Genomic DNA, 72,089 nt, shown 5'->3' on the forward strand with positions numbered 1-72,089 from the left:
ATCGCCTGGCGCAGAGAGCTGGAGGCGGTGGGGTAAAGCGAATGTGAGCTAGTTTGGTCCGACCAAACGAGACTAGAATTGCTTCACCAGTTAGGCATCCACCTTCGCCGATAAGATATCCATCTCCTCCTCATCCTGCTCGAGATATTCCTGCATACGGGAACAGCAGGAGGAATCCTCCTCCCGCTGTTCTTTCTCATCACCAATGGGTGCACATAAATTTCCCAGATCCTCTCCCTCGACAGCAGGCTCTGAGCTTTTCCAATGGAAGCTATTAGATTGAAAGCCACCAAAGTGGCAGATCTGGTGGAGACCTACGAAATCATCTGAGTTCGGCACAAAGCCCTCGGGTCACCTCGTGGACTGACCTTCGAGATCGCCTCAACTCGTAGAGGGGAGAGCCAGCCAGAAACGAAAGTCGTGCTCATCGAGAGGATGGTCCTTCCGAAATACGTGACAATAGGAATGTCCCACCAAACCAAGCTCAAGCTTGGAGGGACAATAACCCGCCTAACACGTACAATGGGATGGGGGCTGTTGAACAGCCCCAGAACAACCCAGGGATCAAAGACCAAACCCTCGAAAGGTTAGCTCAGATGGAGGAGCTAATGAAGAGGCTCCTGTCAGAGAAGGGAAAAGATGAATACGACTTGGGGGACGAGCTCGAGCTTTTTTCCCCCAACATCGCGGCAACGTCATACCCGCTGAGTTTCAGGATGCCCCATATATCCAAATTTGATAGGGATGGAGATCCGTCGAATCATTTGGGGATGTTCAATACCCTGATGATGGCCCATAATATCGGCCCCGAGCTGAGATGTCTGATATTCCCTTCGACTTTGATCAGGCCAGCTAGGCAGTGGTTCAAGCAGTGTAAGAAACAATCGATCAGCTCATGGAAGAATTTCTCTGCCGATTTCAAGAGGGCATTCCGAGCCTCTCAAGCGGTTCGCGTCAAAGCGTATACCTGGCGAACGTGAAGCAACAACCCTGGGAACCCTTAAAAGCTTATCTGAGCAAGTTTGCAAACGTTGCGGCCCGAGCTAGGGACGCGAACGTGGACGAAAGGTCCAGACTCATGGCTATGAGAACTGGAATCCTTGTTGGGGGTGAGCTGTGGAAAGAAATCCAGAGGAAGGGTGTCAGCACTGTGGATGAATTCTTGAACAAGGCACAGGAATGAATAAACTTGGAAGAAGCGCAAGAATCGGTTGCTGGAACTAGCGAAATCCCTGACCAGCCCGTTGGAGCGGAAACAGACATCGTGAATACAACTTAGACCGTTGCCTAGAATAACCAAGGGGGTGGAAGCAAGAGAAAGGGAAACGGAAAGGACGGCCAGCACGGTCCGAAGAAGAACATGCCCATGGAAAAGTTCAAACCGGTCTACGCGGTTTATACTGACCTCACAAACACTAGGGAGCACATTTTCCTAGCAAATTCTGCCCACCTTCCCTGGAAAAAGCTAGAGTCCTTGAAAAATCAGAAGGCTAAGAGAGACCCTTCCAAATTCTATGATTCCACAACGACATCGGTCACAACACTGATGATTGCAGGCATCTGAAGGATGAGATCGAGACACTCATCTGGGCGGGACCCTTGGCTCATTATGCTCGAAATCGGGTCACTCCTAATCAGCCCGCCAGGCAAAACGTTCAATCAGCTCCGGAAGTCCTGGCAAATCCGACCGAAGCCCAGGCGGGACAGGACCTCCTTCCTCCAATAATAGGAGGAGAGATAACCACCATTTCTGGAGGCCCCCATCTGGTAGGCTCGAGCAGAGGTGCTCAAAAAAGATACATTAACGAATTGAAGTCTCATAACGGAATCGAATTTGTCCCAAAACAGCCCATACCCAAACAACAACGATTGGAGAGACAGCCAATCAGTTTTACCGAAGAAGATGTTAGTCATGTCTAGTTCCCACATAACGATCCTCTAGTTATAACCACCCAGCTCACCAATCGTAGAGTCTGGATGATACTAGTTGATAATGGGAGTTCGATGAATTTGTTGTTTCGGTCCATGCTAGAAAAAATGGGGTTGTCGGTGACCAAGCTGAAGGCCACCTCCATCATGCTGTATGGTTTCTCTAGTGAAGGGTCGGCAGCGATAGGTACGATTGAGTTAGTAATAATCTTGGGAGAGGGACCTCGAACTATCTCCAAGCTCCTCAAATTTGTGGTCATCAACTGTCCCACTGCATACAACGCGATTTTGGGTCGACCTACGTTGATGGCATTTGAAGCCTTAACTTCTATCCGCCACCTCGCGGTCAAATTCCCCTCCACTATGGGGATATGTACGGTCCGAGGTGATCAGCTTGCTTCCAGGGAATACTATAGCATTTCCATGAAGGGAAAAATCACAACTCGGGCAGCAGATGATGGCCATTCAGAGCGGAAGCGAGGAACCCCAGGAAGTGAGAGCTAGCCCTGGGATAAAGAAATCTCGGCCAGCCGAAGGTGTAGGTACCACCCTGAGTGACGATATCGACCCTAGATTTGGCGAAGATAGGTTTGAGCTCCAGGCTATCGAAGAGCTCGAAGAGATAAATATCGATCCTAAAGACCCTTCGTGGGTGGTTAGGCTCGGGAAAAACCTTGGTGATGAGAGAAAGGCAGAGCTGATGAAATTCCTGCAAGGATATCTAGAAATTTTCGCCTGGTCTCATGAAGACATGGTGGGAATCAGCCCAAGCATCATCATGCATACCCTCAACTTGGACAAGAGCATGCCTGCAAAGTCGCAGAAATAGAGGCATCTGAGCACGACTCGAGCTGCAGCCCTGGAAGAGGAAGTGGCTCGACTTTTAAAATGTAGTTTTATTCGTGAGGCAAAATACCCGATCTGGGTCGCCAATCCTGTTCTGGTCCCAAAACCTAACAGAAAATGGCAGACCTGTATCAACTTTTCTGACCTGAAGAAAGCATGTCCCAAGGATTGCTTCCCCTTACCAAGGATTGACCTGTTGGTGGATGCCACAGCAGGACACGAGCTCATGTCCTTCATGGATGGATACTCTGGTTACAACCAGATCGCTATGAATCCCGCGGACTAGGAGCATACCAGCTTCAAGACCCCAACCAATGTTTATTGTTACAAAGTCATTCCATTCGGGCTGAAGAATGCCGGAGCTACATATTAGAGATTGGTCAATAGAATGTTCATTAATCATATCAGGAAAAACATGGAAGTGTATGTTGATGACATGTTGGTCAAGTCAAAAACTACCGATGACCATGTTCCCGATCTGAAGGAATGTTTTGATAACCTAAGGAAGTATGGTATGAGGTTGAATCCTAAAAAATGTACCTTCAGGGTGGCATCAGGAAAATTTCTGGGTTTTATAGTCAACACTAGAGGAATAGAGGCGAACCTAGACAAAATCAGATCGCTACTCGAAATGTCATCGCCCTGGTCACGAAAAGACGTCCAGAGTCTGACCAGAAGGGTGGAAGCCCTTAATCGGTTCATTTCCAAATCTACCGACAAGTGTTTGCCATTCTATAACTTGCTCCGGGGGAATAAAAAGTTTGAGTGGACCGAAGAGTGTGAGCGGGCCTCCCTCGACCTAAAAGAAAATCTAGCCGAGTCGCCCGTGTTGTCCAAGCCAAAGGCAGGAGAGCCTCTTTTTCTTTACTTAGCTGTACAGAAGATGCGGCTAGCGCCATGCTGGTCTGGGAAGAGGACCGGGCTCAAAAGCCAATCTATTACATTAGCAAAAGGCTCCTCGGAGCTGAATCTCGATATCCGTTTATGGAAAATTGGCTTTTTTCCTTATCACGGCCTCCAGAAAGCTTAGGCCGTATTTCCAGTCCCATTCAATCCACATCATAATCGATCAACCTTTTAGGCAGGTACTACAGAAACCTGAGGTGTCGGGATGTCTTTTGAAATGGGCCATCGAGCTCAACCAATTCTAAATTCTGTACATACCACGAACTGCAATCAAAATCCAAGCCCTGGTTGATTTCATGGCCGAATGCTTTGGATTCCAAGAGGAACTGGGGGAAGAGCCGGTGCAGGCATTGTGGAGAATCTTTGTGGATGGTTTGTCTAACGAAAACAGGTCCAGAGTTGGAATCATTTTGATATCCCCGGAGGGACATCGTTTCCACTCTGCGTTATGATTCGGATTCGAGGAGTCCAAAAACGAGGCCGAGTACGAAGCTCTATTGGCTGGGCTTAGGGTGGCCAAGGATGTGAAGGCCAGGGCCATCCAATGCTACAACGATTCCCAGATCGTGGTAAACTAATTATTAGGGGAATACCAAGCGTGGGGAACCAAGATGGCGGCCTACCTGGCCAAGGTAAAGAAGGAGCTGTCTGAATTTGAGTACAGCCAAATCGGGCAGATCCCACGTGAGCAGAACGCCAATGCTGACGCTCTGGCAAAACTCGCCACCTCTAGGGAAGCCGAGACCTTAAGCCTGATACCGGTGGAATTCTTGGAAAGACCAAGCATGATAGAGGATGCAAGGGAGATCGAGATGATCAATTCCAGGCCAACCTAGATGACGCCCATAGTCGAGTTCCTTACAACAGGGAAGTTACCCGACGAGCAAAATAACACAAGGAAGATACTCTATCAAGCTCTGAGGTATACAATCATAGACGGAACGTTGTACTGGCGTGGCCTGTCTCTGCCTCTTCTGCGATGTATTTTGCTGGAGGAGGCTAAAACTATTTTGCAAGAGGTGCATGAAGGATTTTGTGGAGATCACGCTGGGGGGCAAAACCTGGCCTTAAAGATATTAAGGCAAGGATATTATTGGACCACCCTATCAAAAGACTCAATTTCTTACGTCCGAAAGTGTGACAAGTGCCAACGGTTTTCCACGATCGCCGGAGCTCCACCAGTCGAGCTTAAGATGATCTCGTCCACGTGGGCGTTTGCGGTCTGGGGGATTGACTTAGTTGGAGCCCTACCCACGGGAAAAGGAGGAGTTCTCTATGCAGTAGTGGCCATTGACTACTTCACGAAGTGGCCAGAAGCAGAACCCCTGGCAACGATAACGTCAAAGAGAGTCCTCGATTTTGTGCTTAAGAATATTGTCTGCCGATTCGGGCTGCCAAGGAAGAACGTGACAGACAATGGAACCCATTTCGATAGCGACCTCTTCACTGAATTTTGCGAAAGACACGACATAATTAAGAGTTTATCCTCAGTGGCCTACCCCCAGGCTAATGGGCAAGACAAGGCTATGAACAGGCAGGTCGAGGCTGTGAACAAGATGCTCAAGGCAAGCCTTAAAAAGAGGCTGGACGAGGCCAAGGGAGTTTGGCCCGAGCAGCTCCCGCAGGTGCTGTGGGCGTACCGAACCTCGCACCGAACTTCGACGGGGCACACCCCTTTTTCCTTGACTTTCGAGAGTGAGGTCGTCCTTCCTGTCGAAACAAAGATAGCCTCGCACAGGGTCCAGGCCTTCAGCCAGGAGCAGAATGACAAACTGCTCAGCGCATCCCTCGACCTGATCGATGAAAAGTGAAAAGATTCACAACTACGACTCGCGCATTACCAGCAAAAGATCACTCGGTATTTTAATTCAAAGGTTAAGTGGCGTGCCTTTGGATTAGGAGACCTGGTACTCCGAAGGGTGTTTCTAGTGGGCAAGGACCCCAAAGATGGTGCCTTAGGCATGAGTTGGGAAGGGCCCTATCAAATCATCGAAATCGTACAGGAGGGTACTTTCAAATTGGCCCGACTTAATGCAGAAATGGTACCACGGACCTAGAATGCTGTTCATTCGAGAAAGTATTATCAGTGATCAAATCACTCCTGTATGTAAGGCTTGCATATAAAAGCCAACTTAATATATATAAAAAAAAACGGTGTATGGTGTTATTTATGTCTACATACGATTTTGTTTGTATGAGTATTTCAAGTAACCAAGCAAGTCCACTTCCTGGTTACTTTGTGGGCACATCACCCGACTATGTTCCAAAACTTAGAAGTTGGTTAAATTGATTAACCAGTGTTTTTTCTAAAAAAACACGAGGTGTCGATAAAACTAACACGAACTAAGTTTTTTAAAATTAAGTATCCTGGACACGACCAGGTTCCAAAACTTAGAAGTTGGTTAAATTGATTAACCATTGTTTTTTCTAAAAAACACGAGGTGTCGATAAAACTAACACGAACTAAGTTTTTAAAATTAGGTATCCTAGACACGACCAGGTTCCAAAACTTAGAAGTGGGTAAAATTGATTAACCAGTGTTTTTTTCTAAAAAAAAACACGAGGTATCGATAAAACTAACGCGAACTAAGTTTCTACCGAACACATCATAAAATATGAGAAAAAGATTGAAGAACAAGTAAAACTTGAAATAACTAAAATTAATATAGATAAATTGTCTCGAGGAGAATAACCTCATGCTCAGTATTTACAAACAAAAGTAGATAAAAGTAAAAATACAAAAAAAATCCTAGGCTCCCCCAGGCCATTCTGAGGACGTCACCTCCTCTGTCTCCTGCTCGCCCACAGCAGAAGTCTCCCTAGTATCAGTCGGCGCCTGCAGCTCCTGTTGCAGCTGAACTTTGAACCTCTCGAGGTAGTGCCCCCATGTGTCGGAGGCCATGAAGGAGAAGTTTTCATCCTGGTTGAAGGCCCAGCAATGGTACAACATACTCTCCATGGAGGACGTGATGCCTTCTTCTCCTCCAGGATGGCTACCTCGACCTCCAGCAGTTTTTCCTTGGCCCCCTCGAGCTCGGCCTGAAGGGCTGCCGAGGCCACCTTCACCGCCTACTTTCCTTCTCAAGCAATGGTTAAAGCAGCCTTCGTCGCCTGTTCACTCGCATGGGCCGCCGCCAAAGCAGCCTTGGCACTCTGTTCACTCTGTTGAGAGGCGGCGAGAGCAGCTTGGGCCATAGTCAGCTCGGCCTTGAGTTCTTCATTCCTGGCCCTGGCCTGAGATATGCTGCAGTGTTGAGCCAAGACCGCCTACAAAAAGAAAATAAATAGTTAGGCACATACCAGAAAAATAAAAAACATATAATACAAGTAAGGTTTGGGAAAATGCTTACTATGAGGTTCATCTCCAAGGCAGACTCCATGACATTCTCTGGGCTCCTCTCCTCGATCGCCCTCAGGTCGTTGGGCTTGGCCTTGTAAAAATGCTCCACCGAGTAGTTCGCAGTCTCATAGACGGTCCCCCGAAAAAGTGTCTGGGATCAGCTCCAGAGCCTAGGGGTTGACGGGGATGTGAATAGTGGCGACAGGGACCACTGGAGCTTAGGGATCAACCGGGGCTACCGGTTCCTGAGCAGGAGGTGGAGGAAGGCGAGGAAGAGGGGCAGTCGGACCTTTCTTCCCGGGAGCTACGACGGGCGGAGCTCCTGAGCCTGAGCCTTTCCCCTTAGTCAGGGATTGGGAGGCAGTCGCAACTGGGGGAAACTTTTTCTTTGAAGTAGGTCAAAGCCTCTTGACAAGGGGACCCTCGCTGGATCTCCCTTCTTGGAACATCAAGCGGGTGTCAGGTTTCCCTCTCTGTGTCATCTCCTCGCCTGAAGAAAGAATGGGAAATGCGTTAAGAATGCATATACGTTCTTCAAAAAAATATATATTATCATTATTATTAATAAATACATACGAAGTAGCAAAAATCCTACCCTCCGAGCTAGAGGAAGAGTCTATTTCCATGACCTCCGGCCTCAGAGCTGGTATAGGGGAATGAGAGTCTAAATCAACCACTTCTTCGATTAGGGGAGGTTTCGGGTCAGGCTCTACCTCGAGACTGGATTCCTCCACGTATTGCTTAAGTCCGGGAGCGACTATACCCTCGAGAAGGGAGGGCCACGACCTAAGGTTGGTCCCATACTCCTAAAAAACGACCGACCTAAAAGACAAAGTGTTGTCCACTACTATAGTACCCCTAGGACGACCCATGTCATGACGCAGCACTAATTGATTTATGCATTGGAGCAAGGTTATGTCTCGGTCTAGGTCGTTTTGGTGGCGATGCACGAGCTGGTTTGGGTCTGCAACTGCCCTATCTAGGTCTCAAAAGGGGTATGGGTTACCTTGGCCAGAGGGGCCGGCTACTGCCCCTGACTGAGCTCGATCCAAATCGGGTCCTAAGCAGTCTCTGGAGTTTATCTCTTCCGCACGAGCGGCACCTCGGCCTCCTCTTCCTGCTCGTCGCCACCGTCATCCGCGGCATCGCCCTCGGGAATAGGCGCCAACATGCAGGCTGCCGAATTATTTGCCCGGGTCCTCCTCAGGGCCAGAGTTTGCCCTGTAGAGATTAACTTACACACCAACATCGTGTCATCAGACACAAGCTGGCGGTAGTCTTTTTCACTGGGCGGGAGCCCCGCCAGGGTATCATATTGACCCCCAAGGGTCACGGATCTGGTCGTCCTTGCGAAAATGGTTGCATGATGATGCTCTAGTCAATATACACGCGAAAATATAGAAAGAAAAAGGTAATAAAAATTATGCGAGCTGAAGATAGAAAGAAATCTTACGAGGACGGTTGAAGTAATGGTACAGTTACGAAACCCATTCAACATAAAGGATTGATCTTTGAAGTCGTTGGGATGGCTGGGAAGTTCGATTACCGCGGATGAGTTCGGGAAGTGGGACAGGTAGTAGAACCCATCGCCTCATCCCCTTTGATCCGGGTTGACCTTGAGGTAGAAAAAGTTGAGGATGTTTGCCAGTGTAGGGACCTCCCACTCGTGCTTCAGAAAAAGATACCTCAGCCCTGCCAACAGATGATAGGAATTCAGAGGAAGTTGAAATCGTGCCAAGTTCATGTAATTGAGAAAGTCTGCAAAGTACTGATCTAGGGGGAGGAAGGCCCCGGCCATGAGATTCTCATCGCTCTAGGCCGCGAAGTCTTCATCGAGGGGTGCGCAGCTCCTCTCACCCTCCAAGGGAGGCCTAGCAATAAGGACGACAGTCCCAACCTCGATGTTATGGGACAGCATTATCTTATCGACCCTCCCTTGGGTCGTGATCTTCGAGGCTATCCTCTCCTCCTCAAAGAAAGCATCAAGTCCCACTTCGATCTCCTTCTCCATCGTGGGACCAAACTGGGGGATGGGAGACTCTGCCATGACCTCCTTCCCTCTGCTAGAGTGCTGGGACGATGAGCGGACCGCGCTTTTCTTAGACACATTCCTTTTGGGCCCCATCTGATCGCCTAGCAAACAAGAACGATGAAAAACTTAGTAGGCGACCTAAAAGCTATGAAAGGACAAACAGCGCGAGAAGAACAAGGGTTTTTCATACACGAGCTGAGGTAATCTCAGCCCGCGGTGTGAGGCCACGCGCCTAAGTTTCCAACGAATCCCTGATATTCAGGGATCCTTGAGTCAGGATGGTCAGATTATTACTTGCCTTGGGGGAGAGGTTTTGAGAGAAAAACGACCTAGGAAGCGTGACCCCTAAGCTACCCAGTTTTACACCCTAAAACCTCTCATCTTCCATATCCCGAATGGGTATTTCATAAAATTACCCATAAATACTACCCAGAAATTTACCCAGAAATTACCTAGTTGTGAACATCACAATCCTGGACATGTTTTGGGTCTACTCAATATGCCTAGAATAGGAACTTATACTCCAAAAGACAGTCAGAAACATCCTATTGTTTACGAATATGAGATGTAGGTTTGCATAACAAAGAAGGGAAATGAAAACATACAACGAGTAGGAAACTTACAATGTATTTTCCAAACGAAGGTTGCTGACGGCGTAGAAGTAGGAGTCCTGGAAGATTCCTTAAGGCTGGACTTCTGAAAGGTTCTTGTGGCAAGAATATGGGGATTTCTGGGATTATAAGTAGAAGAAGAAGAAGAAGAAGAGCTTTTTAAATTTTGAAAGAGAGAAAATAAAGGAAAATTTTGAATGAAGGGTGATAAGTACTGAAAACTGCCAACCTTATTTATACGTAAGAGGCATGAGGAAACGAGAACTGTCCGATTAAATTAATGCGAGATACAAGGGTCATAACTTGAAAGACGAAACGGCGGCAAAAAGGTGGCCAGGCCATTTAATACGATCCTCAAAACCCGAACAGACGCTAATCACGGCGTTCCATGTGTCCGATACTCAAGTAACACACAGGGTCTGGATAATCAAAAAGGAAGTTTAAAAGCTCCCATCGTGAAAGACAAAAGTGACGTCATAGATCATGGGCAGGGGCTTGGGGGCAAATGCACGCCCTAAGTATCAGCACGTACCTTGTTGAGGTAGCTCGGGAGAAGCGAACTAATAAAGAGCCATAATCGAGGTGCCATGTGTTCACCGTTCATCCGGAGAAATTTGGTACGAATAGCTCGAGCTGGCGGATTGTTTGGCTGGTTATCAACTGGAACCATTGTCAACATGGCATCAAAAAGGCACGAGCTAGCACTACATTAAGCTCGTGGTACATCAGAGGCCTGACATATCCCAAAACCTTTATAAAGTCAACCACGCAATATAAACGTGCGTATACCAGACATCACGTGTCTGTTTTATTCCCGAATACGTAGTATAAACGTGCATGATCAGACATCCCACACCTGATTTAGGCCACGCCGCCCATTATCCATTTTTACCTACTGATTAGACCACACTTCAGTGTAAGGTTTAGATATTAATCATCAGTGTCACAGAGATGATGTGAAGGATAAAGAGATCACGGGATGACCCCAATGCCTACTCAGAGATCATTCTCCTACAAATATCAAGGCCCTGGGTAGTGCAAAATGTTGGATTCTTCTTGTAAGGAAAATACTCTGTAAAAATAGCAAGAAGAGAGAAACAATAATAATATTGACTCGTGGACTAGGGGGATTTTAACCTCCGAACCACGTAAAAAGGAGTGATCACTTTTCTTTTCTTGATAATTCATTGCCAGCATCCTTGAGTATTATCACTTTCTTATTACGGTTTACCATTAAGCACTAATCCATCCTAGTTATTCATCTAATTCACTGTTGGCGAAAAACCACGTCAACAGTATGTATGTTTGAAGAGCAGGGATTAGGAGTGATGTATGAATGCCATAAGCATGTTTTTAGCACTGTAGTGGTTTGTGATGTAGTGTGGTAAGATTTTTTCCGTGGGAAAAACTCTTGATATGCTCATCATATTTAATGGGTCAAGTTATTGACTGCAGATTCAATCAGCATGTATGTATCCAAGGTAGATAATAAAGCCTGGTGGTGGTTATACCGGGGCTAGGAGTTACAACCAGGGTTTGAGTTCTTCACATGCCCCTCAGAATTTCCAGCAAGTGTTAACATATATGCAATTAAGATTACAAAGGCAAGAGGAAAAGATCAGGTGTTTGAAGCAACAGCTGAACCTGTCGGGGAACACCTCTTCATCTGTTATGCCAGGAGTGGCACCAGTTTTGGCTCAGCCTAGGGTTGAGAACAGTTGGGAATTTCTTTGTGGAATATTCCAGGAGTATTACCCTCCAGTCTTTGAGGGAGGCCTAGATCCATTCAAAATTAAGCAATGGATGGGCATGATTAGTTCCATTATTGACAGTATGGGGCTGGTAGGTCACGATAGGGTGACCTGTGCTACATATGTATTGCAGGATGATGTCGGAGATGGTGGAAATTAGTATCCCAGACCCGAGACACAAGTGTGATGGACTGGAAATAATTTAGGCAGTTGTTTAATGAAAAATATTACTGTGATGCAGCCCAGACTGCTAAGATGAATGAGTTTCTGAATTGAGTTTAGGGAAATGCAACAGTAACCGAGTATGTTAACAGATTCGATGGGTTGGCCAAGTTTGCTTTTGATATGGTACCCACAAATGTAGCTCGAAAGGAAAGGTTTATCCAGGGATTGAATCCCAGTGTTGCTTAGGGCATTAGAGTAGCCCCAATGCATGAAATATCTACCTACACTCAGGTGGTAGGGAAGGCTCTTTTTGTTGAGAGCACGGGAAATGAGATTATAAAGGAGAGTGTCGGAGAGCATGGAGCTCAGATAGTGACACCTCCATTTATTGGAGCGAGCAAGAACAAGGATTGGAAACCCTGCCCAGAATGCACTCGGTGTAAGAGGTGTCGTCTGGGAGAATGTCGAGCAAAGGAATGTTTCTTATGTGAAATGGTTGGGAATTTCAAGAAGGATTGCCCAAGGCGAAGGAAGGATAAGAAAAAGGGGGTGGACAACTCGACTCCAATTCGAGTGTTCATTCCGATGCAATCAAAGTTAGAGACTGAGAATGAGGTTGGTTCCTCAGGGGTGGTAGGTCAGCTTTCTAGTTTTGATTCTTGTATTATGTCGACTGGTTTTGGTACCATGCTATTTCTTTGCTTATTGCATATAGAGAGGCATACATTTGTTATGCAAATTACATGGTTATGTTGTGATGAGTTAGGTTATGGTGGAAAGGACTCACCAGTTGTTTTGATAAAGTTGGTTATAACTAACTTCAATATGATCTTGGATATGGATTGGTTAACCAAGTGTGGGGCAATGATAGATTGCAAGGAAAGGATAGCAACTCTTGGGTTGAGAGTGGGAGACCCTTGTGGTAGCTGGCACTGTGCATGGATTTTGTATGCTTATGATATCTGTATTTAGAGCTAGAGATCTATTGCATGAGAATGCATAGAACTCCTAGCTAGTGTGGTGGATACTACTTAGGTTGTGCCAGTGGGATCAGGACAGATTGGATTACTCTGTGAAGTTCTGGATGTATCTCCAGGTGATTTGCCAGGGTTACCTTTACAAAAAAAAAAACGATAAATGGTGATTGGATTGGTGCCAGGGATTGAATCAGGTCTAGGGCACTGTATTGAACGGCTTCAGCAAAGTTGTACGACATAAAGGCTCAGTTATTGAGTAAGATGGTATTCTCCAAAGTGGACCTTTGGTCTGGTTATTACTAGCTAGAGACCAGGGAGAAGGATATGCAAAGGACTGCTTTTATATTAGATAAGGGCACTAAGAGTGCTGAGTTGTTTTGATGGATTAGATGAACAGAGTATTCAAGGATTATCTGAATTGGATTTGTGATCGTCTTGATCGACGATGTTGTGGTGTATTCTCAGAGGAGATTTTCCAAGGTCAAGGAACGCCATAGGGGCAGTAGTTTCCTTAGACGGGCAGGATATTACATGTGCTTTAGGAAAGGGTTCTGAGTCTTCTTACAGATCAGAACCAGTTAGTAGGTTGTTATGACACCTCAGTGATAGGGAAAAGTGATTGCCTATGCATCACGTTATTTGAAGGAAGATGATCAGAACTAGAGTAGAGTGACTAATGGGCTAGGTGGCCCATATTACACTTGAGGTTACTATTCCAGAGATGATCAAAGGAAAAATAGTTAAGTGAACCCATAGATGGAAAGAATTGAGGGCAATGTCCTAGCTGGATTAGCTAAGGACTATGCAGTGTCAGGTATGAGTTTATTGTGGTATAGGGATCGGATTTGGAATTAAATGAACACTGAGATTAAATCAGATATTCTGCATGAATCTTCTACTACTCTCTTATTCTCTTCATCCATGCATCATGAAAGATGTACCAGAATATGAAAGCATTATAGTGGTGGCCTAGGATAGGGAGGGACATAATGGAATACATGACAAAATTCTTAACTTGATAGCAGGTCAAGATATAGTATCAGAAACCAGTAAGGCTATTGTAGCCTATTAGTATTGTAACAACTCAAATTTACTAATGAGGCTTAAGGGCCTTGATTAGTGTGTCGGGAGGGCATAATTGGAATATATGTGATTTAATGATTTAAAGCATGTTATATGACTATTTGAATATTTGAGATGCATGACTATGTGTATTAGTATGCATGTAGGCCCTGAATAGGTTAGATGGGCATAATCGTAATTTTGGCCCGTTGCGGACATAACTGTATATATATGTGATAATTGTTGAGACCACATTATTATGTGGATATATCTGTGATCTGTGACTCGAGATGATCCTAGTGGGCGGTTTAGCAAAAAAGTCACGGCGGGGATTTATACCCGGCTCGGGGCGAGCCTGGGGGTATAAATGGGAATATAGAGAATATACTGGGGTTAATTTTGATGATGAGGAATATAATTGGTGATTAATTAGGTGTCGGGAAGTAAGCAAGAAATATTAGAGTCACTCGAGGAAATTAGCGGGAATTGGGTAAAATGGCTAAAATGCCCCTAAGTGGATTAAATGATTTAGGATTAAAAGGGAGGGCATTAAGGTCATTTGTCTTGCAAGAGATAAGTATGTTGAGGCTTTATACTTAGTGGAAATGGTAGAATAATATAGAAGTCTGAGGAAAGAAAGAAAAGAAGGAAAAGAAAGAAAAAGAAAATGAAGGAAAACAGAGTAGTTTTCTTAGGGTCGGTTGGTGATTTTCTCACCCTTTCTCTTCAATTTTCTTGGAGCAAAACTCAGAAGGGAGCTAGGCTAGGCTGAGCAACAAGGGTATTGAGCTAAACTTGAAAGGTTGGCAAGGGATTAGCAGGAACACACTAATACCTAAGGTAAGACTTTTGAGTTTTTAGTTTCTGGTTTGGCTTGTTTATGCTATGGGGTCTAAGCTGAGCTGATGGGAACTTTAGGGGAATTCAAGCCAAGGAATTGGGGAAGAACAAGTTAAGGAGGTCAAGAAGTTAACTTGAAATCGAATTTCCATCAAAGGTATAAATTATGAACTTTAGACTTTGAAGTTTTGACTGTGTTTTGCTGAATTCTGAAGTCTAGGAGTGACTATGGTGAATTTTGGGATTAGAGGTGCATGTGGTTATGATGCTTGGGATGAGTTATACATGTTAGTGAGCTTGATTTTGAGTTTGGTGAAGGTTTGGAGAAGTTTTGGTTAAGTTTGGCTCAGGGAAATCGCAGGAAGGGAAAATATGGTATTGGCAATCTGTGACTAGCGCTACAGCGCTAGCCTTTGGGCGATGTAGCGCTAGGGCAAGCATGCTGAGGGCATTTTGGTTTTGTTTGTAGCGCTGTAGCGCCCTCCAATGAGCCTTGTAGCGCTACCCTGTGCTCAGAAAGGGATTTTAGGGTTATTTTCAAGGGTTTTTGACCAAGGGTTCGGTGTTCGATTCCACCACCTTGTTTGGTGGAACTAGGACTTCCCGAGGGCTCGGGAAGGGTTCCGAGGCTAGGTTATGGACTTGATGGTTGGTTATGACTTTGGTCTATGATTTTGGCTAGGTTCCCGCTAGGGCTCGGGAAGGATCGTGCTTGAGGATCACAGTGAACAAAGTTAGCAAATCCAAAGGTAAGAAAACTGCACCCGATTATATGTTTGTGATGGGACTAAGATCTCCCGATATCTGTATAATTTCAATGATGGTATTATGCCATGGGACATGTGATAGCGGCCTAAGGGTGTCGTACACAATATTTGCGCACAGGGCACAGCTTGACCATTAGTAGCCGAGGACAGTTTAATATTCACTGAGCTCGGTTTAAGCGGGCCGGAGTCAGTGGGATAATGGAGGGTGCGGCCTGAGGGCGCTAACCCTAGATATCATTTGTAAATTGATATATGATATGAGTTGATATGTTTAGTATGCTGAATACTTGGTTATTCTGAATGTTTATGTGATTGAGAACATGTTTATGCAATATGAGATATTGAATTGTCTGTTGATTGCTTATGCTCTGTTGTTGTGCTTTCTTGTTGGGCCTTGGCTCATGGGTGATACGTGGTGCAGGTAAAGGCAAGGGCAAGTTGGACCAATCCTGAGATGGAGAGCTGCGGGGTTGAATGTACATAGTCAGTTGTCCAGTCACCATGGCCGAGGAGTGGATCCGGACAGAGATTGCCTAACTGTCTGTTTTGCCTTAATATGGTTAATGTTGTATTTAATTCTTGAATCTTTTGTAAATGGTTTTAATCTTAATATTTTTGGGATCCCGTGTAAACAAAAAATGTTTCTTTATAAGAAATGGGAATTTTAAGACCAAAACATTTTAACTCTAGTTCCATTATAGTCTCAGTAACACGTTCTTAATTAAATGACTTGATTAGCAAGTCTAGCACTTTTATAAACACACAGTGTAACGGTCTTGGCTATCCAGGGCGTTACAAGTATTCCATAGTGGAAATAAGGAGACAACGCGATAGGTTTCGCGGTGAGGATGCTCAGGATAATGGGTCAGCATGAGTTAGTTTGGGTCATTATGGACCAATATTTAAAGTGAGTTCACTTCTATCCGTAAGGACAAGTAACATAGCTGATCAGTATTCAGATCTTTGCGTGATAGAGGTAGTACGCCTTCATAGAATTCGAGGTCCATCTTATTAGATGAAGACTCTACTATTACTTCCAAGTTTTGGGGAAGGTTGCAGAAGGCAATGAATATACAGTTGGAATTTAATATAGTTTACTACTCTCATACTGATGGTAAATCAGAGAGAGAGTTATCCAATAATTGGAAGGGAATCTTATGACATGGGTGAGATGTTATATTTGAGATCCTGAGATAGCTGAGGGGATCATCGAGGTTTTTGAAAAGGTTAGAGCTTGGATGCTCACTTCTCAGAGTAAATGGAAAAATTATGATGATTTGACAAGCAGGAACATGGAGTTCCAAGTAGAAGATTGTATTTTTCTTAAAGTATCACCATGGAAAGGGGTGAGGAGTTAAGGATAAGTTGAGCCCTAAATTAATATGACCGTTAAGGTCAGGTTGCCTTTGGATTGGTCTTATCTTTGGCATTGTCAGCAGCATACAATGTATTTTGTATTTCCATGTTAAGGACATAGGTTAGAAGAGGCTCATGTGTTGAGTTATGAGAATTTGGAGATTGATTCTAAGTTATCCTTTGAAGGGTAGCCAGTTTAGATTTTAACAGAAAGAATAAGGTGTTACGAGTATGTCCTAAAAGCATGTAAAAGACATTTATTATTTCAATGAATAAATAAATTCAATGGTCTATTATTGTTATATTTAGACTATTTAAATTATTGTTTGAATAATTTCTTTGTAAATATCAGAAAAATTCCATATTCATTATTGAGAATGTGATATTGTATTAGTACGAAAGAATTAAGATCACATGAATGAATAAAAATAGTCAACAACAAATTGAAGTTATGGAATTCTTTAATTAGGGTTGTAAGCACGATTTACTGAGTATCATGTGGATACAAATAATCTAGATTCGAATTATTGATGTGGTAAGACATCTCGGTAAAGGTGCTTTATATAATATGATTATATATGACAAGGACCAATATGAATAAAAGTCTTTATCCAAAAACCATTTAACAATAAAGATTTGTAATTCATATCATAACTGATGATCATTTATAGATCAACCTAAATCCTGAGTGTTCATGAACTCCTGTTTATGTTTATTAAATCTTTTGATTCATTCGTTAAGGTCTCTTCATAGATTGAGGCTAATGACTTTTGCTTTAGAGATTTAATATCATGGATGGTTGGGAACATGTCTCAACAATACGAAATCTAATATTTCCTAACGGATCGTATATTGGTTCCCTTAAGGGTTAATTCTATAACTGGATGATTTTGAGCTCAAATCTATAATTAGATTATAGATTAATTATTCACTAGTGAATTAATGATACTTAAGGAATAAGAAGTAAATTAGAAAGGTAAAATGGTAATTCTTCCATTCTAATTTATGAACTAATTAATTAGAAGGTTGAACTATTGTAAGATGGTTATATCAATGGACAACTTAAAATAAGATTTCTGTAAAAGTATATCTATAACATAAAGAATTCAATTCTGAATTTATAGTGGAGAAATATCATAAATAATAAATTAACTATTATGATTAAAGAATTTAATTATTTAGTTTTAATTTATTGAAACTTAATGTTATAGGTTCATGGTCTCCGAAATGGCTCAAACAAACACTGACAAAGATAAATACAAAAATGGGCAAAATGACTTATTTGATAAGTAAAATATTTTTCTATGCACTAAACATAATTATTGTATAATTACGTGTAATTAATTAATTGAGAATTAATTAATTATTTGATCTAAAAAAATATAATTAATTTTGAATTAATTTATTTTTGGGAATTCTGGTATTTAAATAGTGATGAAAAAATTGGGAAAATCACATGCTCTCCTTGGCATGGGTTGGGCGTGTAGTACAGTGCACAGACATTGTGCTACACGCACAAGAAGATTCCAGAAGAATCTTGGTTCAACAATTTTAGTTATTTAAATATTAAATAAATAATGAGATATTTTAATATTATTATTTAAACAAAAATCTGATAACTGATTAGTTGTTTTAAATTGTTTAAAATAACTAATATTATTTATTTTAATATATATTGGATATATCAAATAAAAGAGATCAGTTTTTTCAGAACGATACTTTTCAGAGATAGAAAATATATCGTGAAATCTCCCTGAGAGAAATAGAACAGTGCTACAAGCATAGGTCACTGTTCTTCACAAATTTAGGTCCAAACTTTATCAAATCTCATGTGTTGAGAACATTAGATAAATAGATTTTGCATATTGTTTTGTATATGAGTCCACACTCGTTCTTTATGTGTTAAGAACATTTTGGAAGATCTTGGTGTGAGATCTCAGGGATTTGTCGTACAAAAAGATAGCAGCAAGGAAGGACTTGAGGTAATTTTTCTATCCATATCTTTGATTCAATATATATATGTATGTGAAGAAGTAGATCTAGAAATCTTGTGGGGTTAAATTAACAATTTTGATTGTTGTTCCGCTACGTATAATCTCTGATTTGATCTATAAAAACCGACATAAGGTTCTGAGAAGCAAAGCTATACCTTTAGTTAAGATATGATACAGAAACATTGAGGTTAAGGGAACGACCTGGGAACTAGAATCAATTGTGTGAAATGTATATTCCGGGCGGTTCAGATAAATTTTGAGGACGAAATTTCTATAAGGGGGATAGTTGTAATGACCCAAATTTCCTAATAAGGTTTAGTACTTTGATTAGGAGGCCGGGGGGGCCATAATTGAGTTATTATGCCATTATATGATTATATGCATGATTAAGTGAATTATATTATTATATGATGATAAATGCATGCATATGGGTCGACTTTTCATTATAAGGGCACTTTGGTAATTTGGCACGTTGAGGGCATATTTGTATATTTTCATGCATGTTGATGAAATATGAATAAGACCACATTATAATGTGGATTTGTTCGAGCCATTCGGAATGAGACGATCTTTGAATGCAAGTTAGCGGTTCGGTCATAACGGGGTTAATTTCGGGGCTCGGGATTAGTCTCGGGGTAATTTGAGGATTAGTACATTACTAGGAATTAAAGGGCAATGGGATATGATGTATTAGCATTTGAGAATATTGGGAGTAATGGGAATCAGAGAACGTTAAGTATGATTAGCGGGATAAGTGGGAAATGACATTTTTGCCCTTACGGGCTGTTAATAAAAGAAGATAGGCTTGGGGGCATTTAGGTCATTTGACCTTAGGATATGTTTAAAATTAGTAAGCTGAAGAAGAAAGAGACCAAAACAGAGTTTCTTTCCCTCCCCCCCACGATCATCTTCTTCTCTCCTTCTTCCTTTGAAATTTTGAAGCTTCTTTTGAGGATTCAAGATTGAAGGTTTAGCTTTGTGTTCAACCATTGAAGAGGGTCTAATCTTGAGTTTGAGGTAAGGTTTTAGCCATAAAATCTCTAGTTTCTTGCTCTGTTTTCAGTTGGTTTTCAGCTGGGATTTTGGGATGAATATTTAAGAATTGATTGAAGTTTTTGGCAAAGTTTGGTTGGGTTTTGATGCCTAGGACTTGTAGAATGAGTTTTTGGGTTCATTTGTAAGTTTGGTTGAGGTTTGGAATCAGGTTTTGAAGTTTCACTACTACAAAAGCGGGCTTTCCTAACAGTTTTTAACTGTTGCTATTGAGCAATGACGACAGTTGACTAACTGTCGTATTTGCCTATGCCGGCGTAGGGGTAGCTATGCCGACAGTTAAATACTGTCGTCGTTGCTGGCAACGCCGACAATTAATAGGTGTCGCCGTTGCTGGCAACACCGACAGTTAATAGGTGTCGACGTTGCTGGCTACGCCGACAATTAATAGGTGTCGTCGTTGCTGGCAACGCCGACAGTTAATAGGTGTCACCGTTGCTAGCAACACCGCCAGTTATTAGATATCGTCGTTGCTAAAAACACCGACAATTATTAAGTGTCACAGTAACATTAAATTTATATATATAAATAGTAATTTTTTGATGTATGTTTTTTAAAACTTTTAATTATATTTTTAACAATTGAAATTTGATATAAATTTAAATAAAAAATTACTCACATAATTAATTATTATTACCATAACTTGTAAAAAAATTATATTTATCATAATAAAAATTCATATACATATAATATTTATTTATACAATTGAAATGTAAATAATACATTCCCCATGAGACTAAATAATTCTCAATAAAAAATCATATTATAAATCCATAAACTTCAAAATATATATTACAACAAATTTCAACAAGACAACATAATTCTCTTCTTCAAATCACTGCAAACTCAATCATGTTTATTTTGCCAATATTTTTCCTAATAAATCTAGGCATCCACCTTAAAAGTCAGTCCTATGATATTCCTTGCACTAATGAATGAAAGACTTCAAATTATAATTAAATAGTATGTCTTACCGTAATATATTAACAAATGAATGAGAAAACCAACAACATAAATATGTAAAATTAGTTGACTAATCCCTCTTAGAGATTATTAGACAAAAACTGACCTTGTAAGAATGCCGACAAGGTTTGAGACGGTTGGGAGACCAATGATGTTGTGAATTACAATATAACAAAATTCCCAATATAATAATAGAATATCCTCAATTTAATCATCATAAGAATTTCAGAAAGAAATAAGGATGACTTATTATGGGCATTTATGATACTTTATATGCCTTTAAAAATATAAGAGCACAATAAATCTTATAATCACCAACATAATAAGCATACTCATTATTTTAACATCATTGGAAGAAAAAAAATGAATACATAAACGTGATCACAATAACCAAAAGTGATGCTCAATGTTATAAATCACCTCACCAAAGACATTAGACAAGGGACAAGAAGAAAACTAACATATATAAAACAAGAAGTACAGAAGGTTATGCTATATGTGTATGCCAACACGCAATAAGTACATTTATACAAGTATATGTTATAATCAAACCAATCAAACAAACACATTTCAATTATAGGATGATCATAAACAAGTCTACATAAAATCGAACAACATTTTCCCCATACTAGCAACCAACCATCTGCCAATATCAATTCAAACAACACACAAGTTTTCTTTCTTATCTCCGCAGCACACAAATTTCTCAAATCCTACTTTACTAAGATACACAAGTTCTCAACCTTCCGTTATCACCACAACACATAGTAACAATCCCAGAACATACTTCACTATTGATAAATATTTAAGATATTCAAACTCCTCTAACATTTGCATAGTATTAAAATAAAAGTTAGAGGCATACCTCTTGCAAACTGTTGCAAAAAAAGTTTCTTTGAAGTCTGTCTCAGCACATACACACATTTACAATGTTATAATATATAATGAAAGTGAGTTAAATCTAAATTAAATAATAATGCAAAGAGGAGAAAAATAAATATAACTAAGGTACGAACGGTAATATTAAAAGTGTATATACATTTTGTATACCAGTACTAAAATATTAAAAATTATGAGAAAAAATGCTAGGTAAATGGATACATGTTATATACATTGAAATGAATATTAAATCAAATGAGAGAGGAAGAAAGTTCCAAATTTGACTGGTAAGAGAAGCTTGAGATCAAGTGTTTTGCACCTCAAATCAAGCAAGCGACACTATGCTTTTAAAGAGATATGGTTAACAAAAGACCTGAGCGAATTGAACGGTTAGTGCTCACCAAACCATCAAACCTCATTTCCATTTCATCTGAATGCTAAATTAATGCTAAGAAATCTAACTTTCAAAACTAAATCAAACAACTTATTGCAAATAAATCATCACATACAAATAAATAAGAAACCTAAATAAAAAAGAAAGATATCAAAACTTTTGGTCAAACAAAATTTAGAAAAAGCTAGGAAAACTAGGGCTGTGCAAAAAATTTTAAAACCCACCCAACCCGAATAAACCGCCCAAACCAACCCGAAAAAACCGCCAAAAAACACAACCTGAATAAACCGACCAAAATTTAAACCGCCCAATTGTTACATTGGGCGGGTTGAAAATAATTATCAACCCGCCCAATATAACCCAACCCGCCCAATTAAGAATTTATTATTTTTAATATATTCAAATAAATATATAAATTAATTAAGTTTTGTTTTAATTTTTTTACTATAAATTTAAAATATTGTTTTAAGCTTAAAAATATAAACTTCACACTATTAGTACTGGTATTTAAAAGAAAAAAATTACAAAAATGTTAAAAAAAAATACCACATTTGTTTGGGCGGGTTAACGCGACCAACTCGCCCAAATTATTGGACGGGTTAAAAAAAAAATTTGTCTTAATTGGGCAAGTTACGGGTCACTTTTTCTAACCCGATTATGACATTGGACGGGTAAAAATGTCTTGTAACCCGACCAACCCGCCCAATGCTCAGCCCTAAGGAAAACAACAAGAAGAAAACCCTATCCTTACACCAAAGAGATAAATAATGATCTCGGTAGTGAAAAATAGAGACAAACCAAAACAATCTTTTCCTACAATCTCTCACTCCCAAACAACCATAAGCCACTCAAAAAAAAACTTCCTTACTAGCAAGACCAAACACTATGGATTAAAAAAATAATAAGTTTTTCCCAACCCAAACTCAGATTAAAAAATAAAAGAAGTTACCATATGAAACATCAAAATCAATCACTAAAAGCAACAAGTAAGAGATACACAGAAACATCAACAACACCACTTAATTACCTTGGATTCATAAACCCACTATAAGAAACCTCTTATAAAAACTGAATATTGAAAGAGACAATTTATCAAACACTTAGCAAGCAATATTCAAACAAGAAACTGAAATATAATTGGAGATTCGAAGTACTATTTTTTATGATTTAAACAGCATTATAAACCAATTATACTGTGTAAACTACCCATATATATAAACAGTATATTCAACACCGAAAAAAAAACATATTGCTAGAACATTAAGGATCAAATAATCAATTGGAGTCTGATTTATTGGTTTATTGATTTAGATTTTGGTACGCACATGAATTGTGTATTGGTTTGATCTGTGGTCTGGCATGCCAAAGCCACACTTATGTTGATAACATTACACAAATGGCACAAATTGCAGCTCTCTATTGATCCAATTAACTTTGGTTTCAATGAATTGTCAAATTAAACATGATGAGATATCAATATGGCGACCATATTGTGCCAAAGAGGCTATGATAGATTTTGTGGGTAATAAACTTGATAATCACAGTGTAGAGGATCTAAAATTCGAGGGTTGTCTTATTTATGTTAATAAAATAGACTTACAAATCTCTACATACAAGTATTGTTAGAGCATCTAACTTACAAAACTACAAATTCAGAGAACAAAGATACATGGCTAAATGAGAGGATACTAATCAATGAAAATATATTAAAGCAAAGACAATGTCATAAATAAACTCACCTCCCGGAAAACTTTCTACGCTTGGGGCTGGGATTGTATTTGTCTCTGTCCCTATCTCTATCTCTGTCACTGAATTTCAAAAAGAAAAAAAACAGAGAGATTAAAGCTTCACAATAAGTTACAAGTACCCAATGAAATTCTGATAACCAAAGATGTCATAACCAAAGATGTCATAAACTTACCCGGTTGAAGAGAAGTTTCTGTGCCTAGGATTAACACAGAACAGCAAAACATGAATATTACAAGAAATTTCAAAAGGAATAAAATGGTAACCAAAAATGAAATTTTCACCATGCAACTCGCTTAAAAGTGAGGCTTGTATATTCTTACACATAGTTATTACAACTTGGCTGTCTTTTTCCTATAGCTTTAAGTTGTGCACAGCATGTATAATACTGAATATCCATTATAGGAGGTGGGGGTGACAGTGAGGGATTAAACCCACAAGACCTCTAAGACTTCCTCTATAAGAGGAGAGGTTTGGTACCATATAAGCTATAAGACCTAAGACCACCTGAACATCCATTATAAACACTATAGTCTATGTAAATAATCATGTATAATAATTAATATATTGCATCGGTAGTTCAATCGTCAGCACAAATCATCTTATCACGTCTAAATAGTCTATTTATTATCAACTCATTTAAAGTTTCGATATATACAAAGTCTTGAAAAAAATAAAACAAATAATAATAACTGCTGAATCTGATCTCACCCATTACAGTCCCTATGGGACGCATATCAGAGATGTTTTCCTCAATTATAGCAATAAATCAAAAAATAATTTGTGAAGAAGCCTGACCTGTAACAGCATAGAGGCTTTAGCACATAAAACTGCATTGCTGACAGCTGGAAATTCATTTGCGAAAGAATGATTTAAGCCCGTTAGTTTGTCAGGAGAAGAATTTACAAGGATAGTAACATCATCCATGCCATCGTTTCCCATCATTGACCACCCCTCATCAGTAAAGCCATTAAGTGCCTCATTAAAACCCCTGCCAAGTAAGATCCATTAGATTTTAATGGAAGAGAACAATAACTATATGGTGTGACAAACAACTCAAAAAGGAATAAGCTAAACCTGCTTAGCCTTTGGCTCAGTACTCTTAGAGCAGCAGGACGTCTACCCCAGCCAGTGACAATAGACTGAGAAACCTCATGGGCTATCTGCCTTAATGCCTGAAAAAAGAATACAGTAACATAACAGAATCAGAAATCATACCTCGTACTTAGACATATCTTAAACAGAGTAATAACAATCATTAAGAATCCAGAGAGATTCTCACCGCCATTGTTGTCCTTTGAGCAAGAACAGTAGATGACTCGTATAGTGGACGCAATACTTCTGGCACATTCCAAGGCTAATTATGATTAAGAAAAAACAATATTTAGTTATCGGTATTCCCAATCCCACATTTGCGTCAGACAAAAATTACATTAAAGAAAATTGTTTATCCTCCGCAGTCACAACCTTAGGCTCCTCTTTCTTTATCATCTTCCTCAACTTCTTATTAACCCATCAATTTCAAGCTCAGAGATGAGACATCTGGGCTCGGCGTTGGGTTTAGGTTCAGAGAAGAGGCGAGCTCAGCGTTAGGGATAGAAGAGGCGGGTTCGACTTCACTTCGGCGGGTTCGACGTTAGCGAGAGAAGAGGTTTGGGTTTAGAGAAGAGGCGGGCTCGGTGTTAGGGAGAGAAGAGGCGTTGGGTTCGCGTGGGCTCGGCGGATTGCAGAGAGCAAACAGTGGGTTTGTGCGATGTAGAGAGAAAATTGAGACTATGAGACATATATGTTGATTTTTTTTAATGGGGGCAATGCCGACAGCTTATAGCTGTCGCTACGCGCCGTTAAAAATATTCAGACTAATCTATAATTTCCCATAAAAAAATTATAATTAATAAATTTCTATATTAAAAATTTTTATAATATTTTTTCAATTAATAAAACAATTTTTTTTAACTAATAACAATTTTATAAATATGTTAAAGAATAATATAGTTAATTTTAAAAATATGTTATTGAATAATAAATTTAAATTTTGATATAAAAATTATTATAAATACAAAAGTTAATAATATAAAAAATTTAGAAAAAAAAATCTAGTTTTAAAAGTTTTTAATAAATACATAATTTGTATAAATATATATTTACATAATTTAGTTTATTTTTAAAATTATACTTTTCATTAATTTTTGTACAATATTTTTCCAATTAATAAAACAACTTTTTTTTTAACTAATACAAATTTTATAAATATGTTAAAGAATAATATAGTTAATTTTATAAATATGTTAAAGAATATTAAATTTAAATTTTGATATAAAAATTATTATAAATACAAAAGTTAATAATATGAAAAATTTAGAAAAAAAAAATTAGTTTTAAAAGGTTTTAATAAATACATAATTTTTATAAATATATATTTACATAATTTAGTTTATTTTTAAAATTATACTATTTATTAATTATAATTTTAGATTTTTTATTTGAATTTTGGCGACATTTTGTGATTGTCGACATTGGACTTTTATTATTTGTCGGCGTTGGGGTCAATAGCGACAATGTTTAACTGTCGGCATTGGTCTTGAATTAACTGTCGGCATTGGGGTCAATAATGACACATTTTAACTATCGGCATTGCTCTTGAATTAACTGTCAGCGTTGGGGTCAATAGCGACACATTTTAACAGTCGGCATTGGTCTCAAATTAACTGTCGGTGTTGGGGTCAATAGCGACAGTCAAAAGCAACGGTGACAGTTATTAGCTGTCGGCGTTGGTCTCTCTGCCTACAGTTTTCAACTGTCGGCGTAGAGTCCCGCTAAGCAATTACGACAATCAACAGAGTTGACTGTCATGGTTGGGTGTCGGGAAAGCCCAGTTTTGTAATAGTGTTTAGAAAGTGGAGAAGTCGAAGGAGAAAAACCAGGGCTGAATAACCCTGACTCTAGTGCTACAGCGCCCAAGGGAGGGCGCTACAACGCTGTCTAGGGCAAGTCAGCCCTGCTTGTAGCGCCTAGGCGCCAGGGGGCAGCGCTGTAGCGCTACCCTATTTTTCCAGAGTCTTATTTTGGGCACTTTTGAGGGTTTTTGGCTCGAGGTTTCGATTCCTAAGGCTTGGGATCGTTTGAGTATGATTCGAGGTCCCGGGAGAGAGATTTAGGTCAAGAACCTTTTATTGTTGATTTCATTAATTGGATTCCATATATGGTTATGACTAGGTAATCGCTATGGGATCAAAGAATAGATCGTTCTCAAGGGCCGTTCATTTGTTATTTCTCGCTCGAACCGGAGGTAAGAAAACTACACCCAGTATGTGACATGCATGGTTTTTGATATAGCATGTTGAGTGCTCTATTTGTATATCTGGAATGCATATCAAGTGATTGGCAATTTGCTTATCTGTTAATGGTACTGACTTATTAGTCAGAATCGGCAATGGTGTCAGTATTAATTGTGAAGTTGTGACTTATTAGTCAAGTTCGGTAGTAGTACTGAGCACTGGTCATATGGTATTGGCTTATGAGTCAAGAATTGTATTAGAGTGTTTAACGCAAGCCGAAAAAATTAGATCTGATCGAAATAAGCATTATCATCATAAACATGAAATGCTTGATCGACCTTAAGTTTGATGAAATCAAAAGCACTTGTCTAGTCTAATGGCTAGTTACTTAGAGCCAGGGTCAAAAATGCCCAGGTGACTGCATCGTCACATGGCTAAGGGTGCGGAGCCCAAGTTCATGACTCACTCATTAGTCACTTATCTGATTCAAGTTTGTGACTCCGTAGTTACTCATCTGATTAGTGTGTAAATTCCAAGTTTGTGACTCCATATTCATTCATCTGATTAGGGTGCAAAGCCCAAATTTGTGACTCCATAGTCACTCATCTGATTAGGGTGTGGAGCTCAAAGTGTGAATCACTCATCTGAATTGGGCTATAAGCCCTAGTATGATTACCAACATCATGAAGTGATATCACTCATATGATTAGGGTACGGACCCCAGTGCGTGTCTTAATTGTCACTTATTTGAGTCACTTATTTTAGATGGACACATTGGCCATCTACTTTCATTATGACTAGATAGTCATCAATAAAAAGGGCAGGGCCCATGAATTATCTGTACAAAGGGCAGGGCCCATAAGTCATTTATACAAAGGATAGGGCCCAAAACCATTATTTTGACTTAATTGCATGCATGAATAGGGCTATCGTTGCTAGGCATGCATATTATGACTTAGTAACATGTTATTACTGTTCATGAGCATATTGAGTTTTCTTGCTGAGCTTCAACTCACGGGATCTATATGGTGTAGGTAAAGGCAAAAGAAAGCTGGACCATCCTTGAGTTGGAGATCTTAGGTGAAGATGTGTACATATGCAGCTGCTCGACCACCACGGCCTAGGGTTTGAAGAGGAACTAGGGTTAAACCCTGTTTTGCCGCTTAGGTCGGCTGGTTGTAAATCTTTTGTTGTAATTAACCTTTAAATTATATTTTTGGGATCCCATTGTACATGGTAAACGTTTCAGTGAAACGTTGTATCTTAACCAAAAATTTTAATCCTAAACCATTAATCATACTTAGCTACACGATTATGGCCAAATGTTAGTGAGTTTAGCACTGTTTAAAATACACACCGCAACAGTCCCTAGGTAGTAGGGTGTTACAGTTTAATACATAGAAATTTAGAACACAGGAGTACCTATATACATAGATTAACTTTGAAATCTGAATTACTTTTGTAGATTTGATCATAAATGTTACCTTTCGATAAATGTTTAAAAATTTTATACTGTTGTTTTTCTGTTTCTGCTGCTATTTTTCTATTTTTGTTGCTGTTTTTTTTTTTATCAAAATAGGCCAGGGAAATTGGCATAAACATTTGCAATTTTTCTGGTTAATATTTTATGTGACAGTTCCCAACTGACACAAAAAATACTCGTTTTTAACATTTGGGGCAGTGCCCCACTGGTGCAAAGCAGGCAAGCATTTGCGTCAATGGGGCACTGTCACAAATTGGCGTTAGTGGAAGTGCCCAACTAACGCAAATGTCAGGCGTTTGCGTCAGTGGGGCGTTGTCACAAATGCCAGATTTTTGGTAGTTACCCACTGACGTAATCCGTGTCACATATAAATCTGTTGCAAAAACTCAATTGTGGCAGTTAGAAACTGACGCAAATGACCTTTTTTGTTGTAGTGAAAAAAGTTTGGGTAGTTTTGCCATAATGAAAAAAAAAGATTAAATAGTTTTGCCACAAATTTCCCTTCTTCATAGTTAACGGTGTTAAGTGAATAGCTACGGAATGTTTTTCTTTATAACTTGGATAATTTTTCCGCTAAAAAAATAAATTAGGCAATTAAGTGTAAAAAACCAAAAAGCATAAGGTAGTTTCGAAAATAATGAGCTAAAGTCACTATCATCCTTACTATATATATATATATATGAATTTTCTTAGGTAGGGGCGTCACTTTTTCTCTTACCGTAGGGGCGTTTTAATTTCCGGTACTTGGAGAAATTATAACCCAACTTTTTTTGTATGATGATGTGCATTATAGCTATAATAGGCATCCTGTCAATTTTTAGAAAATTGCGAATAATTTACGGTGCCGAAATCAGAGTTCAAACAGTAAATTGCACACGTGCCTGATTTTTTTATATGCGTGGAAAACCTACTATTTGAACTCTGATTTTGGCGCTATAAATTATTCAAAATTTCCTAAAAATTGGTGGGATGCCTACTATAACTATCAAAAACTCTATCATACAAAAAAAATTGAGTTATAATTTCTAAGTACCGAAAATAAAAAAAAATGCACATTCGGTAAAGGCAAAAATAATACCCTTGCATAAGAAGCATCCTCACTTTCTCTCTCCCTCTCTCTCTCTCTATATATATATAAATATATATATATATAATAGATTTATTTATATTTACAAAGACACAACTAAGAAGACCAAAACCAATGGAACTTGATATACATGTTCATCTTTAAAAAAACATATATACAACTTATGTTTGTTCTATGACATATCAACAAAAGTTCATATTGCATATATAATAGGCTTTCTCTATCCTTTTTTTGAACCTTAAAGAAAAAATATTTAAAAAATGTTTGAATGAGTCTAAAATATCACATTTAATACCTGTGCCGTATTTTATTGCGATTTAAAAAAATGCGGTGTAAAGTTTGAAACTTGGGGGAGGCGTGGACTTTTATCCACAATTCATTAGCAAGAACCGCAGATAAAAGTTTACCACTTTTCTCCACGGTTAAATAGCAAAAACTGCGGAGAAAAACCCTCCTCCTCTACAAAACAACCCGAGACCCTAACTTCTCCTCACTTCACACATTCAACGCATGAGAACACGAGAAAGGAGCAACTCCACCTTGCATATTAATGCTTTAAATCATGTAAATATACCTAATATTGAATTACTTTGAAGTTTTAGGGCAAAAATGAAGAAATATTGAGTGAGTTTAATTGAGTTTCAATGTATGTGTTATAAGGTTGTTTTCAAGCTTTTTTCTAACGTATTTGAAAGTTTATATAGGATTTGAAGACATTTTTATTATTCAAAACATGTATTGATCACTAAAACTTGATTTTTTTAATATATATTTTGATTTTTGGGTATTTTTTTTATATAATTCACCTAATTTATTGATTTTTTTAATGAAGTTAATATTAAGTACATCAAATCCTTAGAATGTATTGTATTTTACATAATGTTTTATATTATAATGTTGTATTTACATAATTTTTTATATTATAATATTACTTCTTACATAATTTTTTATATTATTTACATAATGAATTTCTTTTAAAGTTTGTTTTTGTTAATTATATTATTTTAGAATCAAATCAATTACCATATATTTACTAACCAATGTTTAAACTTTTATTATAGGAAATATCTGTTTGAATTTGAGATGTGTTGAAATTGTTGAAGATTAATTTTGAAGGTGAATTATTAATTAATTTTTTATTTTTATTTTTTATATTTACAAATTATTGTTAGTTGAGTTTGAATATATTAGATATTCATCTGTATTGAAGTAGGTTCTGAGATAAAATTGTGTTTTGCGGAGATAATAGAAGGTTGAGAATATGTGTGTCTTAGTGAAGTAGGTTTTGTGAATTCCATGTGTACTAGGTAGCTTATGGTTGAGAACATGCATGTTGTTTGTTGTATGTTTTGTTTTATTTGAATTTATAGGTAGTAATAACTTGGGATATGCTATAAACAAAAAAGAAACTCTACCCAATTTTTTTAAGATTAATATATTAATTGAACATGTTTTATAGTTTAATATATGTAATAATTATATTTGTTTATGTTGAAATTGTAAATACATATGAATTTTGGATATGTTATAGAAAGATAGGAGAATCTGCCCATTTCATTTTAGAATTTATTAATTGAACATATTTTTGTTCAATTACAACATTAATTTTCTTTTCATTATTGACTTTGGAATTAGGTAGATATCATTATGGACAAATCATGGATTCTTGAGAATAGAGAAACACAACGATTTCAAGACGAATTAAACCAATTTTTGGAATTTTGGCAAACAAATTGTAGTGATTCGTTTGTCCATGAATAGATTGTGGTAATGGATAAAAAGAAAATATTTCAATGATAAAGAATCATGTATTTTGTTGGAGATTTGATACAAGTTATCGTACATGGTATTGGCATGGGGAATCATTGAAAAATAATAATTCATATCCATTCGAGAGGCGAGGGGTTGATGATTTTGGTTATAGTGATTTTGATGATCATCCTATGGAATTGCTCGATGAAGCACAAGAAGATTTTGTTGATGACCCTTCAAAATTTGATAAATTGGTTAGAGATTATGATAAACCATTATTCAATGGTTTTCTAAAACAATGATTACCAACGATGGTAAAATTTTACAATATAAAAGCAGAAAATGGAGTTAGCGATAAATGTTTTAGTCAATTTTTAGCTGCTTCTAAGGAGATTTTTCCATCAAATAATTGCTTCCTTGAGTCTACATATGAAGTGAAGAAAACTTTAAATTGCATAGGGTTGAAGTATGAGAAGATCCATGCATGTCCGAACGATTGTGTGTTATATCGTAAATAGTATGCAAACATGGACACTTGCCCAGAATGTGATTTACCCCGCTACAAACCTAACAAGAGTAAACAGATTAGGAAACTTATTCCTCAAAAAGTGATGTGGTACTTGCTTTAGGTTCCGCGACTTAAGTGGTTATATCGAAGTGCAGAACACTCTGAAAACTTAATATGGCATGAGACTAGGCGAGTGAAAGATGGTAAACTCTGAAGTCCTGCAGATTCACAGGCTTGGAAAAAAGTTAATAACTTAAATCTCGAATTTAAAACTGAAGCAAGACATCTTCGTCTAGCTCTAGCTTCCAATGGTGCAAATCCACATAAATCTCTAAGTAGTAGGCATAGTTCGTGGTCTGTCTTCCTTGTTATGTACAATCTTCCTTTGTGGTTAGTGATGAGAAGAAAGTTTTTGATGCTCACGTTAATGATTTCAGGCCCAAAACATCTGGGGCGCGATATAGATGTTTATTTGGCAACATTAATTGATGATTTGAAGATTTGTATGAAGATGGTGTTGATGCATGACAGTTTTAAGAAAGAAGTCTTTAACTTAAAATTTGTTTTGTTGTGGACTTTTAATGATTTCCCACCTTATGGTAATCTATTAGGGTTAAGCACAAAAGGTTACCAGGGATTTCCAATATGTTGCACTAACACGAGGGCTCTTTGTCTGTCGAATGGGCACAAAATGTGATATATGGGTCATAGACGATACTTGCCCCTAAATAATCGATATAGGGAAAAAAACATTTGATGATGATAAAGAACAAGGTGTTGCTCATTTGCCAATTTCGGGGCAACAAATTCTTAGAGAAGTAGAGAAAATTGATTTCAAGTATGGAAAAATGAAGAAAAATAAGAAAGTAAATGGATGTTTCCAAAGGAAATCAATTTTTTCTCATCTCCCTTACTTTACTTGTTCGACATTGTTTGGATGTCATGCATATAGAAAAAAATGTGTGCGAAAGTATTATAGGTACACTACTTAATATTCCCGGAAACATTAAGAATGGTTTAACTAGTCGTTTAGATCTTGTTGAAATGAGTATATGAATTGATTTTACACCTGAAGAGAAAGGTAAACGCACATATTTACCTCCTTCTTGTTTCACGTTTTCCAGAGAAGAGAAAAAAAGTTGTATGTAAATTATTTGCAGAGATGAAAGTGTTCACATGGAGTTATTATAGTCGATGATTCCAAACAAGGTTAAAAATAAACATAAATGGGTTATAGATGAGCATAATAAAACGTTTTTCCAGTGGCTGAGGAATACAATTTTGACAAAGTTAGGAGAACAAAATCATGGGGTGTCGACTGATTTGAAGTGGATATCTCTTGGAGCAAGCATTGATGAAATAAAACACCAAGCTTACATTGTCGGGGGGAAACGATTTCATACTAATTCAAGAGATGATGCTCGACTGGTTGAAAATAGTGGAGTAAGTATAGTTGCAGAAGCTATACATTTTGCTAATGAAAAAGATAATAACCCAATTTCAAGCACAATGACATACTACGGGATTGTTGAAGAAATATGGGAGCTAGATTATTCATTATTTCGTATTCCTCTTCTTAAATGTTATTGGGTAGACAACAATACTAGAGTTAAACCTGACAAACTTGGATTCACTCTGGTTGATTTAAGTAAGAAGGGAAGAAAGAATGATCCTTTTATCATGACTTCCCAAGCAAAACAAGTGTTTTATATAACTAATCCAGTTAATGATAAATGTTTAATATTTTTAATATTACTGCAATTCTTTGAAGTTCCAGATCAATGAGAATCTTCATTTCCCTTGTGATGCTTATTTTCACCATCCTTTTCAAATCCATCATTATTGTGCCGCTTAGCATTGCTTTTGTTGGTGTAGAGTGCTTCCTCTTCACTTTTCAACAAGAATCCTCCCATTTGCTTGGGCATAGCTTCTTGATCAGCAAGCAAATTTTCAAACTCAACAAGTGATGGTTGTGTCGGCCATCCCTGTATAGTGGCAACAAATCCTTGGTATTCGGGTTTTAAACCATGGATAATTAATCTCATTATCTTGGCATGCCCGATAGACACAGTTGGATCTAAAATAGAAATTTCACGGCATATCGATTTCACCTTGTGAATATATTAGGCAATAGTCATGCCACGTTGCACCATCGATATCAACTTGCTTTTTAGAATTTGTAGACGAGTATACATAGATGAAGCTTCATACCGCCCAAACTTCAACGTGTTATACATGTAAAGAATCATTTCATTTATATTCAAACGTCCTAGAATCCAATGACTCTCCTTCCTCATATTGATTGGAAATAAAACATGGTCACATTCAATCTATGGTTTACCACACATAAACTTTTTACCCTTTATAAACTGAACCATGGAATGCCTAAGGTTAAGAACTGATGCATCTCGATTTTTTTGCAAAAATAAATGCTATCACTAAAAAAGCAATCTGTTATAGTGAAGTTCACCTTAGGAGAAGCTGACTACTTCCCATTCTTCCTTAAGTAATAGAGTATGACATTAATATGCTGAAAACAACATGAAAGAATAACAAAATAAATTCTCATAAACCACATCATGACAACATAAGCGCAACACCATACAAACATTAAAAAAAACACAAAAATTATATATAAGAACAAAAAAAAACTCATCTAGTCTGTTAGACATTCTCCACAATGAGAAAGTGTGTGGAACGACATCTTATCATTCACTATATCAACTCCAAAGTCAAATGCAGGCTTAAATGTATCCTTACCCTTCAAATAAATATTATTTTTCCTTAAATAAAGAAAAAACATATTAAAAATAAAAAGAACAACATCAAATAAAAAAATACAAATAATACTAATAACATACTTCGCTATTTTATTTCGACCATCAAGAAACCAAATATCAAATTCATTTTCATGCTCCTCATTAGGGACCTCTCCAATGCTGTCATCCAGCGGAAACAACCCTTCTACATAAGTCACCGTCTTAAATGTTTCACCTTCTTCACTAGAACCAAAACCAGAAGATAAAAAATCTTGTTGGAATGGAGTTTTTAAAGCTACTCCAGGCTTCATAATTCTCTTCTCTATAATATTAATATCCTTAACCTGAACAACACTACCAGAAATAACAATATTAGACTCTTGCACTGGTACAACACCAAGTCCCTCCTGACCTAATTGATCACCAATGACCATGCTTTCAACAACTGCAGAGGAACTGGAAGGAATTTGTAAAATAAGACTGGATTGAAAAATGTGTGCAATAATAGCAAACATATATAACAACATGTCAACAATAAAACACCAACAAATAAACAACAACCCAAACCTTCATTTTTTAAACAACCTCTAGTCCAGACAATACAGTTTCTTCAATCTGAAGCCGACTTAACCCATTGAAAAACACATCAAAATCTTTTTCACTGGCATCCTTAAAAAAAGTGAACAATGGAATAAAAAAAATATTTTTTAAATAAAAATAAACAAACTACCAACCCGAAACAATATTTTTTTTTCATCAATGAAATTCTTAGACACAACAACATCGTTTTCAGCTATGTCCTTCTTAGACAAAACAACTGCATCATCTCCAAAATCCATAGATTCATTAGAAGCATTAAGTTCACGCTACTTCATAGGTTTCACAACATCATATACAGTTGTTACAACATCAGCCACCTGTAAAAACAACAACAAAAAAATACATTTATTGAAATTGGTCATTTTAGTAATGAAATTGCAACACTACAACAACAATAATGAATAAATAAAAATAAAATTGTACATACTTAAAATATATAATAACAATAACAATGAATATATAATTTTATGCTACAAAAAAAAAGTTAACAATAACAATGACAAAAACAGAAAATATCCATTGAAAATATAAAATAATTACAACCATACAATGATTAAAAATGGATATGCATCAAACAACATAAATACATTAAATCAAGAACAAGACAATAACTAAACCTATTTTTAGTCCAAAAAAAAAACAAAAAACAATGTTCAATAACAAAAATAAAATCTACATTTAACAAAATAACAAAAAAACTAAAGTTCCAAACATAATAACAAAAACAATAAGTAAATTTTCATTTTGATGCCATGAGGGGACTGAAGTCGGCTATGAAGATACCTTCTGTTCCGTGTCACTCTTAGTGTCTTCACTGACAGCCTCATCATCATCTATCTTCTTCACTAATCTCATTTTGCTTTCATTTAATATCTACACCAGAATTTCCTTCTTCCCCCTTGTCCTCACCTTCATCTTTCTCAGCATCCTCGTTAATCTCTTCTTCATTTTCATTACTCTTCTCATGATCGTTGTCACTCCCTTTATCATCATCATCATCAGAATCATTCTCTTCACCCTACATTTAAAAACCAAAACATTAAACAACCAAACATATATGCATAAACTAGGGTTGTAACATAACCAGAACAATAACATAACAACATATAAACAACCCTACCTTATCAAATGCATACACAAAAATAGTGTCAAACTTCTCCTGCATAGCAAACAAGAGAGCAGTAACAACAATAAATTGAGACTTCACATACTCCTTCAAATCCAATAACTCTACAGTCATTCCTTCATGCTTAGACACCAGCAAATCCATCTTAGCATTTAAAGAATCAAATTGGGTGGACCTACAGGGAGGGTTGTTGGGATTTCACCACCAACAGGACCCACATTAGACACATAATCAACTTTTACTTCCCCAACTTCATCAACATATGCGTTGAAAGAAAATCCACCCAACTTGTAGACAACAACCTCATTATCATTTTTCTTTATATTTCTCAACATCAACTACAAAAAAAAAAAAAAAAAAAAAAACCAAAAAACATGAAAACATTAAAATGTAACACTATACATTCTTAGCTGGAATATCAAAAACAGTAACCTTCAACATTCTCAGATCAGGAGTACTAGAACAACTCCACCCAACAATCCTCATAATAGTTTAAGAAACCAATTTGCAGTACTTCCCAACCATATAGCGGCAACACTCATAAAACCAGACTTGAAACACATGTGGACAACCAACCAATGTATAATAAGGTTTAATTTTCTTCTCTTCATTTGAATTTTGTATAACATTGTACAGACTATCTGATTTACCCTTCAAAGACATAATGGTTTCATCAAAAGATTTCTTACCCCATGCATACTCACTATAACGACCACTATCAACAACATCTAAATCTTCACACATAACTTGTTTTTCCTTCCTAGAACTAAGTAAAAACCACTGCACAAAATACAGAACAACCAACTTTACAGCAATTTCATCATCATCACCCCACCTCTTAGCCCTAAAACATTCACAAATAGATTGTTTAGAAATCTTATCACAACCTGGCCAATATTTATCCCAAAAGCTATTTGACTCTTGTTTGAAATTCAAATTATTGCACTCTCCTTCACATTCTAAACCAGAAATCAAAGCAAACTCTTCAATACTAAACCTCTCTAATACCACTAACCATAACCCATATCTCATACTTATTTGGCTCCTTAATTTCTCTCAATAACAATCCATGCAATAATTGAGGTCGAGGATTAAATGCAAGAAGATTCAAGAAACTACCAAAATAAGTTTCAGAAAACATTTCTTTTCAGACAAATAGTTATTAAGGTCCTTAATAACCTGATAAGTACAACAAGATACAACTTTGGCAGTAAATTATTGCTTCGGATTGATTAAGCAATGTCAATCCTACGAAAAAATATATAAAAATAAAATTAACAAAAATGGTAATGAAAAAACCATAAAACAACAAAACAAACATAACATAAACAACAATGGGCATCAAAACAAAACCCAAAAAACAATAAGAAAATAACACCTAAACAACCACACAACAACAAAAACACACAGCAAACTTAGAAACAACAGAAATAAAAAAAAATAAAAAAAATAAGCTCCGAAAAAGTCTTCAACAAAACAATAATAAAAAACACTAGCAAACAACATGATGATAATATAAAATTTAAAATGGGAAAATTACTAAAACTATAAATCAACCCAATAACTTATAATGCAATTTCAAACAAACATTAAAACAAACACATTAGCTTCATTCAACTATAAATCACGATCCAACACACATTAAAATTAAAAAAAAAAAACGTAAATAGAACAACACTAATAACACAACCAAAGAACATGATGATATAAGAAACTTTAAAATGGGTAAATTACTAAAACTTACAATACATATTCAAACAAACATTACAACAAACATATTTGGTACATTCAACAGTCAAAATGATAAAAAAAACATGCAAAACCCTAGAAACCAACATCAAAATTATACAATACAAACAACATGCGAACCTTAACAACAAATTCCTTTGGATCATCCCCCACAACTTTGATTGATTTCACCTTTTTCGCCTTCCTCCTTTCAACAACATCAGAAACCAACTTCTATTTCTATGATTGGGATTTCGATGACTCGGCTTTGGGCGAGTTATGAGAGCTTGGTTTCTCTTCAATCCGCTTCACAGAAGCTTTCTTCCCCATCAGCAAAGTTTGTTTAGAAATATTTGGAGACTTTGAATTTTTTTTTAACAGAAGGAGATGGAGCAGAAGATGCTGATCATAAGATTGCCATAGCTGATAGATAATGCTATATATAACAACAAAGAATGTGAGCTTAAATGCTTCAATAACTATTAAGCACACAATGTTTAGGGGAAAAAATTAAGAGACAAGTGTGATCATGGAGTAGAAAAAAAAAGCAATGGAGAGAAGACTCAGAAGAGTATATAATGTGAAGAGTGGAAAGAGTGGGAAGTTGTAAGAAAAAAATTCAAAAAAATAAATAAATAAACTTAATCAATACAAAATGCACAAAAGAGGCAAATGAAGTATTTTTGTAATTAAAAAAAACACATAAGGTAAACATAAAAAATGTGAATAGTACAAAAGCTATTATTGTCGTGTTGCACTAAAAAAATTTATATTGTGATAGTTTTGGCACTTTATGTAAAATTTCATTTAATAAATCATCTTAGTTATTAATATACTACTAGGCAAGCACATTTATAATAAAAAAGATATTATAAAGTTGGGAATTTTAATGGATATTTTTTTTCATTTTTTAACTATTAGTAACCATCAATAAAAAAAAATACAAATAGATGGGTGCCTATATAAAAGAGAATATATATTATATATAAATATGTTTCATAGTAATAAAAATTAATTATATGTATAAAAGAGAATATATTTGATTCAACCGTGTAAAATAATAGCAGACGAAAAAAATAAAAACATGTATTATAATAACCTAATAAAATATTATATATATATAGAAGATTTCTCAATGGTTACTACCCATAAATGGGTACTAACAATTATGATGATGTGGCAACATAGTAACTTGGTATTGCAAGTTACCAATAAATAAATATTTTTTTTCTACATTAATTTCAAAATTAGTTAATTTTTTTGCCATAATTAATATTATTTCTAACTAATGAGAGACACTAGCTGTATTTAGAAATTGACATGCATTTGAAAAATAAAAAGTTTACAATATTATATTTTCATAATAAATACATGTTTTTCATCAGGTAACACTTCCAAAAATTTGAAAAAATCAAAATTTACTTTTAGAATTATTAATTAACTACTACAACTATGGACCATTGATCTTAATCCAATAGTTAATATTAAAGTAACCATGCATAGGTAGTAACCATTAAGAGTTCACCCATATATATATATATTTATTGAGGGTGTAAAGTTACACAGGTTTTTTTTTTTTCTCTATTATCTTCCGTCCAAAGATGGAGAGATTAAAAATGCTGGCCAGGAAGGAAATACAATAACTCCACCCATTTCTTTAGTTCCTTCTTTCTATCTAGCCAAACAAAAGAAAGCTCCCCTCCCTCCACTTCTTTCTCTCCAAGCCTCTCCATCCTCCCATATTTCCACCCTGATAAACATGTTGTAAATTATAATTTTTTTTTGTACTCTGTATTTGAGTAAGCACGACCCAATTAATGCTATATGTGGTTTCTCCTATTGGTATGCTAATTAATGACGGTAGGAATCTATTTGTTGAATTTAAGTAATGTTTTATTATGTTTCATTTAGCGATCTGCTAACAAAGTAACTCATTTCTTTGCTAGAGCTTCTTGTTTTTCCCTGATCGTGTTATTAAGGAGACTAATGTTTTTCCTGAACTTGTAGCTCTTTTATTGGGTGATATTACAATGAAGTTTTTTTTTCTTCGATTAGCTAACAAAACGTAATTTGTAATAGTGTTCGAGACTACACAAATACATGCATAACACGTGTTATGCATGATAAATAAGATTTAGTCCTCGTATTTTGTGTTTATTAGCAAATTACCTCTCAGCCTTCTTATTTTAAATATATTATAAACTTTTAATGTTATAACATTATAAAATAAAGAAAATAATTAAGAACAAAAGAAATCTTAGAATAAGTGATATGGGCTTTCTCTCTCCAATATTATTTTCAATTCTTATACAAACACATTTCTTAAACATGTATTACAAAATTATTTTAAAAAAACTACAATAAATTGTTAGAATAATTATTTATATGGTATATAAAATCAATTTGTTACGACTAATTGATTTAATATATCAAAGTCAATATTTTATTTATTGAAAAAATATTCTAATTAATGGTGAACATTATTTGTTACCCAATTTTGTATATCCCAACTGATTGAGAGAATATCTCAATCTGTGGCAGAGACCCTGATGTAATGTGTCACTTTATAAATATAGAGTACCCACTACTACAAAATTTTTTTTTTAGAACTAGCAAGTTTTTAGGACTCGGGCATGAGTCATCTATTTGAGAGCCTTAAAAACTGAGGTTGAGTGCCTTTAATTAGTTTTTAGGACTCGCAAGTCCTAAAAATCTGATTGAGTGCCTTTAAGTAATTTTTTAGGACTCGTTTTGCATGCCCTTAAAAGTAATTTTTTTTAAAAAAAATGCAGCTACAATTTTCATTTTGATTTAAAAAAAATATATCCCTTTGAATATCCAAAATGTAGTATATATGTTAGATTTCTAAAATTTCAAAACAAAATATAACAAAATAATTTTTTATTAATTACTCGAAAATATAATTTCAATATTTAGTCTACTCGGCTTATAAAATCATATTACATGATAATTTATACTACAATCAAATTCTATCATCACCAAATATTAAACAAGAAATGTATACAATGTTAGTGAAATATATTTTTTATCGTAAAAACATCAACGGCCAATGTTGTCTATTATTACGCCAAAGAACTGCATCTCAATATAGATCTGCACATTATAATACATTAAGATAAAAAATATTCATATTGTTCATATAATTTAACAATAATTAATAATAAAATAATCCATAAGCTTGGTTTTGGTCATGTTCTGCTGGAATTATCACTACAAGAAAAAACAGTATTCATAACACTTAAAAACTGCTAACCGGGACTATTGATAGCACTTCTGAAAATGTTAACATAGCCCTTGTTATTAAAAGTCCAGTCTTTTCTATAACAGTTTTTGAATGTTATTTTTGGTGTTATCTTAAACTATTCAATAACACATTTTTAGGTGCTATAATATTCAAATAATAACATTTAGATAGAGTTTTTGGTTATAAATTTGAAGTTTAATCTTGTACTTTTTTCATAACATTTTTCAACTGTTACATTTGATTATTTTGATAACATTTTTAGTTTGTTATATTATATAAACCATAACGATTTTTTACGCTTATAATATGTTTTTAAATCATAACATATAGTAATAAAATTTTAAATTTTATTTTGATAAGTATACTTATATGGTTCTTTTTTTAATTAAAAGATTTTCATTATTGTATTTTGATAAAAAAAAATCAAAATTAATCATAAAATGTAATTCTCAATAGATTGATAAACCATAAGTATTACATTAAACAATAACTAATTCAAACCATGAATGTGTCTACATCATGAGATCTTAGTTCTAACTTAATTTTGAAAGCATAACATAATAAAGTTTTATAATCTTGAACAATTTTTACTTCAAAAATGAAAAATAGAAACATTACAAGATACACAAAAGTAAACCATGCGTGAAACTTGCTCCATCCTTCAATTCATCATCCTTTGTGAACTTGTCTTTGTTGTGAGTCCATTTGTTTAGCTACAACAAAATTTAAATAAGTAATGCTTCAACTTAAAGTTATAGTAAACTAAAAGAGTACATAAAAAAAGTTAATTACCTAATTATAACTTTATCAGCTGGCCATGCAATTATACTACCTACAACATCTTCTATAGTAGACATAATTGTTGAAGGCCTCCACAGAAATGCATCATTCTTTCTCACAAGATCTATCCCCACTTTCATAGCACTAGGCCCAAGAGGAACATGGTGAACCTCATCCTTTGGGTCACTTGAGATAAAATAACCTTCTGCAATAATTTCTCCAGATCCAATCCAATCTAATATTTTGCATTTTGAGCCAAATGTGTGGTTCTTGACACTCTAACAATATATCAATATAACAAATTCAGCAGCAGTAAATGATTTTATATTGAATAGTATATGTTTTAGATTTTATCATTTTCATATAATTAGTATCATAATTACCTGAGTGGAATGAACATGAGAATTTGATTGAACATTGACATTTGATTGCTCCTCACTCTGAGTAGATGTATTCTATTTACAAGTAAGATAGAAAGACATGAATTCAACATCAAAATTAAAAAAAAATACGAAAGTAAAGACTAACTAAAAAATTAAACATGAATCTTAGTTATTGCAATTCAGCCACATGAAAATATAGTTTCAGCATCAAAATACTTACTTGATTTTTCATTAAAGAAACAATGAGTTGCTCCATGTGTTGTATTTTGTCTTTCAAATATAGTACCATAAGTGGGCCAGTAAACAATTAAAAATGATAAATAGTGTTATAACATATATCACTTTCTGAATTATATGATTTTTTTTCTAACAAGTACTAATACGTATACAATAGTACAATAACACCTACTTTGTTACTCTGTTTTTAACCTTTAAAACAATTTTTTTTTTGTCAACCAATAAATCGTTAAACAAATTTAGAACGAGTAGAATTTGCCTATTTTTATGCTAATTATTACGAGTCAAATTACACTTATTACTCTTTAGAAATATTTTGTTAAGAAAAGTAGTTTATGTGTTTTATGATCAACTATTAAAGCTAATGTGGCAATATAAATAGTGTTGAAAAAAATATAAAAAATAGTGAGAAAAAAATAATGAAATCTTCTACGGAAGAGGTTTTCTCCAAACTCATTTATTTAGTCATTAAAAATTGGGAGAAAAATTAAAAAAAGAAAAACTGACAAAGAAAAGTCAAGAAACACTTTGTTTTCCTCTTCTCTTTTCTTCTCTTCTACATCAAAGAGAAGACAGAATTCAGTTTTCACTAGGCCGAGGGATTCATTCGATAGTTGAGGTTGTTTGTGACCAGTTTAGCTTTACTGGGTGTGTTTAAGAGTTTAGAAGAAGTACTCATCTAAGTTCGTTAATTCTGTTACATAATCACTCCATTTTCAACCAAAAAATGCAAATAAATCTTAGAATTTTTAAATTAATTCATTTTTTTTCCAAAAACATCAAACAGTGCATATTACATTTTTTTTCCTCCAAAAAATGCTTAGAATTTTTAAATTAATTCATTGAATCTTTGAAGCGTTGCATGTATTAGGAAATGTTAGTTCTTACGTTTGAAGCTGTGATGTTGTCACTTGACAAGCCGGAATGTTTACGAGTGACAAATTTTACAATATTCAATTTCTAATATAAATGTATATTATGTTTTATTGTTTTTATTAGGGTTATCGCATGCAACCCAACACCTAGACCTGGAGACACATCCCAAGTGTTTTTTTTTTCTTTTGAATAAACCAAGTGTTTTATTGTTAGTGTTTCATTTGAAAAATGCATTTGGAAACCAGTTTTCCAGAACCTACTTCTCTAATACACACAAGTTTTCAACCTTCCGTTATCACCGCAGCACACAATTTTAATCTCATAACCTACTTCTCTATGGATGAATATTTAAGATATTCAAACTCCTCTAACATTTTAAAGATATTAATAATAAGAGTTAAAAGAACAAATTCCGTACCTCTTGCAAATTACCTTTGCAATGCTCCTTGCCAATTCGATCCCCAACCTAAAGAATATAATCAATACTTAAAAGATTAATACAAAATTAAAATTTGTCAATAGATATTAAACAAGCATGTATGATAAACTAACAAACTAAACAACATGGCAAGCAAGCTCAAACAACCAAAAATAAAAGTTGGAATATGACCAATCAGAATAAGGCTTAACTGTACAGTGCATGGGTTTAAACTTTACAAGAGTGATATTGCATTGAAATATTGGGCTTTCTATTTTTCTTACTGTTTTCAGAATCTGAAGAGATTTTTCTTACTATTTTTCTTACTGTTTAAACTGTTCAGTGGATGCTTTCTATACGTGTTTAGTGTAAAGCAGACCCAAAGTTGGGTTCCCCTTAAAAAAAAAAGAAAAAGAAAAAGAAAGACCCAAAGTTGGGTTTAGTCTAGATCAGCATTCCTATAAATTAATATAATCCTAATACATATTTAGTTTTAAATAATTAGAATACTATCTTTTTAACATAACTAGGAGGAGCTTTTATATTTATTTGGTACCAAATTATTTCAGAGCTTGTCTGTCTGCTTATTTTACAGTGTAATGTCTTCTTTTAACCACCCATTTTCATTTGTAAAAGTTATGATTAAATGCTTTCAATTTCACCATCCATCATGCCTGTTTCAAATAATGTTTGTTTGAATCAATTTGATAGCTATAAGTTGGTGTGTTGTGAACCTTTCCATATACATGCATTGACAGTGTTGTCATTGTGTATTGTCATTTTTATTGGGTTATTTAAAAAATTCTATCATTATTTGATCACTTACCTGATTAAAAAAGACTAGAGTTTTTCTTCTCTTTTTTTTTTTTAATGACATAAAAGAGTTTCCCTAACAATAGCCTTGGTAGAACATTAGAGTGTAAGCTCTTTCATTCAAGCTGTTGATATTTAATTTTGTTTATTCGTATTTGTTGAATATTCTTCTTATTTTAAAATATAATACTTAATATTCTTCAATAGTGTGTTACTTTATTTTAGTACCAGTTTTTTGTTGGTTCCTTGATCTGTAATGGAAGTGAAACAAGCACTTTTGTTAGGAAATGTCATAAAACAGTAGACATGCCTCTTGACAGTGATGTTTTCCAAGTTTTTCTTGGCTACAATGATCCTTAACAGGTATATGCATTTGTCTATATGTATATATATTTTTTAAAATGAGTTTCAATTCTTAGTTATAAATTTTGCTTGTATGGATAGCTATTGGTTTATTCTACATGATGTTGGGTTTTCTATTTGGTGGAATTAAGTTAATGAATTTGACTTGAAATTTATGAAATTGTTCAAATGGTTTCATTGTTTGATGGCCTGAAATTAAGGTTCATATTGCACTAGGATACCAACTTGGGAAGACATAAATAGTGTTCATGGGTTACAATGGCCTAACCAGATTCAAGTAAAGTGTTTTACTGCATGTAAGTTAGCAAGAAACAAAAGGTTGTCGAGAGCAAATTAGTAACTTATAAATTCATCAACTGTACTTCTGGTTTATAAGATAAACATGTGTCAAGTAGACTTCTGTAACTTGTTATATTTTAATTGCCTGGTTATTATTTATGTATACATTTGTTGGCATTATGTGGTCATTAATACATGAGATATACAAATACCACTATCCTTATTCTAGACATAATAGTAACTTACAAAAACTACAATATTATAGAGTTCCAATTCTAGTGAAAAACAAGATTAGCTGTACCAAATTTGCAGAAGAATAATGAAACAACTACCTGATTATATGCATATTATTCATATGTTTTTCACAATTTAAACACTATACTTTCATGAAGTTTCACATTTTTAATGCCTATAATCAAGACATAAAGCATTTCTAGACATCTTTTTTGATGAATTATATGGTAGAAGTTTTAATATCCTTGCAGCACACACACACACTCACATGCATCCACACAGTTGGAACTTTCCTGACAGTGCTCGTGAAGCAATAAATATTATAAGTTCCAGAACTTACACTCCTGCCATTCGTGGCTAGAATAAGATTTCTCTTGTTTGAAACCGCTCTTTTGAAAGAGTGAACTGACCTTCTCCTGCTGCGTCAGATGATGCTCGTGTATCTTTGAGTAGCTCAGCCTCATAATCGTAGGAAACATAACAGAGATTCTGTATAGAAATAAGGTCATAAATAGAACTCAGCTTCAGCAATGTCTCCTTACAAAAATGAGAGAGAAGAGCAGTAGAAAACAAAATTGAAACATTCCACTAAAACACAGGATACTAATGGTACTAGTAGTTTAATGTACCATGAGCAAAATATTTTCTTTGAGGGTGCAAAGCTGATAGTATTAAAACAGAATAACTACAGTCAGGAAAAACGAGGATAAATATTCAACAACAATATTCTGCACTCAAGAAACAAGCAAGACTTGTACCTCTTTCAAAGTGCGAACGGTGTACAGCGATTCAAAACTAATATTGTTCTGCTGCATCAACTCCTTAAGAAACCCGGTAAGTTTTAGTGCTCCCAGTCCCACAACCTCCACACCCACGTTGCGCATTACTTTACCATGTAAAACTAGAAGCCGAAAAAGAAAAGAAAAGAGTATATTTCAGATCCCCAAACATTGAATGCAACCAAGATATGATATAAAAGAAAGCACTGGAAAATCCATAGAATGAAAATGAAAAAAGAAGAATAAAAGCAGCAAGGCTGCATGGAAAGTTAAAACTGTAACTTATACTGCAGGGCTAATCAGTATATATCATAGGTAAATGAAACCTTGTTGATAGTTTAAGGAAGCATAAAGCATATAAAAGATAAAAGAGAAACTATCACTCCTTACTTGGAACAACTGATGTGACTTGAAACCCAATATTTACAACAATTCCTGAAGTTCTTCTAGCAGCATACAAAGCTAAAGTTGCCTACATTTTCAAAAACAGAAAATGGATAAGATCTTACAAATAAAAAACATCTATCAAAGAATCAATCGAACATTTTAAGCCAAAAGCAAAAGGTCCAAATTACTCATAAACAAGCATAAGTACATAAAGCATCTCAGCTTATAGTGTTAATAAGTAAATTTGGTGCCTGTCCAGGATTGTCAACCACTCAAGTCACAGAAGCTTGCTTTACAAAAGGAAAATGAAGAATGAAAATTGGATCAAGGCCTCGAAATCTATATCCGATGGTAAATGTCATTTTTGCATGAAACAAACTAATCTTAATTCTTTACCAAAGAGGGGTAGCTCAAATGATAAGGCATATGGCTTGCTATATCACAAGGTATGAGGTTTAAGTTTCTCTTGGATACCTACATCGCAATTGTTAGCGGAATCCTAGTTTTAAAAAAATAAAAAATTACTCTTATTTCTTTTAGTATTAAATATTTTAGAATATTAAACAGCAGCGGCAAGTTAAGGCTTAACGAAATTTACGTGATTAATTGCACAAACAGCAGGAAAATTCATGTTAAATAGTGTTGTATATATAGCTTCCTTGAGTTGCCGTCTTGATGCTTTTGCAGATTCAATATCTGCAATAAAAAGACAGAAACCACATCATAAGGACAGAAAGTGTCTCAAACAAGAAAAACACACAATTCTCAAGTGTCTCACTAAGAAATTACACGACCAAACTTCAAAAAAATTGAACTATCTAAATTATAGAAAAGGCAATGAATATATAGAAGCTGACCATCATAATGCAATATTGGTATAGACACAACCACTGGCTGTGATGGTGCTCTTACCTGCATCCTGTAAAAGACATATCAAATATACATATGTGAGTAAAGAAGCTCATTTCATGAAAGCCAAAGAAAAGAAAAAGAGAGGAGCTACCTGCTATAAATAGTGGAAAAAAACTGTCTAAGTCTGGTATACTTTGGAGACTCAATGTTACCAAATTCCTGCATATGAGAAAGTGACAATTGGGATTACACACAGTTGTGGTTAATGAATGAATGAATGATGAAACTTTGAGGCTGGTAGTTAAAAGGTGACCAAGAAAGTAGCAGAGCGCATAGATGGAGCAACATACTTGCTCCAACCGTATTTGCAATAGCCAGAGCCACCTGGTCAAAGGACAGAGAAGAACATAATAATAGAAAACAAGAAATGGGTATTGACTAGTGTTCCTTCCTATATAATAACACCACAAGGAGCATATAGTTATATTTTAATTGCCTGGTTATTATTTATGTATACATTTGTTGGCATTATGTGGTCATTAATATTATTGATTAGTTGTAGATATCAGACTTAAAGGAAACCAAGAACTCGTGCACACGTGCCTTACACTAGAATATCATGTATACATTTATGAGGTGAATGTACCAACACAGATTTAATACATACTGTAAGCATTAACCGTCCCCTGTTTTAGCAAAAGATTGAATTGTTCGATCACATCTTAATATTTTATTAGGATCTGGAAATGAAAAGAGACCATTTTTCATCTAGACCAGATTTAAAAAGGTCAAACAAGAAAAACCTAATTTAAGAATACCATCATATGATCAATCATCATATAGCAAAGCAAGTACGACATGCTACTAAATTCTGAGACCACCTGATTCATTTACAAGAGTGCAATTTTCTTTTTCCATTCAAGTAAGACTGTATTCTATCATATACAAGATTTACAACACCAAAGAAAAAAGTGAACAAAGTAAAAAAAAAAACCTAAAAGAAGTTAATTAAGCAAAAGAAACATGAAAACAGTAAAGGTGCCTAATTTGTGTACCTGAGAATGAGTGAAACAGCTGGTGGGTTTGAGGTATTTCTCAGAGCAGAAGAGGCTCCTCCATTGATAGAGCAAAGGAGAACTTGGTACAAAGAGAGGGCTGACTTGCAAGAGCAAGCTACGGGACCTGCAAGACTGCAAGTTCAAATGACTCGATCTCTACATCTTTTTTATCTCTTGACTTGTAATCTTCATAGCTGTTTCTCTTGAACATTGAACATAACAATATCTAAAATTGCATATCAATCTAGTTTCTATCAAAGATGGGTTTTTGATCATATCAATCTACAACATTCAGCCAACAATTTGTATTATCAGGGATGAGAGAAACGAACCTGAGATAGTGGGCGTGAGGCAGAGAAGCTCCACTCTGGAGCATGACTTTGTGAGGCGGAGAAAGAGCTCCACTCTAGAGCGAGTCTTCGTGAGGCAGAGATGAGTTGAGGGCGGAGAGACTTCGTGAGGGCGGTGAGGGCGGAGAGACTTCGTGAGGGCGGAGTGAGTCTTCGTGAGGGCGGAGTGAGTCTTCGTGAGTGAGAGATGGAGGCTGAGAGAAAGGGAATTTGGCAGAAATTCATTTTGGTGCCTGAGTTTTAGTCATATGGCGCCAAAATATGTCTTATTCAGATCCGTGTGTTTTTAATCCCCCACTATTCAGATCCGTGTGTTTTTAATCCCCCACTTAATAATAGCACTTCTAAATATGTGCTATTCTTTAATGTAATATATACTAAATATTGTTGTAGTGTATATAATATGGTCATGTTACCCTTATTTTAATATCATATACAATAAATATTAACTAATCATACTTTTCTTAATATATGATTAACATAGCCAAAAATGTTGTCTGCGCCAGTGCTTATCAGCTGCTTGATTGGTGTCTAATCAACATTATATAATTATATATTTTTATATTAATAGCTTCTTACATAATGGTCAGTAAAACAATTTATCACCTTTGTCAAATTTGAGCTTGTTTCAAAAGCACACATCTATAGAAACAAAAACAGTTGTTTCTCGCTTCTACGTGAGAAGCTTTTCTCATTTTATAGTCAAAATTGAACTCTCAATGCTTTTGTAGCCAAAACAGAAGCCATCTCATCCTTCATGTCACTCTTCTTACCAGACACACATTTTTTTTTTTATGGATTTTGGAGTTGCAAGTGGTCTTTCCATCCTTGTCTCTGTAGGAATTTCTGGAGATAGTTTTTCGACGTCCCCTATGCACTGCCGATATAGCGTGTTTCCTCTGCTTGTTTAAGCTCCTTGCCAGTTTTGCCTCGTCTTCATCTGCGGACTCGTCCCCCTGGAACAATCAAAAAACAGAGAAAACAATAAGAGCTTTGTAAATCATGAAGAAATATTCAAGTTTCATAACTATATTTCTTTTTGGTTTGTATTCCACAATGAATGTTAATGGTTATGGAACTTGAATAACGATTCTCAACAAAAGCTCCGGAGGGATTAATGATATGTGCATACACAATTTACACCAAAACATTACACATATAGGTGTGGCAAGTCCTTTTAACTTAATGAGGCTAATCCAAAATAAATGTGTGATTAGTAGAAAAAACTTACCATATATATGTGTAATGTTATAGTGTAATTTTTTGTGCACGCATCGTTACTCTCTTACTTTTTGAACAGAGGGTTACCACATGCACTGTAATGCTTGGCTCCAGATCTCACAAGTGCACATACAGCAGATAAAAATATATCAACTTTTACTCATTACACTATATGTATGTCTATCTTTTCAATTCCTTTTATCCCCAAAAAGCAGTTAATAACAGAGTTTAATGTATTTTCAATATTGAAAGGTCCCAAAAGTTTGCATGCATTACTACAAAAAAGTTCGCTTGTCCTAGGTGATAAGACATATTTGTCATGTGTAATATTTACACCACATATCAGCAAGTACCAAATTATAAGGCTATACTTACTATCAACAAAAACATATAGATTTAATGACATCTGGAGACTTAAAGATGATCAAATTAATTTATAGATAGACAATCTACTGTTTGGTCGTCCTGAATTAAAAAACATGTATAAAATAAGACTAATATCTCAAGACAAATTTATTGAACTGAAATTAATGCCATTAAAAAAAGTTTAAATAAAGATGAATATGCTATCTCGTTTTCATTAATAAAATTCCAGTTCTTATCAAGAAAATACAAACATGGAAATTTCCTGACATTTTGTTTTATATTTCAACTGAAATTTTGGAAAAAGAGTTCCAAATTTCTTCATAATAATTCAAACAAATGTCTAACTTTGACATGAGTTTTGACAAGCAACAAATATCATCCCAGTGTACTCATGAAAAGACAAATTAAACCTAACAGGAGAAAAAAAAATAGATGTCACAGAGACTTAAGAAGCCTTTGTTCTCAACAATTTGAGCAAATTATAGCTTGCATCCTTTTAGCAAAGAGAAGAAAACCACAGTTAAGAGAAACTGTAGGGTAGTATAACTTTTTTTCAAAAAACTAGGTGGGGCCTAACTCTACAATAATTGGGGATCACGAAACCATAGCAAACCACATACCTGACCATTTGAGCTACCTCTTTTGGGTGTTTTGAGAATTTTTTAGTTAAACTACATTTCTTTGCAGTTATATCCTACATTAATGTTCAACTCATATTTTTGTTTGTGTTTTATCTTATATCTTATGTTCTAGGATTATAAGTCATCTTAATAGAGATAATCAAACAGGATTGGACATGAAAGAAAATGGAACAAGGTTGTTGGGTACTTGTAGTGTTTGGTGTAGGTTCCTTCACATTTAAAAAATAAATAAATCCTAAATAAGGGGTAACAAAAGCAACAGTGTCACACTAAATCTTCACGAAACACTACTAGAACCATTGGAGTTAAAATATAATGGCAGCTGCATCAGGGAAACAAAAATCAAGAATTTGATTTTGAAGCTTCTCTCCAGTTAATATACAATATGGACTAGCATCCTAGAAACACCAATGACTCGAGAAATCAAGGAAACTGGGACAAAAAAAAAAGAGGACTTCTGGAAAAATATATAAGAACCACATATATATACCACTTCAACTAATTTATTGACCACAAATGAAAATATTGAAATGACTTTCACTACCAACTAAAATTGACTATCAAGAACAATACCGCAACAACCTGAACAACAACATGGCGTAGAAGCAAAAACAAAAAACTACAGCTAAATTCAAGAAAAATATGATCATCTAAAGTTTTAAGTGGACTAACATTATCAACCCATCAACAGTCAGCAATCAAAATTCAATCCTCCATTAGTAGAAGATATGTGAGAGTTCTTTTAAGAGTAGCAATCTCAAATAATGAAACTAGTAGATTTAAATAAGCGAGCAAGTCAGTGAAGCAGATGAGAAAGCTTCCAACACAAAAGAAAAAAATATCATTGACCTCTTTCTAAAGAACTTGAAGACACATTCAACATCACAGTCAAAGTACCTGAGGATGAGGATGAGGATATATGAGAATGAAATATACAGTAACTATCAAGCACGATAATTAAATAATACACAATCACAAGGAAAAAAGGATAAAAAAGATTATGACAAGATTTCAAGTCTTTAATAAGAGTTCCTTACATCTGCGCATTACGATGAGATACCGAAACCATTTGAGGAAAATCAATCATGGTGATTTTCTCATCATCATCAATCCAGAAATAAAATGCACCAAATAGAGATCCCATAAGATTAAATAAGGAGATTAATTAACATTTGTAATCTAACAAATGAGAATTTATCAAATTCACTCAAGGAAGGCACCTACATGAGAAAAGTGCTACAGAGAACAAAAGAAGCAACTACAGGATAACCACATTTTCAATCAAATACAACACTTAAGGTCACATTTCAAGTCGCTTATGGATACAAAACAGAGGTGGGGTAACAAGTTCTGACTTAGAAGGATTGAGGTACTTCAATGTGTTTCCAAGAAAGCCTTTCGTGGAGTGCTTGTAATATTGTCCACTTTATTTTACTTAATGTATAAAATAAATAAACTTCTTTATTTAATTTATAACATATATAGAATAATTTGCTTAATTAAAAGAGGAACACTTACTGGGTAACCTTGTACAAGAGACATAATCACACAATGCCTATTACAGTCCAATACACTAAAAGAGTGTAGAATAAACACTTTGCTCATGTGTCTATACAAACAACACTACAGAGCAATACACTACAAAATTTTTAGTTTCTTTTATTAGAGAAAAAGAAGAACGCATACCTATCGAGCCTCTGAGTCGTCCAGCCCCGACGAGCCACCAAGCCTCCGCGTCGTCCAGCCCCAACGAGCCCCCAAGCCTCCATGTCGTCCAGCCCCAACGAGTCCCCAAGCCTCCGCGCCATCCAGCCCCAGAGCCCGCACTAGCCCCAAGCCTCCGTGTTGGCCAGCCCCTCGCAACCCCCGAGCCTTTGTCAGTCCAGCCCCTCACAACCCCCAAGCCTCCGCATTGTCCAACCCCTTGCAGCCCCGAGCCTTTGTCGATCGGTGAGAGAGAGTGCGGCTGAGGGAGTTCATTGACGCTGAGGTTGAGAGAGAAGAGAGAAGAGGCGACAGAAAGAGAGTGGGAGTAGGTTAAAGTTTAAGGGTTTTAATTTTAAAAATAAAAGTTGTCTGTAAAAATATTTTTTTTAAATTAATAAGTAGTTTTTTTTACTTGAATAATTAGTTTTTATTAGTTTAATAAATATATTATAAATTTTTGTATTGATTAATAGATTTTTCAGTTAAAAAAATATTTATATATATAAAAAATATTTAATTAATTATATGATATAATAGATATTTTATTAATAGCTAATATTACATATTATTAATAAATAGGGAAAATTATTTAAATAACTTATTGTTAACTTATTACAAATTATTAGGACTCGCAAAACGAGTCTTTAAAAGTCTTTTAGGACTCGCAAAACGAGTCTTTAAAAGTCACCATTCTTAATTTTTCAGCCCAGGTGTTTTTAAGGACTCCCAAAGCAAGTCCTTAAAATTATTAAGTAAAACACTCATTTTTTAGCCCAGATTTTTTTAAGACTCGCATTTTTTTTAGGACACTCATTGCGAGTCTTAAATTGTATTTTTTCAGGATTCTCAATGAGTGTCCTAAAAACTCCATAAATATTTTTAAGGACTTACATTTATGTGCGTGTCCTAAAAAAATGTCCCGTAAATGGTATTTTGTAGTAGTGACTGGTCCTTAAGCTCGCTACTCATTATTCTATCTTTTAGTAATTCCATCTATCAGAGTTAGTGAGAGCTTGGAAGCCCATGTACTCATTCTAATTTCTCTTCTTTTCTTTTGTAGATCTAGAGTTGTAGATCGAGATTATCAACAACAATGGCTGGAGGTACATATATTCGATCCTCTCTTCGTATATGTCTAATCTATATATCAATTGCGCCTAAATGTATAGAATTATTCATATGCCTATATTTCATTTAATCTAACATTTGGTATCAATAGTCATGTTTATCTCTGCCTTGTTATTTTTTGTATGCATATATATACATATATATTTTCATGAATTATATATGCCTATGTATTTGTATATACACATATATGTATGCGTGTATGTTTATATTGCCAAATGATAAAAAAAATATTGTTTGGATTGTTTTACTGCATATTTTTGTTAGGATTGTTCTAGTTTATCAATTTCTAAAATATTTTTGTGCATTAAAACTATAGCATAAATATGTGACAAAAATTTTGAGTTTGGCCAATACATGCTTCAAAATTTGGTTCTTAAATTCAAATTCGTTTTTTTTTTTCATTTTTAATGTTATTATAAATCAATTATCTTATGTTTCCTAAATGATATATGCATTAAAAGCGAGTTTTTGAAACCCTTGGAAGCATTCGAAATTCTCTTAAACACGTTAATGGCCGAAAGTTTTTTTCAGAATTAAAACCAGATTTTTAGTTGTTGTTTAATCAATCTAATGTCATGGATCTCTTAATCTATTCATTTCCATGTAATCTGGGCTTTGAAACGATTTTTTTGGTCGTCAAAATGTATTTTTCCAACCGACCCACTTGCAGAAAAACAGGTCAAAACGACCCGGTTGGCTGAAGGAGATGACCAAAAGGACATGTCGTTTTCGGTCATTGCTAAAGAAAAATGACCCGTCGTTTGACAAGTCATACGACACAATACAGGGGAAAAACAACATGTCTTTCTCCCCATGGCAGAATTTAAAAAAAATTAAAGAAAAATTCATAAAAATTATGAAATTATCTTTTTTTTATTAATTTATTTTTGGAATTTTATTATTTTCTTGATTTTAATGCTTATTTAGACAATAAATTTCATTTTAAATTATTTTTCCAATTTAATCAAAACATATAATTTTGGAATATTATATATTTGAAATTAATTAAAATGTACAATTACTTGATTTTGGTGTATTTATTGTATGATGCATTTTCATTATTCATGCAAGATTAAGTAATTGTGTTATTTTAAGAATGTAATTACATTTTTATTTTACAATTAAGTTTGTACAATTATTTTATTAATTCACCAAATCAATAAATGATTTTATTGTCTTATTTAGCATGAATTTTTCTGCCAAGTGTATATGTGGAAATATTGTATTTATTTTCCTACATATGAATAATTATGCTAATTTGTATGATTATTTTGTTATTATTCAAGAAAAATTTATTTTTATTATAATTATATGTATGACTTTATGATTTTAAATACGTTGTATATTCCATTATTGCGCTAGATATATTTAGATTATATTCAAACATTAAGATAGGTTGAATAATATTTACCAAATTGATATTCATAAAATATTTAGGGTGAATAAAATTATGAATAATACATAAACAATTTTGTGGTTGACATAAGAACACATGAAACTGAGACAAATGCTCAATCTAGAACGGTTTTTAATGATCTTCGAATGACCACACTTGGAGCACTACTCTCTGTGATTGCCTATTATGTTATAACGAAATTGTTCTTAGGTACAGCCTAAAACACAATGTCTAGTGAACCATATAATTTCAAATAATTAGGGAGTTGCCACGTCATCTTTAATTATATAAAATTATATATTAATATGAAAGGATCACATAATGGACATAAATTGTGATTGGTTATATATATATAATAATAATTTTACACCACAGGGATTTTATTATATTTATATAATTAATTAGGAAAATATATTAAATTAATTTTATAGGTTTATCATAAAGTTTAATTTAGATAGAAATATCAAACCTTAATTTATCCCAAATAATTCGTTTGAATAATCTATCATCATGTACATCCAATTTTATTAAATTAAAAATTTAGCCCACATAAAATTTTTGTTTAATAAAATTTCATCATTCAACATGTTATACATTGGTAAAACATGACTTCATTAAGCCTCAATCTTTAAAAAATCTAAGTTTGTAATCCTATTCATGTAGCTTCTTCATCCTCCTTTAGTTTCGCTGAAATCCTTACCGAGATTCCTGAGCTTAGGGGTGACAATTTCAAAATCTGGAAGGAACGAGTTCTTCTTCACTTAGGCTGCGCCGACATGGACTACGCAATAAGGAAGGACGAACCTGCTGCAATCACTGCGACTAGCACTACTGCTGAGATTGCACTATATAAAAAATGGGAGTGATCCAATCGCCTCAGCATCATGTTCATCATGTCCAAGATCCCTCCGGGAATGCGTGGATCGGTGGAGCAACCTGAGAAAGTCAAAGACTTGATCAAACTGATCGATGAGTAGTTCGACACTTCAGACAAACCACTTTACAACAACCTCATCCACCAATTCTCATCCACAAAGCTCACTAGTGTTAAAGGAGTTATAGAACATATCTCAAAGATGAGGGACATTTCTGCTAAACTGAAGAAGCTCGATGTAGTTATTTCTGAAACCTTCCTAGTTCACTACATCCTTAACAATCTTCCACCTCAATAAGGGCCTTTCAAAATTTCCTACAACACACATAAGGACAAATAGAGTATCAATGAACTGATAACCATGTGTGCTCAAGAAGAAGCAAGGCTCCTACAGGAACAAGGTGAAAGTGCGCACATGGCCACCCAAGGAAAGAAACGCAAACCATCCAAGAAGGACAAGGGGAAAAATAAAGTGCCTCCCCAAGCCGAAATAAAGAAGGATTCTATCAAGTGTTTTTTCTGCAAAAAGAAGGGACATGCGAAAAAGGAATGCACCAAGTTCAAGAAATGGATGGACAACAAAGGTAATCCAATTTCATTCGTATGTTATGAATCTAATATGGCTAATGTTAATATTAACACATGGTGGATTGATTTTGGATCAACAATTCACATTTCAAATTCCTTGTAGGTTTTACAAAACCTAAGGAAGCCAGTGGGAAGTGAGCAAATCATCTTTTTCTGAAACAAGATGGGCTCACATGTGGAAGCAATTGGAATGTGTGATTTTTTTAAGTAGCAGTTGTGTTTTAAAGTTAGGAAAGACCTTTTATGTACCAAGTTTCTCTAGAAACTTGATTTCTGTTTCAAGACTTGTACCTTTTTGTTTTTCCTTTACATTTTCAAATAAATCTTTTAATTTATATAATAAATCGGAATGTGCTGAAATGGTATTTTTTCTGATGGTCTTTACTACATTAATGTACAAAACAAAATCGCTTATAATCCTGTGCACGTTCACGCTGGCAATAAAATATGTGTTATGAATGAGAATTCCTCTACATTATGGCACTGGAGATTGGGGCATATCTCTAGTGATAGAATTAGAAGGTTAGTGAAAGATGGGGTATTCAATACCTTAGATTTTATTGATTTTGATACTTGTGTGGATTGTATTAAGGGAAATCATACCTCCAAGTCTAAGAAAATTGGTGTCCATAGGAGTTTTGACCTATTAGAAATCATACATACTGATATATGTAGTCCAGACATGGACTCATATGGTTAGAAATACTTCATCTCTTTCATAGATGATTACTCATGCTACATATATATCTACTTAATTCACAACAAAAGCGAAGCATTAGATGTCTTTAAGATATTTAAAGTTGAAGTAGAGAAACAATGCAACAAGCAAATTGAGATAGTGAGATCAAATAGAGGTTGAGAATATTATGGTAGATACACTGAAGATGGACAAGCACCTGGCCCTTTTGCAAAGTTTATTCAAGAAAATAAGATTGTTGCCCAATATACCATGCCTGATACACCCGAGCAAAATGGTGTCGCATAAAGGAGAAATCAAACATTGATGGACATGATGCGCAGTATGCTTAGCAGCAACCCTAATCTTCCTAATACCTTGTGGACTGATGCTCTAAAGACATCCGTGTACATATTAAACTGAATTCCAACGAAGGCAGTCTAAAAAACTCCCTTTGAATTATGGAAAGGTTGGAAACCAAGTTTGCAACATGTACGCATTTGGGGATGCACATCTGAAGTGAGAATATACAATACACAAGAGAGGAAATTGGACCCAAGGACCATAAGTGGATACTTTATTGGATACGCTGAAAGGTCTAAAGGTTACAAGTTTTATTGTCCATCTCATAGCACTAGGATTGTGGAATCAAGGTGTTGACGCAGTTCTTCGCCAACAGATAATTATACGAATAAACGGGATGGATTAGTGCTAAATAATGAACCGTAATATGAAAATGTCGTAACACTAAACTGGCGAAATTAGTATCGTGGGAAGGTTATCACTCCTTTCTTTTTAGGTGGTTCGAAGGTTAAAATCCCTCTAGTCCACCAGTCAATATTATTGATATCTCTTGAGTATTCCTTACAGAGTGTTTCTTTACCACAAAAATGCCAACCCCTTGCAACGCCTAGGGTCTTGGTATTTATAGGGAGAGGATACCTGGGCGTTGGTAAAGGGGGTCATCCCGTGACCTTCTTACCCATCATGTCATCTCTGTGAAACTGTTGATTAATTCCTAAAACCTGACAATGAGGTGTTTTATAATCAATAGGTAAGGGGGGATAATGGGCCGCATGGCCCAAACCAGTCGTGGGGTGCCTGAACACGCACGTTTATACTGCGTGTCCGAGAATTCAAGAATGGAATAGACACATGATGTCTGATATGTGCACGTTTACATTGCGTGGTAGCCTTTACAAGGATTCGAGTGTCAGATCTATGCCGCACCTCGAGCTTGATGTAGCGCCAGCTCGTGATATCCATACTGTTAATCCACCGCCTTAGAGTAGACTGCTAACTCTATGATTAGCTCAGGCTAGGGAGGTGGATACTCATAATAGCAGCTTCGGGTGGACAATTTACACGTGGTAGACTGAATTATGCCCTTTTCCAGCTCGCTAATAACTCGCGGATATTTAGGGCGTACATTTGCCCCCCAAGCCCCTACTCGTAACACATGACGTCATCTGTGACCACGGCTGGGGCTTTTAGGTTTCTTTTTCAACTCTTTATGTCCCGTCCACTGCGCAAGTATCGGACACGTGGAGCACCGTGGTTGGCGACGGTCCGTCTTCCAATAATTGCATTAAATGGCCTAGCCTATCTTTGGCCGTCATTTCGTCTCTTGAGTTATGACCCTCGTATCTCACATTGACGCGATCGAATGGTCCTCATTCCTTTTCCTTTTACGTATATATAAGGTTGGCCACCTTTCGCATGAGCCACCTTTTATTTGAAAAAAATTTCCTCATCTTCTCTCTTCTTTAACCTCAGAAGTCTTTCTTCTTTCGGTTGTCGTCCCAGAGATCCCTACGCTCTTGCCACAAAGGTTTTTTTCGCAACTCCAGTTCTAAAGGCTTCACCAGGTTTCTGACTCCTACGCTTTTGCGACTTTCACACTGCAAAAACACTGTAAGTCCTCTGCCTGTTGCACTTTTTGATATTTCCGTTTCTTTGTTAGGTTAAATTCTTTCTTAGTCACACACTGTAGGTTGTTTTTGGCTGGTGTTTTGTGCGTAGGTTTTTATCCTAGGGATATCGATCATATGAGAACATGTTTAGGAATGCGATGTATAGGGCAAGATAATTTCTGGGTAACTTTTCTGGGTAGTTTTTCTGGGTAACTTTTATGGGATGCCTGTTTGGAGAGGGGAAGGTGATAGGTTTCTGGGGTGCAAAACCAGGTAGCTTAGGGGTCACGCTTCCTAGGCGGTTTTTCTTTCTAAAACTTTCCCTCCAAGGCAAGCATTATCCTGACCCTCCTGACACATAGATCCCGAGCAATCAGGGATCCGTTGGAAACACAGGCGCGTGATCACAGCATCGCGTGGCCTCACGCACCGCGGGCTGAGATTACCTCTGCCCGTGTACAAAAATCACTTATCGCGCTAGAGTCCTTTTTCTATTTTTAGGCCGCCTATCTAAACTTTCTTCATCTTTGTTCGCTAGGTGACCAGATGGGGGGAAGAACATGCCCAAAAAGAGTGCTGCCGGCTCATCATCCCAGCAGGCCAGCAAGGGGAAAGAGATAGTTGCTGAATCTCCAATCCCCACTTTGGTCCCACCGTGGAGAAAGAGGTCGAGGTGGGACCTGATACCTTCTTCGAGGCTGAGAGGATAGTCTCGAAGGTTATGACCCAAGGGAGGGTCAACAAGATCTTGCTGTCCCATAACATCAAAATTGGGACAGGCGCTTTTGTTGTCTAACCTCCCTTCGAGGGCGAGAGGAGCTGCACGCCTCTCGACGAAGAGTTCGCGGCCTGGAGCGACGAACACCTCAAGGCCGGGGCCTTTCTTCCTTTGGACCAGTACTTCGCGGACTTTCTGAATTACGTGAGGCTGGCTCCCTTTCAACTACCCCCGAACTCCTACCGTCTGCTAGCGGGGCTCAAGTACCTCTTCTTGAAGCATGAATGGGAGGTCCTTACGCCAGTGGACATCCTTTATTTTTTCTGCCTCAAAGCCAGCCCGGATCAACGGGGGCGAGGCGACGGGTTCTATTACCTGACCTGTTTTCCCAACTCTGCTGCGGTCATCGAGCTTCCCAGCCACCCCAACGACTTCAAGGACCAGTTCTTTATGTCGATGGGGTTTCGCAACTGCGATCACCACTACTTCAACCGTCCCCGTAAGTTCTTTATATCCTTAGCTAAAAAAATCGTCACTGATTTGTTTCTTTCCATGTGTATTGACTTGAATACCATCGTGCAACTATTTTTGCGAGGACGGCCAAATCGGTGACCCTCAGGGGTCAATACGAGATCTTGGCGGGGCTCCCACCAAGCGAAAAAGACTACTGCCAGCTCGTGTCTGATGAGACGATGCTGGCGTGTAAGTTAATTTCTCCGGGCCAGACTCTGGCCTTGAGGAGGTCGCAGGCCATCCCAGTAGCCCGCGAGTTGGCGCCCATTCCCGAGGGGGGCACTGCGGTGAATGACGAGCATGCCGAGGAAGACGAGGTGCCGCTCGTTCGCTGGAAGCGGACCCTCGAGGTTGTTCGGGACCCTGACGTGGATCGAATCCAGTCCAGGGCAGCAGCCGGCCCCTCCGGCCAAGGTAACCCCTACCTGTTTAGGGATTTAGACAGGGCTGCCGTAGACCTTCAGTTCGCTAGGTTTAACCCAAGCTAGCTCGTACATCACCACCAAGATGACCCAGACCTTAACGTAACTCTACTCCAGTGTGTAGATCAACTAGGGTTACCCTATGACATGAGCCGCCCTAGGGGCGCTGTAGCAGTAGAAAACACCCTGGCTTTCAGGTTAGCCTTTTTTGAGGAGTACGGGACCAACCTTAGGTCGTGGCCCTCCCTCCTGGAGGGTGTAGTCGCTCCGGGGCTTAGGCAGTATGTAGGGGAGTCAAGTCCTGAGGCTGATCCGGACCCCGAGCCCCCTCTCATTCGCGAGGTTATAAACCTAGAGTCCCCCATAGAAGCTCTATGGCTGGAGGTCATGGCAATAGATTCCTCCTCCAGCTCGGAGGGTAGGACCTTTTCAATACATCCTTAGATTTTTCTTATAATTGAATACCCTTACTTGTGTCCTAATGCTTCCTTCTTTTTGTTTCAGGTGAAAAGATGGCACAACCAGGAGACAACGTCCTGCGGTCCATCTTCTAGGGGGGAATCCTCCTTCCGGATCGTCCGGGCCCCTGGTCAAGAAGCCCCGGATTACCAAGAAGACTCCTCTCGGGCCCGTCAAAAAGTCTCTCGCTAAGGGGAGGAGCCAGGGCCCTGCAGCAATGGAGAACATGCCTCCACCACCTCCGCGACCTCCTGTCACTGCTCGGGACCAGGAGGCACCAACTAGAACCCCGCCAGCTCCCCCTCCCACCGTGCGTATACCGGTTAACACTCAGGCTCTAGAGAAACTCCCCGAGGCCTTCCAAGGGACGGTCTACGAAACCGCGAGCTATACGGTGGAGCATTACTACAACGCCACCTCGAGGGACTTGCGGGAGATCGAGACGAGGAGCCCCGAGAATGTCATGGAGTCTTCGCTGGGGATGAACCTCACAGTAAGGTTGCCTAGTTAACTTAGTCAATTTTCTCTGCTTTCTCTTTAGCACATGCCTTACTATATTTTCATTTGCAGGCGGCTTTGGCTCTACACTGCAGCATAGCTCGGTCCAGGGCCAGGTTTGACGATATCAAGGGCGAGTTCCAGACCGCTCAGGCCGCTCTCGCGTCTGCACTACAACAGGAGAGAGATGCCAAGGTTGCCTTGATGGCTGTCAAGGAAAGCGAAAAGGTCGCGTAGGTCGCACTGGTCGCTGCGAAGGCTGAGCTTGAGGAGGCCAAGGTCGCCCTTGTCACAGAGAGGGCATCTTCCAACTCCTCCATGGAAGCCATGCTCTATCACTGCTGGGCCTTCAACCAGGATGGCGATTTCTCCTTCCTGGCACCGGAGGTGTGGGAGCCCTTCCTCGAGAAGTTCAAGGCTCGCCTTCAATAGGAGGCGCCCTCTGTTGAGACTTCCGCTGTAGGTGAGCAGGAGACCGAAGGCATGACCTCAACGGAACAGCCTGGGGGGGGGGGGGGGGGCTAGAATTTTTATTTTTATTTATGTAATTTTTCACCACGAGGTTTTTCTCCTCGAGACAATGAGTTTTTCTGATTTTTCATTTTAATCTACTTTTACCATTATTTCCATTTACTCTTAGCGCATTTGGTAAAATCTTAGTTTGCGTTAATTTATTATTGATATTTCGTGCATTTTAAGAAAAATATCGATTAATCAATTTAAATCAACTTTTAAGTTCAGGACTTGGTTGTATCCAGGATATTGACTTTAAAACTGAGTTCGCGTTAATTCTTTATTGATATCTCGTGCTTTTTAAGAAAAACATCGATTAACCAATTTGCATCAACTTCTAAGTTTAGGGCCTCGTTACTTCCAGGATATTGATTTTAAAAACTTAGTTCGCGTTAATTCTTTATTGATATCTCGTTCTTTTTAAGAAAAACATCGATTAATCAATTTGAATCAACTTCTAAGTTTAGGACCTGGTTACTTCTAGGATATTGATTTTAAAAAACTTAGTTCGCGTTAATTCTTTATTGATATCTCGTGCTTTTTAAGAAAAACATCGATTAATCAATTTGAATCTACTTCTAAGTTTAGGACCTGGTTACTTCCAGGATATTGATTTTAAAAACTTAGTTCGCATTAATTCTTTATTGATATCTCGTGCTTTTTAAGAAAAACATCGATTAATCAAATTGAATCAACTTCTAAGTTTAGGACCTGGTTACTTCGAGGATATTGATTTTAAAAACTTAGTTCGCGTTAATTCTTTATTGATATCTCGTGTTTTTTAAGAAAAACATCGATTAATCAATTTGAATCAACTTCTAAGTTTAGGACCTGGTTGTTTCCAGGATATATGCCCCCCAAGTAACCAGGAAAGGAACTTTCATGGTTACTTGAAACGTGCTCTTCTAACATTTAGCCCACAAAAATATACAATAATACGAAGAAACTGTCTCATTATCTAATAAAACAAGGTGGCTTTTGTAATTAAGCCTTACAAAAGTATTACTGATAATATTTCTTTAGGTGCATAGCATTCCAAGTCTGTGGGACCGCCTCTCCATTAAGCCGAGCTAGCTTGAAGGTCCCTTCTTTCCCAACCTCTATTATTTGATAGGGTCCTTCCCAGTTTGGCCCCAACACTCCGTCCTTGGGATCCTTACCGGCTAAGAAGACTCTTCTAAGCACCATGTCGCCTACGCTAAAGATGCGTTTCTTGACCTTTGAGTTGAAGTAACGAGTGATCTTCTGCTGATAATGCGTGAGGTGTAGTTGCGAAGATTCTTATTTTTCATCAATTAGGTCGAGGGATGCGCAAAGCAATTTGTTATTCTAGTTTTGGTCAAATGCCCGGACTCTGTGTGAGGCTATCTTTACTTCGACAGGAAGGACGACCTCACTCCCGAAAGCCAGGGAGAAATGAGTGTGACCCGTCGATGTTCGGTGCGAGGTCTGGTACGCCCACAGTACTTGGGGGAGCTGTTTGGGCCAAACTCCCTAGGCTTCATCCAGCCTCTTCTTAAGGCTTGCTTTTAGCGTCTTGTTCACAGCCTCGACCTGCCCATTAGCTTAGGGGTAGGCCATGGAGGAGAAGCTTTTAACTATGTCGTGCCTCTCACAAAATTCGGTGAAGAGGTCGCTATCGAACTGTGTTCCATTATCCGACACGATCTTCTTTGGCAACCCGAATCGGCAGTCAATATTCTTGACCACGAATTCGAGGACCATCTTTGAGGTAATCATCGCCAGGGCTTCTGCCTCTGCCCATTTTGTGAAGTAGTCTATAGCCACTATAGCATAGCGAACTCCTCCCTTTCCCGTGGGAAGGGCACCAACTAAATCAATCCCCCAGACCGCGAACGACCACGGGGACGAGATCATCTTTAGCTCGACTGGAGGGGCTCGAGCGACCGTGGCGAACCGCTAGCTCCTGTCGCAACTTTTGACATAAGAGATCGAATCTTTTGAAAGAGTGGGCCAATAATACCCTTGCCTCAACACCTTTAAGGCCAGGGATTTCCCCCCAGCGTGATCCCCGCAAAATCCCCCATGCACCTCTTGCAAAATGGTCTTCGCCTCGCCTGGCAGAACACACCGCAGAAGAGGGTATAACGTCCCGTCTATTATTACATACCTCGGAGCCTGGTGAAGTACCCTCCTTGCGTCGTTTCGTTCCTCGGGTAACTTCCCTGTTGTGAGGTACTCAATTATGGGAGTCATCCAGGTCGGTCTGGTGTCGATGATCTCGACCTCCGCCCCGATTTCCTCTATGCTTGGTCTTTCAAAGAACACTACCGGTACTAGCCCCAAAGTTTCTGCCTCCATGGAGGTGGCGAGCTTTTCCAGGGCGTCAGCGTTGGCATTCTGCTCCCAAGGTATCTGCTCAATTAAGCCGTGCTCAAATGCGGATAGGTCATTCTTTACCTTGGCCAGGTAAGCAGCCATCTTGGTTCCCCGTGCTTGGTATTCTCCTAACACTTGGTTTACCACGAGCTGGAAATCGCTGTAGCACTGGACAGAGCTGGCCTTTAGCTCCTGGGCCACCCTTAGCCCAACCAATAAAGCTTCGTATTCGGCCTCGTTGTTCGATGCTTTGAATCTGAATCACAACGCAGAGTGGAATCGATGTCCCTCCAGGGATATCAATATGATTCCAGCCCCGGAACTGTTCTCGTTAGACGAGCCATCTACGAAGACTTTCCATGAGGCCTGAACCGGTTCTTCCACTGGGTTTTCTCGGAATCTTGTGCACTCTGCCACAAAATCAGCCAAGGCTTGGCTTTTTATAGCAGTTCGTGGCACATACAATATCTCAAATTGGCTGAGCTCGATAGCTCATTTCAACAGACGTCCCGATGCTTCAGGTTTCTGCAAAACCTGCCTTAAAGGTTGATCGGTTATGACGTGTATTGAATGGGACTGGAAATATGGCTTGAGCTTTCGAAAGGCCGTAATAAGGCAGAAAGCCATCTTTTCCATCAACGGGTATTGGGATTTAGCTCCGAGAAGCCTCTTGTTGATGTAATAGACTGACTTTTGAGACTGGTCTTCTTCCCGGACCAGTACGGCGCTAGCCGCATCTTCCGTGGCAGCTAGGTAAAGAAAAGAGGCTCTCCTGCTATTGGTTTGGACAATACGGGTGGCTCAGCCAAATGTGCCTTCAGGTCGAGGAAGGAACGTTCGCACTCTTTGGTCCACTCGAATTTTTTATTTCCCCAGAGTAGGTTGTAGAATGGCAAACACTTGTCAGTAGATTTGAAAATGAACCGATTAAGGGCTGCCACCCTTCCTGTCAGACTTTGAACGTCCTTTCACGACCGGGGTGATGGTATCTCGAGTAGCGACCTGATCTTATCGGGGTTCGCCTCTATTACCCTGGTGTTGACAATGAAACCCAGAAATTTTCCTGACGCAACCCCGAAAGTACACTTTTGGTGATTTAACCTCATGCCATATTCTCTTAAAATCTTAAAGCATTCCTTCAGATCGGAGACATGGTTATCGGCAGTTTTTGACTTGACCAACATGTCGTCAACATACACTTCCATATTTTTCCCAATCTGATTGGTAAACATCCTATTTACCAACCTCTGGTATGTAGCTCCTGCATTTTTCAGCCCGAAAGGCATGACCTTGTAGCAATAAACGTTAATTGAGGTCATGAAGCTAGTGTGCTCTTGGTCCCCCGGATTCATGGCGATCTGGTTATAGCCTAAGTATGCATCCATAAAAGACATGAGCTCGTTCCCCATCGTGGCATCCACCAATTGGTCAATCCTTGGCAAAGGGAAGCAATCTTTGGGGCAACCTTTATTTAGATCGGAAAAGTCGATGCAGGTCCGCCCCTTCCCGTTGGGCTTCGGGACCAAAATGGGATTGGCGACCTAGATCAGATACTTTGCCTCGCGGATAAAGCCACACTTTAAGAGTCGAGATAATTCCTCCTCTAGGGCCTCAGCTCGGGTCGTACCCAGGCGCCTTTGTTTATGGGACTTCGCAGGCACATTCTTGTCCAAGTTGAGGGTGTGCATGATGACGCTCGGGCTGATCCCTACCATGTCCCCATGAAACCAGGCGAATACATCTAGATTCTCTTGTAGAAACCTAATCAGCTCCGCCTTCCTTTCGCTACACAGGATTTTCCCGAGCTTTACCACCTTCGAGGGGTCTTGTGGGTCGATATTCACCTCCTTGAGCTCTTCAATGGTCTGGAGCTCGGATCTATCCTCGCCTATTCTGGGGTCGATATCATTATTCAAGATGATACTCTCCCCCTGGCATTCTAAGGTTTTTCTATCTCCGGAGTAAATCCTACTTCCTGAGATTCCTTGTCCCCGCCCTGGATGGTCATCGTCTGCTGCCCGGGTTGTGACTTTCCCTTCATGGAAATGCTATAGCATTCCCTGGCAGCGAGCTGATCACCTCAGACCGTGCATATCCCCATGGAAGAGGGGAATTTGATTGCGAGGTGGCGGATGGAGGTTACGGCATCAAATGATATCAACGTAGGCCGACCCAGAATGGTGTTGTAGGCGGCGGGACAATCGATGACCACAAATTCGAGGAGTTTAGAGACAGTCCGGGGCCCCTCTCCCAAGGTAATTACCAGCTCGATTGTCCCTATCGCCGCGGATCCTTCTCCGGAAAATCCATACAGCATCATGGAGGTGGCTTTCAACTCGGTGACAGATAACCCATCTTTTCCACGTAGACCGGAACAGCAGGTTCACCGAACTCACATTATCGACCAGTATCCTCCTAACTCTCCGGGGCGAGCTGGGTGGTTATGACCAGAGGGTCGTTATGGGGGAACTGGACGTGACTAGCATCTTCCTCGGTGAATATGATTGGTTGCCTCTCCAATCGTTTTTGTTTGGGTAGATGTTGCTCTGGGACGAACTCCACTCTATTATGAGCCTTCAACTCATTGACATATCTCTTCTGGGCACCTCTGCTCGTGCCGACCAAATGGGGGCCTTCGGACATCATGGATATCTCTCCTCCTATCACAAGAGGAGGGTGTCCTGATTTATCCGGGGTCTGGGCAGACTCACCAGAGCTTCCGGAGCCGGTTGACTAGCGGGAACTCTGTTCCGCGCATATTGAGCCAAGGGTCCGGCTCTGATGAGAGTCTCGATCTCATCCTTCAAATGCCTACAATCGTTAGTGTTGTGTCCAATGTCATTGTGGAATTGAAAAAACTTGGAAGGGTCCCTCTTGGCCTTCTGGTGCTTCAAAGGCTCCGGATTTTTCTAGGGGAGGTGGGCAGAGTTTGCTAGGAAAATGTGCTCCCTAGTGTTTGTGAGCTCGGTGTAAGTCGCGTAGACTGGCTTAAATTTTTCCACGGGCTTGTTCTTCTTCGGACCGTGCTGGCCGCCCTCGCTGCTCCCTTTTCTCTTGCCTCCACCCAATTGGTTATTCTGTGTAACGGTTTGAGTCATTTTCACGACATCCGTTCCCACTCCAACGGGTTGATCAGGGGCTTGGATAGTTCCCGCGACCGATGCTCGCGCCTCTTCTAGGTTTATCCATCCCTGGGCCTTGTTTAGGAATTCATCCACGGTGATGACACCTTTTCTCTGTATCTCTTTCCATAGTCCGCCCCGAACGAGGATTCTAGTCGTCAAGGCCATAAGCTTGGAACTATCATCCACGTCCCTGGCTCGAGCCGCGATGTTTGCGAACCTACTCAGGTAAGCTTTCAAAGGTTCTTTGGGCTGCTGCTTCACGTTTGCCAGGGTGTCGGCTTTGACGCGGGCAGCTTGAGAAGCTCGGAATGCCCTCTTGAAGTCAGCAGAAAAGGTCTTCCACGAGCTGATGGACTACTTTTTATTCTGCTTGAACCATTGCCTGGCCGGCCCAGTCAAGGTGGAAGGGAATATGAAACACCTTAGCTCGGGGCTGATGTTGTGGGCCATCATCAAGGTGTTGAACATACCCAAATGATCTGACGGGTCTCTGCCTCCGTTGAACTTGGACAAGTGGGGCATATGGAAAATAGGTGGATACGCCATGGCTGCTATGCTGGGGGCGAAGAGCTCAAGTTCGTCCCCCGATTCGTATTCGTCTTTTTCCTTGTCTGACAAGAGCTTCTTCATCAGCTCCTCCATCTGAGCTAAATGCTCTAGGGTCAGGTCTTTACTTCCTTGGTTGTTCTGGGGCTGTTCAACAGCTCCAGTCCCATTGTACACGTTAGGCGGATTATTGTCCCTCCAAGCTTGAGCTTGGTTAGGTGGGACCCTCCCACTGTCACGTACTTCCGAAAGACCATCCCCTCGGAAGGCACGATTACCATTTCTAGCCGGATCTCCTCTCTATGAGTTGAGGCAATCTGGAAGGTCGGCCCTCGGGGTGGCCCAAGGGCTTTGAGTCGAACTCAAGCGATTGCGCAGGTCTTCATCGGACATGCCACTTCGGTGACTCCCAGTCCAGTAACTCCCGTTTGAAAAACTCGGAGCTCGCTACTAAGGGTGAGGATCCGGGACTTCCCCGTGTGCTCGACTGCAACTGGAAGGATCGGCGGAAGGAGGATTTCTCCTGCTGCTCCCATGAGCCGGAATGTCTCGAACTAGATGGGTATATTATTGGCGACGAGGGATGCCTAACTGGTGACGTGATCCTAGTCCCATCCGGGTGGATCAAGTTAGGTCGCGGCCGTTCCACTCTACCATTCCCCGCGTCCTGCGCTCGGTGGTCTGACCGTGGTGCAGGACGACTGGCCGGAGCAGGCTGTCTTCGCGAGCCCTCCCCGGATCTCCTCCGCGAGCTGCCTCGGGCCCTTCTGGGTGCGTTTGATGGTGGAATCGAGCTAGGAGTTGAGGTTCGAACTGATCGGCTGAATTGTTGATTGGCCCTAGGAAACTCCTCAAACACAGTTTCCTAGTGGTGGTGTGACGTGGGGGTAGAACTCGGAGTCGAGGTTCTAACTAATCGGCTGGGCCTGGACCGGTTATCCTGGCGGGACTTATGAGTCCCACTATGCCTCTTTCCGACGTTAGCGTCGGTTGTAAGAAGGGGTAACCGGGCCAAGACCTCTTTGATTTGCTTGTTTGCTTTTGACAACTGACTTCTCAACTGCGCATTCTCCATCTCTATCACCGTGTAGAAATCCGGGTTCAGATTTAGCGGCCGGGGTGCCGAACTTCCGGTGTCACCCTGGCCCATTGGCTGCTTTCCTGGTCGCTGCTGGACCTCGGGGTTTTGTTCATCGGATATGGCGGCATGGTGGGCCTCCTGCCCATCATGTTGATTCGCTTCATTACCATGCCTCGAACGGGTAACCACCATGGTCAGGTTTTCTGCGATAGCACCAATCTAAATCCTCTCAATGAAAGCACCAAACTGTTGACGCGGTTCTTCGCCAATAGATAATTATACGAATAAACGGGATGGATTAGTGCTAAATAGTGAACCGTAATATGAAAATGTCGTAACTCTAAACTGGCGAAATTTGTATCGTGGGAAGGTTATCACTCCTTTCTTTTTAGGTGGTTCGAAGGTTAAAATCTCTCTAGTCCATCAGACAATATTATTGATATCTCTTAAGCATTCCTTACAGAGTGTTTCTTTACCACAAAAATGCCAACCCCTTGCAACGCCCAGGGTCTTGGTATTTATAGGGAGAGGATACCTGGGCGTTGGTAAAGGGGGTCATCCCGTGACCTTCTTACCCATCATGTCATCTCTGTGACACTGATGATTAATTCCTAAAACCTGACAATGAGGTGTTGTCTAATCAATAGGTAAGGGGGGATAATGGGCCGCATGGCCCAAACCAGTCGTGGGGTGCCTGAACACGCACGTTTATACTGCGTGTCCGAGAATTCAAGAATGGAATAGACACATGATGTCTGATATGTGCACGTTTACATTGCGTGGTAGCCTTTACAAGGATTCGAGTGTCAGATCTATGCCGCACCTCGAGCTTGATGTAGCGCCAGCTCGTGATATCCATACTGTTAATCCACTGCCTTAGAGTAGACTGCTAACTCTATGATCAGCTCGGGCTAGGGAGGTGGAGACTCGTAACAGCAGCTCCGGGTGGACGATTTACACGTGGCGGACTGAATTATGCCATTTTCCAGCTCGCTAATAACTCGCGGATATTTAGGGCGTACACAAGGAATGCCAAATTTCTTGAAAATTCCTTGATTAGTGGGAGTGATCAATCCAAGGACTTAGGTTCTGAGAAAGATCCTCCAGAACCCTTCACCTCAAGAGAAAGATTGATTGTGGTTGATAACACCCCTGAAGCCCAAATGGATGTTGAACCACCACAACCAATTGTTGAAGATTCATAAGTCAATGATGAAGTCCAAATGGATCAAGTTGTTCAAGAGTTGCCTATAATTGTTGAACAACAAGCTGAACCACCCGCTCCCCAAGAGCCTGCTGGTGTAGCCTTAAGAAGATCCACTAGGACAATAAAATCGGCGATACCTTGTGACTACGTTGTGTATTTGCAAGAATCTGACTACAATATTGGAGCCGAAAATGATCCAGAGACGTTTTCACAAGCTATGAATAGCAAATAATAGAAGTTGTGGTACAATGCCATGAATGAAGAAATAAATTCTATGGAGAGCAACGGAGTCTAGGATCTTGTTGAGTTGCCTAATTGGATGTTTATGGAATTAAAATGGAGATTTTGGAGTTACTTGGGATGTTAGAACCATTCAAATTGGAAAAAATTGAAGAGAAAAAACAATTTGGTAGCCAGCCTCACTGGTCGCGCCCAGGACTATCAGTGGCCGCGCCCACTCGCCTCTGTCTCCCTGGTCGTGGCCAAGGAAAGTCAGTGGCAGCGACCACAGGCCATTTTCAGCACAAAATGTCATTTTTCCAAAACGTCCCAAATCCTGTCTCACATGATTTTGTAACCTCCAAACACCTAATGGGAGTTAAAAACATGTATCCAACAGCCATATTTCACAATGACTTTGTCAAATCCAATCTCAAATGTGTACCATACAATATACACTTTATTGGGTAATATTTAGGAGTTACAAATTTGTAACTGATTTTTATAACTCCAAAATAAGTCACATTTTGGCACACACATGTGTCCAATTTTTTTGTGACTCTCAATAATATGTTACGAGGTGTGAAAAATCACATTTTGTCACATTATTTAATCTAACATTATATTATATGAAATAATATAACATTCCCCCACTAGATTAAATAATCACTTTTTGCAATACTTATTTAATCAATCAAACATTAAATTAAAATATAATATTCCCCCACTTGATTAAATAATCACTCTCTATAGAAACATTTGCATTGGTGCATAAAGTAAATGTCTTTCGACTTGAATTTTACCTTAGTGTAATTATCTCAAAGATTGTTGAAATTTTGGTTGCCGAAGCATTGAATCACTATCCCTTGATAACAAACCGGTTATAACACACACACACACCTTTGCTATGTTCTCTTGACACCTCAATGTCT

At 37.8% G+C, this 72,089-nt stretch overlaps 3 protein-coding genes and 1 long non-coding RNA gene across 8 annotated transcripts; all 4 read right to left on the reverse strand.

Moving 5' to 3' along the window:
- Positions 1-6,314: 6,314 nt before the first annotated feature.
- Positions 6,315-12,547, reverse strand: LOC133817664 (uncharacterized). The gene is made up of 2 exons (XR_009885630.1): positions 7,032-12,547; positions 6,315-6,948 (listed from the first exon to the last, which is right to left on the reverse strand). It is a non-coding gene; the product is annotated as an uncharacterized LOC133817664 (long non-coding RNA).
- Positions 12,548-20,363: 7,816 nt separating this feature from the next.
- On the reverse strand, positions 20,364-25,398 carry LOC133817665 (homeobox-leucine zipper protein ATHB-15-like). 5 transcript variants are annotated; one of them, XR_009885631.1, is made up of 7 exons: positions 25,079-25,398; positions 24,894-24,968; positions 24,689-24,786; positions 24,410-24,602; positions 23,787-23,810; positions 23,605-23,673; positions 20,364-21,494 (listed from the first exon to the last, which is right to left on the reverse strand). XR_009885631.1 is itself a non-coding variant. In XM_062250245.1 (6 exons), exons 1-6 carry the CDS (start codon positions 25,100-25,102, stop codon positions 23,671-23,673), a joined length of 411 nt encoding a protein of 136 aa, XP_062106229.1. In that variant the 5' UTR covers positions 25,103-25,398; the 3' UTR covers positions 20,364-23,670. The 5 variants fall into 5 exon arrangements, 3 of the variants coding, with proteins under 3 accessions (XP_062106229.1, XP_062106228.1, XP_062106230.1); XR_009885632.1 differs by lacking the exon at positions 23,787-23,810; XM_062250245.1 differs by having other exon boundaries at positions 20,364-23,673; positions 23,787-23,804.
- A 16,249-nt stretch (positions 25,399-41,647) lies between these two features.
- Positions 41,648-42,611, reverse strand: LOC133815968 (uncharacterized). The gene is made up of 4 exons (XM_062248713.1): positions 42,581-42,611; positions 42,361-42,432; positions 41,990-42,255; positions 41,648-41,910 (listed from the first exon to the last, which is right to left on the reverse strand). Exons 1-4 carry the CDS (start codon positions 42,590-42,592, stop codon positions 41,907-41,909), a joined length of 354 nt encoding a protein of 117 aa, XP_062104697.1. The 5' UTR covers positions 42,593-42,611; the 3' UTR covers positions 41,648-41,906.
- A 1,031-nt stretch (positions 42,612-43,642) lies between these two features.
- On the reverse strand, positions 43,643-48,488 carry LOC133814140 (actin-related protein 8-like). Its single transcript, XM_062247137.1, has 10 exons — positions 48,417-48,488; positions 48,266-48,284; positions 47,912-47,982; positions 47,750-47,817; positions 47,604-47,665; positions 47,345-47,442; positions 46,750-46,831; positions 46,339-46,481; positions 45,991-46,069; positions 43,643-43,939 (listed from the first exon to the last, which is right to left on the reverse strand). Exons 1-10 carry the CDS (start codon positions 48,486-48,488, stop codon positions 43,902-43,904), a joined length of 732 nt encoding a protein of 243 aa, XP_062103121.1. The 3' UTR covers positions 43,643-43,901.
- Between the last annotated feature and the right edge of the window lie 23,601 nt (positions 48,489-72,089).

The sequence above is a fragment of the Humulus lupulus genome, chromosome 2 (genome assembly GCF_963169125.1).
Source record: "Humulus lupulus chromosome 2, drHumLupu1.1, whole genome shotgun sequence".
Lineage (NCBI taxonomy): Eukaryota > Viridiplantae > Streptophyta > Magnoliopsida > Rosales > Cannabaceae > Humulus > Humulus lupulus.

Coding starts and splice junctions, on each gene's coding strand:
- LOC133817665 (XM_062250244.1), bottom strand. CDS start 25,102: ATGATAAAGAAAGAGGAGCCTAAG. Junction 24,787..24,893: donor CTCAAAGGACAACAATGGCG/GTGAGAATCTCT, acceptor TTCTTTTTTCAG/GCATTAAGGCAGATAGCCCA. Junction 24,603..24,688: donor CTGAGCCAAAGGCTAAGCAG/GTTTAGCTTATT, acceptor CTTACTTGGCAG/GGGTTTTAATGAGGCACTTA.
- LOC133815968 (XM_062248713.1), bottom strand. Junction 42,256..42,360: donor CTCATGTTCATTCCACTCAG/GTAATTATGATA, acceptor ATATATTGTTAG/AGTGTCAAGAACCACACATT.
- LOC133814140 (XM_062247137.1), bottom strand. CDS start 48,488: ATGAATCAGGTGGTCTCAGAATTTAGTAGCATGTCGTACTTGCTTTGC. Junction 47,818..47,911: donor TGCGCTCTGCTACTTTCTTG/GTCACCTTTTAA, acceptor TCTCATATGCAG/GAATTTGGTAACATTGAGTC. Junction 43,940..45,990: donor ATCTGACGCAGCAGGAGAAG/GTCAGTTCACTC, acceptor TATATTCTTTAG/GTTGGGGATCGAATTGGCAA.